Source organism: Quercus suber, unplaced genomic scaffold (assembly GCF_002906115.3).
Source record: "Quercus suber isolate HL8 unplaced genomic scaffold, Cork oak 2.0 scaffold_22, whole genome shotgun sequence".
Classification (NCBI taxonomy): domain Eukaryota; kingdom Viridiplantae; phylum Streptophyta; class Magnoliopsida; order Fagales; family Fagaceae; genus Quercus; species Quercus suber.
This window is the reverse complement of record NW_027069487.1, coordinates 1,723,765-1,795,853: the sequence shown is the minus strand read 5'-3', so window position 1 is coordinate 1,795,853 and position 72,089 is coordinate 1,723,765. Positions and strand designations below refer to the sequence as shown.

The 72,089-nt window shown below is 36.4% G+C and overlaps 3 protein-coding genes and 1 long non-coding RNA gene across 4 annotated transcripts; 3 read left to right on the top strand and 1 right to left on the bottom strand.

Annotated features, from left to right (window-relative positions):
- The first annotated feature begins 14,663 nt into the window (after positions 1 to 14,663).
- LOC112014554 (probable galactinol--sucrose galactosyltransferase 5) lies at positions 14,664 to 18,691 on the top strand. The gene is made up of 4 exons (XM_024046944.2): positions 14,664 to 16,190; positions 16,619 to 16,796; positions 17,473 to 17,840; positions 17,965 to 18,691. Exons 1-4 carry the CDS (start codon positions 14,955 to 14,957, stop codon positions 18,523 to 18,525), a joined length of 2,343 nt encoding a protein of 780 aa, XP_023902712.1. The 5' UTR covers positions 14,664 to 14,954; the 3' UTR covers positions 18,526 to 18,691.
- A 6,517-nt stretch (positions 18,692 to 25,208) lies between these two features.
- On the bottom strand, positions 25,209 to 28,321 carry LOC136063981 (uncharacterized). The gene is made up of 2 exons (XR_010625625.1): positions 28,064 to 28,321; positions 25,209 to 25,443 (listed from the first exon to the last, which is right to left on the bottom strand). It is a non-coding gene; the product is annotated as an uncharacterized LOC136063981 (long non-coding RNA).
- A 2,098-nt stretch (positions 28,322 to 30,419) lies between these two features.
- On the top strand, positions 30,420 to 35,470 carry LOC112014489 (uncharacterized). The gene is made up of 3 exons (XM_024046876.2): positions 30,420 to 30,918; positions 32,121 to 32,399; positions 34,230 to 35,470. The coding sequence occupies exons 1-3, from the start codon at positions 30,619 to 30,621 to the stop codon at positions 35,334 to 35,336; spliced, it is 1,686 nt and encodes a 561-aa protein (XP_023902644.1). The 5' UTR covers positions 30,420 to 30,618; the 3' UTR covers positions 35,337 to 35,470.
- A 14,221-nt stretch (positions 35,471 to 49,691) lies between these two features.
- LOC112003316 (zinc finger CCCH domain-containing protein 41) lies at positions 49,692 to 61,212 on the top strand. The gene is made up of 5 exons (XM_065764740.1): positions 49,692 to 50,520; positions 51,359 to 51,415; positions 52,987 to 54,234; positions 55,708 to 56,055; positions 60,429 to 61,212. Exons 1-5 carry the CDS (start codon positions 49,801 to 49,803, stop codon positions 60,894 to 60,896), a joined length of 2,841 nt encoding a protein of 946 aa, XP_065620812.1. The 5' UTR covers positions 49,692 to 49,800; the 3' UTR covers positions 60,897 to 61,212.
- Positions 61,213 to 72,089: the final 10,877 nt, after the last annotated feature.

Here is a 72,089-nt window from a genome sequence, read left to right as displayed (position 1 = left end):
TTAGCCTCAGGGTCCTTCTTGTTCTTCCCTCAAGATCTTGCTTTTCTCGCTATCCTCAGGTATCTTAGTTTTCTTTGCATGTTGCACTTCTTTTTTCAACCTCCCCCTTTTGCGCAGAATGTGGCAGTTGAATGTTTGAGTGAAAACTTCCCCCATCCACTTTTCACATTCTCCGTAACTCCCATTAATAACTGCCAATAACTTTCCTCTTTAAAAAATTAAATTTTGGCAACTGGCGCACCTTTCATACATCGTCTTCTCTAACTCCTCTTTGTGCCATTATTACAGTCATTTCAAACTTTCTTTTCACCGTCCAGAAATCTTTATTTCCAAACTTATCTTCTTCCTTCTAATCATTCTGTTTCTCTGTTTCTTCTTCAGTGTTTTTCACTCCTTTGACTTCCCTATTTCCTAGTGCATTTGCTGTTCCATGGCTTCTTTTTCTTCATGAAAAAGGAGGAAGTGTACTCCCAGTCCTTCTAAGGGTGAAAACTCCTCTGGGTAGCACAGGGTAAGATGCAGGAGGTGGCAAAGCACCCAACTTTCCCTTTATGGGATCCTTGGTGTACCTCTAGCTTGTTTTTTCCTCAGGTGTCTCACGGTGAAGCCCCTCCTTCCCCTCATACCTAGGTGTTCTCTGGCCAGTTCAGGTTTGCTAGTTCCGCTCAAGTTCCAGATCTTAGATCTATAGATTAGGTGAGGATCTCGCGAAGCGGTTCCCATTTTTGTTGATTTCATTCCTGGTAAGATCACCAATTGGCCCATTTGGGTGGACAGGGAGCTTTCTGATAGCGAATTCGTCAGTTGTTTGAAGCGTGCCAGGATTTTGAGATCAGTAGCAATTTCCAGGAACCTTGAAGGTTTTAGGGATGCTAAGGGTCTTAGACACTTGGTGCGCCACTGGTGTCCTTCCCTCCACACATTCTTCTTTTCTGTTGGTGAGCTCACTATCACTTTGGAGGATGTGATCAACAATCTTCTTCTCCCAGTGTTTGGTGATGAGAATCCTTTTGATATCAGCCTTTCTAGCAAGAATTTCGAGGTCGAAGACAAGCTGTTCAGTCACTTCAATGGGCGTACTGCTTCTCCTGGTGGGAAGTTGGCCAGAATGGGCAAGTGGGTCATGAACCTTTCTTGAGAAAAGGATAAGGCAGTTAGGCGAGCTGGGTTCTTGACGCTTTAGCTTAGTAAGTTCTTGTTCAGTGAGTTCCCCAGATACGGGGTTAAGTTTGTTTTCTTTCCTCGAGCAATTAAATTGGCCTGGAGTGCTTAGTATCCTTTAGCCCCTATGTTCTTAGGCCATGTTTACTCTCAATTAGACTTGCTTCACGGAGATGAAGTTGAAGGCAATTCTTGCTACGCTATTTAGCTTAGTAAGTTCTTGTTCAGTGAGTTCCCCGGCTACGGGGTTAAGTTTGTTTTATTTCCTCTGGTAATTAGATTGGCCTGGAGTGCTTAGTATCCTTTAGCCCCCATGTTCTTAGGCCATGTTTACTCTTAATTAGACTTGCTTCACAGAGATGAAGTTGAAGGCAATTCTTGCTACGCTACTACCTCATCCCTTCACTGTGCCATCCTCAAGGTTTTCATGTAAGACTGTTCTTCTGTTACTTTGGCAAAGTGTAGGAATTTGAAATTTGTGAGGGATAAGTTTCAAGGATCTTTAGACGTGATTAAGGGTCTCTGTGGCAATTCTACTAATAGCCACCCCCTATTTTTCGCTGGTCTAACTTAAAGGGCGGCAATCTCAATTTGGTGAAGTTGTTTGATCAGGTAGGGCACCTAAGCTAGCGTTCTCCTCGAGAGTTCGATATCGGGTTCACCTGTGATTCTGTGTTGGCTTCTTTCCTTAGCTCCCCAAGTAATACTTTTGATCTGCATAGGGGGGATGAAGGTAGCTTGGTGTATTTGGCTTGTATCAGTCCCTCATGGCTTCCAGTACCCTCCTCAAGTGGTCTAGGTACACTCACTACTTAGCACATTGAGTCCTTAGGTAGTTTGGTTTTGACCAAGACATCCCACCGATGTTCAAGGAGGTAGTACCTTCTCTTCCTTCTCTAGATCCGTTTCTAAAGTCTCATGCTTTTTCCTATAAGTCATAGAGGAGCCCTCAATTTATGGTGCCAAACTCCTAGAGGGGAGTTTTTGCTTCCAATGGCTTTACTGGCTACTGGAGAAGAGTTCAGAAACCCTTCTTAGATTTTGTTGGTTCTAGTAAGATTACAAAGGTCCCGGATTCCGGTCTTTTCTCTACTCCTAACTTCAACAAACATTTAGCCCTTCCTACTACTGGCATTGTTTTTGCTGCAATAAGTAGCAAGACAAGATTCGCGGAGTGGCATGCTACTAGAGGCGGTTGGGTATGCTATGTGAATGATTTCCCTGATGCTTGGTTGGGATGTGACCTTATCGTTGGTGCCTCTTCTAGTGTGCCTATCAAGAGAGGGGTGGTAGAGGCAATTGGTGCTGCAACCCCCACAGGTAAAGTTAAAAAGAAAGCAATTAAATAGGAAGCTGTTAAGAGGGCTGAGCTTGAAGAAAGCACTGAGGGTATCGAGGTTGGCCTTGAGACTAAGAAGAGGAAGACTGCTAAATCCCACAAACAGTTAGTCATTTTTGAGGAACCCAAGAGAGTGGACCTCTCTACAGTTGGAAAGAAAGTTGGCCACCCTTTAATCCTAAAGATTCGAGTGAAGACTAAGGTAGAGTCTTCTCTCTTAGATTCTTGTGAGTTCCTCAGCTCAGGGTTCTTCGGGGTCCTTTGATTTCATACCCCAGTCTCCCTTAGGACCTTTTAGGCATACCCATAGTAGACAAAAGACCATTGAAGAACCTGTAGAGAGAGAGAGAGAGAGAGAGGGAGAGAGAGAGAGAGAGAGAAGGGTAAGGCTTCTTTTGTAAGACATTTTCAGTTTTGTGTTTGTTGGGAGTTAGTTAAACGTTTGAAAATTTCAGTACGACGTTGGGTGAGTCAGGTGACTACTGGTACTACAATATTGATTTCTTTAACTAGTGGTGTCCACATGGCACACTCACAGTGTTACACGTACCACCTTATCTAATTTTTTTATAGGTCGGTGGTGAGAGTGCCTCAGAGGTGTACACGTGGCAATGGTCGGTACGCAAAAGCCGAGGAGTGGACCAATTCTTAATACAACTTGGGACACAGTGATCCGAGAAAATGAAAAAGAAATGAAAAAAGAACACAAACTTGTCAGCTGTCACTGTGTTAGTGGCTGGAGTTTTAAACCAGAGCCCACGCTCTTTTTAAGGCCCACCAAAAAAAAATTTACCGACACGCTTTGAATAAAATTTTATTTTATTTTATTTTATTTTTCAATTCTCCAAGCTACTTTGACATTAATAAGGACCATATGAAAAAATAAATAAAAATAGCTGTTCTTCCGAATGTGTGGATGACTTGCACATTGCGCTTTGCATATTCCTGTTCAAAAAAATCTACGCCTATGAATTAGTGAGCATTTTGGTATTTGGATTTTGGACCATTTAATAGATGCCTTTTGATAATATGCTCTTCGGATGAAAAAAGGTGTCTATATTTTATGGTGCAACTACTGACAATTGTCAGGTGTCTATATTTTATGGTGCAACTATTGACAATTGTCACATCCTCGGGACAAATTTTGCTAGCTGTACTAATGGAAGTTTCATTTGTGACAATAGAAATATAGAATATTCTTTTTTGAAAAAAAAAAAAAAAAAAGCTTAAGGAAAACATTTTCCCCCGTTTCCCTTCTTCGAGTCTTTATTTTGGCTAAAGCAATTGGATGTAGATTCCTTAGATTGAGGAAGCCAAATTATATTCCTAGGTGATGCAATTGGGGACCAAGGTCTAATACTTTAATGTGAGGTGTAGTTTTTATCAAGTAGGTGTAGTTTTTAGCATGTGAAGAGTGAGAGTAATCAACTTGCCCATGTCCTTGCTAAAAGAACAATATTAACTGTAGGTATTAATGTGTGGGTAGAAGATCTATTACTTGATTTGTTTTTCAAAATTATTTAGTTCATTAATAAAACTTTCTCACCCTTTTCTTTAAAAAAAATGGGTAAACTATTATTTTGGTTCTTAAATTTTATCAAAAATTTGTTTTTCATCCTTAAAACTTTAAAAAATTTGTTTTTTGCCCCTATACTATTGAAAAGTTCATCTTTTGTACTTAAATTATTGAAAATGTTTTATTTGTTGTCCTTAAACTGTAAAAAAGATATTTTTTCATCAATAAACTATCGGAAAAAAAAAGATATTTTTTTCATCCCTATTTTTTTTTTATCTAAATTATTATAAAAACTCTATACAAAGTTTAAACTTTAAAGATGAAAAAATAACTTCTTAAAATTTAGGGATGGAAAAAAAATTTTGAGTAAAATTTAGGAACCAAAATAAGTATTTTATGAAAAAATAAATTATATATTTTGTAAAATGAAAATCTTCCCATTTATGTGGGGGAAAATATTTCCATTGCAAATGGTTATCACTACAATTTACTCTTTTATTAATGCAATAACCATGTGCAATTTTATTGGTCCAATACCAAAAAGAATAATGTTAGAGATACAAACTTGTAGGGACTGGGCTTGGGCACTTCTATTATTGGACGAGTGGACTCAGACCCAACTAGCCCAATACAATGAATTTGTAAAGAGTGGGTGAAAGAGCTAGGTTTTAGTATATGGACAACAGTCAATATGGTGTTCGTGACAATCAAACAGAGATGAAACGAGTTTATCAAAAAAAGTTTGTCCTTGGCACAATTCGAGGAGTTTCGTTCTAGTAGATATTGAATGAGAATGATTACAGGAGTTGACTGGGCTTGGGCACTTCTATTACTGGACGATAAAAAAAGTTTGTCCTTGGCACAATTCGAGGAGTTTCGTTCTAGTAGATATTGAATGAGAATGATTACAGGAGTTGACTGGGCTTGGGCACTTCTATTACTGGACGAGTGGACTCAGACCCAACTAGCCTAATACAATGAATTTGTAAAGAGTGGGTGAAAGAGCTAGGTTTTAATATATGGACAACAGTCAATATGGTGTTCGTGACAATCAAACAGAGATGAAACGAGTTTATCAAAAAAAGTTTGTCCTTGGCACAATTCGAGGAGTTTCGTTCTAGTAGATATTGAATGAGAATGATTACAAGAGTTCTTGAGATTGTTACAGTGCTCTTCCTCCATTCCTGGAGGATTCCTTACATTATATACCCCCTTCCAGTTGATCTTAGCCTTCCACTTGTTGATCATCCAAGCCTATAATTAAGCGCTTGTCCCATCAAACACCCTCTCTGGTATTTTGTGAGTTGCAGTAACCGAGGTAGTATTGTTCAGGGGTCATTCCCTCATCAATGTGGCCAGGATGTTAGTTGTGGGCATTTAATGAGGAGGTGATAGTTTCTCCTTGAATTACTCATCCACCATACTCTTATGGCTACCCATTGTACCTATCCTTTTCCTTGGGATGCTTTAGGAGGTTGCCTTTGATGGCATGCCACTCTTCTCTTCTTTGATCTCGGTTGGCCGAGGACAGGATCGTCCTCGGCGATGTTTCAGGGCACTTTGGACTTGTTTCTTTCGTCCTCAGCCATTTCTTCTTCCTCGGCGTGAGCCTTAGGCGTAGTATAAAGTGAACCGCAGTTGCCAAATTCTTCGACCCCATAATAACCCCTCAAAATCCTGCTGTCCGGCTCCTCGGACGGAGATGAAGGTTTTGGTGTCCTCAGACCTTTGTCATGGCTGGTCAAGTCTTGTCCTCTGTCAATGCCAGAGTCTCTTTACTTGTCCAAGGCACATTCCTGGCGCTTCGGTATACGGAGCGCGCCCTCATTAAATTTTGGCGGCTCTGTGCTTCCCACGTTTAACGGTGTGATGGTAATCTGACGATGGGGGGTTTTTTCGCCTTTATGAGTGGGAAATCCGCACAGTCCTTTTTAATTAGGGGTATAAATACCCATTTGAACTGACTGCCTTTTTATTTTTGCATTCAAGAGTTCTTGCACACTTACCTTGAACTTAGACAAGTCTCCAACCAGATTTACGTCTCTTTTCAGCATAAAAAGCTTGTCCGAGGAGCTTTTCCTCATTCCTGTAAGTTTTTTTCTCCCTCTAATTAGCAAATTTCTCTCTTTCTTTCGTCCTTCCCTAAGTCCCTTAGTCGTTCCTAGGGATGGGTAAGTTTAAAAGTTGGTTGAGTCTGAGGAGGCAAAGGAGAAGTTCATGGCCGATTATAGGATACCCAGTAATGTAGGTTTAAGATACTGTGAAGAGGGGGATTAGCACTTTAGGAGGCAAGAGAGGGAAGTAGTGATTCCCATAATCGCCTTCCTAGAAGGTGGTATGAGAATCCCTATGGGGCGAGTGATGAGGGACTACCTTAGGCATTTTCGGTTAGCTCCCACCCAGTGCGCCACCAATGTGTTTAGCATTCTAGGTTGTGTGGATGCCTTAAACGAGGAGATGGGTTTGAGGTTAACCCACCACGATGTGAACTGGTGCTACAACCTCCAACATCTAAAGGGTAAATCTTACTATATGAAGACGAGGGATGATAAGGTTTGGCTTATTCAATGCCTCCCCAAGTCCAGTAAGGGGCTAAGTAAGGATTTTCTCATCATGTTCGAGGAGTGGCACGACAGCCTGCATTGTCCGACGGAGGAGGGGGCACTAGGTGGGGTATTCAGAGTAGGAGAGGGTTGGTCTTTTGTGTTATCACAATTTGTACCGTTCGGTTGCTGACATGTATATGCTTTCTTTTTTTTACAAATCCACATGCCTTTGAATGACACCTTCACTTAGTCAACCGGGAAGGTTTGGAGACCATCCTTAGGGTGAAGGTCTTTGTGAACGAAGTTGACAACCAAGTCAGAGCCGCACATAAGATCCTCGGGTACGATCCCATCCAGAAATCCTTCTCGACTCCGAAGTACGTGATCAGAGCCAAAGATCCTCGACTTCACAGAATCACTGTAGCAGAACACGAGTTCTTGATTCCTGAAGGGTCTCCTATCCCAGAACGCGTTCTGTTGGCGGGCCCTTCTTCATCCCATAAAGCCGTAGAGGTCGAGGGAGAAAGAGTAGAAAGGGAAGAAGAGGTTGCTGACTTTGGTCCGTCCGAGGACGAATTTGGTGTTTTCGACCAAGTCAATCCATCTGAGGATCCCTCTAGTGACTTAGGCGACCCTGATTTGACTGATGTGGATCCCTCATCAATATGAACTTCTTCTCAAGCTGAGATGGGTTTTAAGAGAAAACCTCAAACCAATCTGCTCGACTTGATTGAGGGCCAACTGGGGAAGGACACGCCGAGGAGGTCACAATCCAAGCTCCCTCCTCCACCGCCCAAGCTTCAGCCTGTTTAGACCAAGTCATCTTCCACCCAATCCAAGCTTCCACCTCCTCCTCCTCAGCCAAATCTGCTTCCAAGGCCCGAGTCTACTAATCCCAAACATAATAAGGATCCTAAAGGCAAAAGACACATGAAAGTTGATAAATCTCGTTCCTCCCAAGAAGGGGATGAAACTCGGTAGGCCTCAAAACAGTAGAAGACGGGGCACAGAGGCCTTGATAAAGAAGTTGATGCTCAGCCTGAGCCCTAGGCTTGGCTCCTTGTGCCGATACTCCACGGGGCTCCCCTGATGGATGACGCCTCCCTCAGGGACTTCTGAGGGGGTGAAGGCACTTATGTGGCCGATGCTCTTGAAAGGTCCCTGCTACTCCCCACCGATATGGCCGAGCTGGGGAATTTGAGGAGGCAAGAAATCTACCTCAGCGTTAAGAGGTACTTGGGCATGGTAAGACTTCCAACACTTGTGATTCCATTGATCTTTATTCTTTGGTTTCCAACTTATCGTGTACTTGTTTCAATTGGTAGGCTATCCAAGCTACCTATAGGTTGGAAGAGGCTGCCAATGACTAGAGCAGGGCCTTGGACCTCGAGTGTGACAAGCGCATGGATGCCACGTGAACCCTTAAGAACTCCGAGGCTGATTTCTAGAAAGCAAGGGAGGATCTAATGGAGATGACGAGGGCCAGGGATAGCGCTGTATCAGGCTTGGCTAGCGCCCAAAAACAGGCTAAGGAACAAACAAGGTGCCTGTTTGAAACTAAGGATCAGCTGAAGATTGCCAAAGAGCACATTGTTGATCTAAAGCAGAAATTGGCCGAGGTAGAGGATGCCAAGAATGTCGTGGAGTGGGCTAGAGATGAAGCCTTGAAGGCTAAAATAAAGGCAGAGTTCGCCATAACAGAGGCTGAAAACTCGAAAAAGCAAGCCGATGAGAAGGCTTTTGCATCAGGAGTGCCTGAAACCGAGGCTACTCTCAAGGCTCAAATACCTGGGGTATGCAGGCTCTATTGTTCCCAGACTTGGAATGAATCCCTTAAGCAAGCTGAGGTTGAGGCTTTTTCCGATCTGTGGAAGGTGGAGAATGTATACTTCTCTCCTGCCATCCGAGAGTTTGCTTCTACTAGCCTTGAAGTTGATATTGCCTCTGAAGCAGCTGAGGCAGGACAAAAAGGGGTCAGTAATGTCCCTGCTCCCCTTGACCAGTCTGCTGAGGAGGTTGAGCACTCTGGAGTGTTAGAGAGAGAGAGATAACTAGCAACCAGGAAGCACCCCAAGATGTGGTGAAGCCCCTAGCCGACCTTCAAGCTCCTCCTGCTGAAATGGCGTCAAACTTGGTCTTCCTTGCTACACCCTTTGAAGCCATTCTTCCAAGCTAGGATCCTCTGGCCTCTGATACAACCTCTCAGCAACCTTCTAAGGACAAAGTGACCATAAAGTTGAAGAAATAGGCTGTTTTTATCTATTCGAATTGCTTCGATTGTTGTTTCCCCCCCCCCCTTTTTTTTTTAGTGTACCTGAACTTTTGTAATGTAACTGACCCTTTTGGTAATGGAATGTGCTCATTTCTTTTAAGGATAATGCCCTGTTATTTATTATGCCTTCATGCTTTTACTAACACTTGAATATCCTTAGTAGTGTGCTCCATCCTTTATTAATCGGACAATTGGGGATGTTAAATTCACCATGCAACTTTTAATTCAAGCTTAAGAAGATATTACAGTATTGATTTTAAAGGAAAAGTAATTCATACTTTAAGCGATACCTTAAGTGAAATGATTTAGGTGTACCTTGAAATGCCTTAAGTGATGCTCATGGACGGGCAGGGCAGGTGATCCAAGGAGTCAGGTTCCATTCTGGATCTGTTTGCCGCTTAGATAGGTGTTTAAAGTAGCTAACTTTCTCATAGGTTTGAGTCCGAGGACCATGCAAGACCATGGTTGTGTCTAGTACTTAGATTTTTTTTGAAGTAACTAATTTTCCCATAGGTTTGAGTCTGAAAACCATGCAAGACCTTGGTTCTGTCTAGTACTTAGATTCTTTTTAAAGTAACTAGTTTCCTCATAGGTTTGAGTCCGAGGACTATGCAAGACCTTGGTTTTGTCTAGTACTTGGATTCTTTTTGAAGTAATTAGTTTTCCCATAGGTTTGAGTTTGAGAACCATGCAAGACCTTGGTTCTGTCTAGTACTTAGATTCTTTTTGAAGTAACTAGTTTTCCCATAAGTTTGAGTCCGAGGACCATGCAAGACCTTGGTTCTATCTAGTACTTAGATTCTTTTTGAAGTAAGTAGTTTCCCCATAGGTTTGAGTCCGAAGACCATGCAAGACCTTGGTTTTGTCTAGTACTTGGATTTTTTTTTAAGTAACTAGTTTCCTCATAGGTTTAAATTCGAGGACCATGCAAGACTTTGGTTTTGTCTAGTACTTAGATTCTTTTTGAAGTAACTAGTTTCCCCATAAGTTTAAGTCCGAGGATCATGCAAGACCTTGGTTCTATCTAGTACTTAGATTCTTTTTGAAGTAACTAGTTTCCCCATATGTTTAAGTCTGAGGACCATGCAAGACCTTGGTTCTGTCTAGAGTGATAATAGTCTCAGCCCCATAGGTCATGGCAAAAGGTGTCTCCCCTATTGATCCAGTGCCCTGCTCATGGCATCGTTCCTAAGCCCCTAGGGTATGGGCTTTTATGTTTACGACCCCGATAGTGCTCTTCTTCGTGAGATAAGCTCTCGCCTGGAGGAGTTCTCGATCTGTACTTATAGTCATCATTGCTTTTATCATCAGAGTGTCGCTCTTAATGGCAGACCATTCCTTTTGTCCTCGGCCTTGCCTTGCTGAGGAGGGGTTCTCGATCTGTGCTTATAGTCATCATCACTTTCATCATCGGAGTGTCGCTCTTAATGGCAGACCATTCCCTTTGTCCTCGGCCTTGCCTTGCTGATGAGGGGTTCTCAATCTGTGCTTATAGTCATCATTGCTTTCATCATTGGAGTGTCGCTCTTAATGGCAGACCATTCCCTTTGTCCTCGGCCTTGCCTTGCTGAGGAGGGGTTCTCGATCTGTGTTTACGCCCCCGACAGTGCTCTTCTTCGTGAGATAAGCTCTCGCCTGGAGGAGTTCTCGATCTATACTTATAGTCATCATTGCTTTTATCATCGGAGTGTCGCTCTTAATGGCAGACCATTCCTTTTGTCCTCGGCCTTGCCTTGCCGACGAGGGGTTCTCGATCTGTGCTTATAGTCATCATCACTTTCATCATCGGAGTGTCGCTCTTAATGGCAGACTATTCCCTTTGTCCTCAGCCTTGCCTTGCCGAGGAGGGGTTCTCAATCTGTGCTTATAGTCATCATTGCTTTCATCATCGGAGTGTCGCTCTTAATGGCAGACCATTCCCTTTGTCCTCGGCCTTGCCTTGCCGAGGAGGGGTTCTCGATCTGTGCTTATAGTCATCATCGCTTTCATCATCGAAGTGTCGCTCTTAATGGCAGACCATTCCCTTTGTCCTCAAATTAGGCCTTTGGCCCAACATAGGCATAGATATGGGCTCCCTGGCCTTTCACCCCCACATGTGATAGTAGCCCTATCGCGCCTATTTTTCACCACTTTTAATTGCAAGGCATCTTTTAACTATTCAAGTTGGGTTCCTGATGTTTCGGTATGCAAGGCGCGCCTTCATTAATATCTTTATGAAGTGACGCAGATCCAGCGGATGATGATTTCTTTAGAAATTGGGCGGGATTTATTTCGCTTGTAACTCTTTCTTTGAATTTCGTGCAGATTAATTTCCACTAGATTTCACCTTCTATATAAGGCACCCTGGGGGAATCGTCCTTCCTCATTTACAAATCCTTGAGTTCTGCAGGAATTTCAAATTCTTAACCCTTCAGACATTCCCAAGGATCTTACCAAGATTATGATCATGGCCTAGGGAATGAGGTGGCTGCAGATAAAGGCAAGGGCAAGGAAACCAAGCCCCCCCCCCCCTCAGAAACCAAGGATTCTGCCAAGATCCAGGATGACACAATTGAGGTAAAGGAAGCAGAGGCCAAAGATGTTACTACCTTTCATCCGAGCAAGAAAGAAGACTTTCCTCTTTCATCCAAGAACCAAAGTAGGCATAGATTGCATCAGACTTTTGGTGTGACAACGTTTGGGTCTCACCTGGCGACACAGATCATATGTGCATAGATGTGAAAGCGACCCAAGGCTGATCAAGCAAGTCAACAAGGACAAGGATAGACAGGTTTCCTGTTTCTTAGCCTTGATAGCAGATCATCTTGTAGTTAGGAGAAAAAGGGTCCACTAAGTGTATCTGCCTCTTCTTCTTTCTCATCACTAGTACCACCCATACTGACTCGATTGCTGCTAGAACAAGATTGTGAATCTACCATTCCTATGGGCTTTCTCTTTTTATAGTTAGCTTTAAAACAAACATGCCTAAGTCGCTTTGTATATGATGTACCTTTCCTTTATTCAATAAAAAGGCTGCACTTTTTACTTTATGAATCTTTTCTTTCTTTGCAATAACTATTTCATGAATGGGTGTGTTGTTATTTTTCCCTCCAATGGGACTTAGGGTTGATGCTGTTAATGGTAACGAAAAAATTGTCACTCTGACTTTAACAAAAATTGACAGTAGCACTCGGCCACTAATTTTAAATAAGTTAACTATGTAGAAACAACCAGAAAAATAACCATGTGCTCTATACCACAAGCTGTGCAACCATTAAAGGATGTTGCCAGTGCGTGTTAATTTTTCTAAAGCAGGAGGTCCAAGGACTCGGCATGGCTAAGGTTCTGTTTAACCACATCAAAAGATTGTAGGATATCAATATATTCCTTCCAGAATAGAATTTTTTTTGTAGGGAAATGGTGCCAACTGATTTTCCATCCATGCCTTAATTCTTGGCTTCTTTCTTTAATGGGGATTCAGCGAACCGGGCTGCTAAACCCGCGAGAACCAACCCCTTGACAAAGGTATGGGGCATATACTTGATGTCAAAAGCCCCTAGAACTGTGCCCCATTTAGCAATCCTCCCTATGTAATTAGTGTTTCAAAGTGTGGACTTGAGCGGAAGCTGAGTTATGACAACAACTGTGTGTGTCCTTGGAAATAGTGAGGAAGCTTTTGTGCACCACCGCCAAAATGACCCTTTTCAGGGACTCTTGCTGATGGGAGCTTGATCCTACCATGATTAATCGTTGCACTCACTAATGCACAAGTTCTCCTCACAGACGGCGCCAATTGTAGGGACTGGGTTTATGCATCTCTATTACTAGATAAGTGGACTCAGACCCAACTAGCTCAATACAATGAATTTGTAGAGAGTGGGTGAAAGAGCTAGGCTTTAGTGCATGGACAACAGTCAATATGGTGTTCGTGACAATCAAACAGAGATGAAATGAGTTTATCAAAGAAAGTTTGTCCTCGGCACAATCTGAGGAGCTTCATTCTAGTAGATATTGAATGAGAATGATTACAGGAGTTCTTAAGATTGTTACAGTGCTCTTCTTCCCTTCCTGGAGGATTCCTTACATTATATACCCCATTCTAGTTGATCTCGGTCTTCCACTTGTTGATCAGCCAAGCCTATACTTGAGCGCCTGTCCCATTAGACATTCTCTCTGGCATTTTGTGAGTTGCGGTAACTTAGGTAGTATTGTTTAGGGGTCATTCCCTCATCAATGCAGCCAGGATGTTAGTTGCGGGCATTTAATGCGGAGGTGACAGTTTCTCCTTAAATTGCTCCACCACCATGCTCCCATGGTTAACCCATTGTACCGGTCCTTTTCCTTGGAATGCTCTGGGAGGCTGCCTTTGATGGCATGCCACTCTTCTCTTCTTTGATCTTGGTTGGCTGAGGACAGGATTGTCCTCGGCGACGTTTCAGGGTACTTCGGACTTGCTTCTTTCATCCTCGGCCATTTCTTCCTCCTTGGCGTGGACCTTGGGCCTAGTATAAAGTGGGTCGTGGTTGCCAAATTCTTCAGCCCCATAAAACTATTTTACAAAAAATTTTATAAACTGCTGATGTGGTGAGTGATTATTGATAACTGAAAAAGTGATATTAATAGCGGGTTTAGATGAAAACTAATAAGAGGTTGACACATCAACATTTTGTAAAAATATTGTAAAATAGTTTGTGGTTATAACATTACTCTACTAAAAAAATTCAAAAAATGGTTATTAAGATTATGAGTAATGCTAGAGACACAAATTTTTTTACAAAAAAATTTACAAACTGCTAGTGTGGCGAGTGGTTATTGGTAAATGAAAAAGTGATGTTAGTAGTGGGTTTAGATGAAAAATCAATAAAAAGTTTCTCACAACAAGTCAACAACAATTAGAAAAAATGTTGTAAAATAGTTTGTGTTTATAGCATTATTCTACGATTATATGTGTGCTTCTTTGATTTTTATGTTGGCCAATAAGGTTGGATAATTATTCAAGATCCTTATACTACACCATATCTGATCACTAGCCCATTGAATACCTAGAATAATATATACGATCTCATCAAAAGAAGAAGAATATATACTACGATTCATTTCATTCAGAAGTCCCAAAATAAAGTGGTGCTTCTTTGGAAAAGTTATGAAAGATTCATTAAAAAGATTTTATTTTGAAGCCGACATATGAGGAATAAGAAAAGAATGAAAACAGATAAAAAAAATTTCCTTATTCAGCAAAAAATAAAATAAAATAAAACGATTTCCTTTTCCAAAGAGATTTCATTTTTAATTGGTTTCGACTTTAGACCCAAGCAATTTGTGATGAAACCTCTTGAAGCTCTACCGTCCTGGCTAAAAGGGTACAATATAATCGATATGTAATCCATCAAATATGAGCAATGCTAATTGCTAAGCATGTGCACTTTTTCCATTTTTTTTTTCCTTAATTTATCAACTTTTTATTTTTTATTTTTTTTATGAACATAATTTATCAACTTGGTAAGGTTAAAAAATGTTAAAAAATGTTCTTTACAGAAATTAGAAACATAAAGAACATTTTTTTTCTTGCCAGGAAATTTGTAAGAAAAGGCATTCATCATCTGGATAATTTAGAATAGTAAACACTTTTTTGGTAAATTGAGTATGACCCACAGTAAATAAATAAAAAATAAAACCCATTATAATATGTCATAAAACTCAATAAAGTCATAACCTCCCCCAAATGGCATAAAAAAAGAAAAAGAAAAAGAAAAAGAGAGCATTAAAATAATATTACATTAACCCGGGCACTTTCTTGCCACGTTCCTCATCTTCTCCTATAAATTCGAGCTTTCCATATCGGTTGAGCCATAGAATCACAAAATTACAGATTTCCTAAAACACGTACAAAATCAAGCTCTCTTTTCTTCTTATTCTCATTGAAGATCACAAAAAAAAAAAAAAATCTTTTCCATTTTCATTCATTCCCTGTATATTAATTCAAACCTACCTTGTTTTCCTATATATACAAAACCCTTTAGTCCCTTCGCCTCTCACCACAAAACCCTTGTGTAAAATTCATAGTCATTAGCCATTAACCACTTTCTTTGATACTCTTTCACTCTTTTTTCATAAACCTTTCAATTTCTTCTTTGTTCATCAATGGCTCCAAGTTTTAGAAAAGGTGCCTCAGATGTCACTACCCAACTCGTTGATTCCTATAACCAATCTCCAATCACATTGGAAGGTTCAAACTTCTTAGCCAATGGCCATGTCATTCTCTCCCAAGTCCCTGATAACATCACAGTCACTCCTTCACCATACACCAACACTGACAAATCTACCACCACCGCTGGTTGCTTTGTGGGCTTCAATGCCAGGGAGTCCACTGACCGACATGTCGTTTCCATTGGGAAACTCAAAGACATAAGGTTCATGAGCATATTCAGGTTCAAGGTCTGGTGGACCACACACTGGGTTGGCTCCAATGGCAGAGACATAGAGAACGAGACCCAGATGGTGATTCTTGAAAATTCTGAACTGGGTCGTCCTTATGTTCTTCTTCTTCCTATTTTGGAAGGTCCTTTTAGAGCATCGATTCAACCTGGTCACGATGATAACGTTGATCTTTGCGTTGAGAGTGGCTCATCTAAGGCCATTGGTGACACATTCACAAGTGTCATGTACATGCATGCTGGCGAGGACCCTTTTAATTTGGTCAAAGAGGCAATGAAAGTTGTGAGGGTTCACTTGGGTACTTTCAAGCTTTTGGAAGAGAAAAACCCACCTGGTATCGTGGACAAATTTGGTTGGTGCACTTGGGATGCATTCTATCTTTCTGTGCACCCTGAAGGTGTTATAGAAGGTGTGAAAGGTCTGGTTGATGGTGGGTGCCCACCTGGGCTTGTGTTACTTGATGATGGGTGGCAATCAATTGGTCATGATTCTGACCCAATCACACAAGAGGGTATGAATCAAACCATTGCTGGTGAGCAAATGCCTTGTAGGCTCTTGAAATTTCAAGAGAATTACAAGTTTAGAGACTATGTTAGTCCCAAAAAGTGTGACACAATTGGTGGGCCTAGCAAGGGTATGGGGGCTTTTGTTAGGGACCTGAAGGAGGAGTTCAAAAGTGTGGACTACGTGTATGTTTGGCATGCTTTGTGTGGATATTGGGGTGGGATTAGGCCCAATGTGCCTGGATTGCCTGAAGCTGTAGTTGTGGAGCCCAAACTCTCACCGGGGTTAAAGCTGACCATGGAAGATCTTGCGGTGGATAAAATTGTTGACACTGGTGTGGGACTGGTCCCGCCGGAGATTGTTGATCAGATGTATGAGGGGCTTCACTCACACTTGGAGGCCGTTGGGATTGATGGGGTCAAAGTTGATGTTATCCATGTAAGTCCTTAACTTCTATCCTTTCTTTTTAGTTTTTTTTTTTAGAATTATCCTTTCTTTTTAGTTGAGTTTTATTTTGATTGGATCAAGAATAGGACTTTTTAACGTTAGTTACGGGGTTTATCATGAATTTGGACAAGTATGACTTCTTGCCACATAAAAGAGTGTAATAGGTGACATATTGTAGGACCAAGTCAAGTTTTTGCCTTTATCTAAAGAAGAGTAGAAGTTTGTAGAGGATTCATTTACTTTGACCACTTTGGTCGGCACGTTATCACTATTAAATTATTAAACTTTTTTAATATTAAAAAAAATCCCACAAAATATTTTCAACCATTAGGGATTAATAAGTTTGGATGTAATATACATTGTCTTTTTTTTTTATAATTTATTTATTTATAAATGACATTAATTTTGGTTCTATGTAGTTGCTGGAGATGTTGTGTGAGAATTATGGAGGCAGAGTTGAGCTAGCAAAAGCATATTTCAAAGCTCTCACTTCCTCTGTGAGGAAGCACTTCAATGGCAATGGTGTCATAGCTAGCATGGAGCACTGCAACGATTTCATGTTCCTCGGAACAGAGGCCATTTGTCTTGGCCGTGTTGGTATGTCACTGCAAAACCATGCTTTTAAAAAAAAAGTTATTTATAGAAACAATACCATACCTTGTTAATGTGATGCTATTTTTATTTATGAGAAGAATTTAAAATATTAGTATATACTTTTATTAACGATTTTGACATATCTATACAAAAAAAGTGAGTAAAATGTCCCCTTTCCTATTTGTATTCACTATGTATTTAGGCAAGTGACATCACTAGATTTTGGAAAGAGCAAATCTTTTCTAATAACTTGTTAGAGTTTTTTAATTTTGGCATTTGAAATAAAATTATTTTGAGTATAAAACTATTAGAATTGCCACGTGTTTAAAGCTTGCTACTAAGCTAACAACTGCAATCAATTCACGGCTTGTGAATCTAGAATTTGGTGGAACATTTCTTCATTGCCCCTCAATACGTGGCATTGAATAAATAAGACTTAAATATGCTTCTGGTCCAAATTTTGAGAATGCTTTTATATTGGTCCAACAAAATGGCAGTTATTATTATTATTATTATTATTTTAAATTGTCTTTTGAAGGTGCTGTCTTAATATATTTTTAGTTAGCAAAGAAGAAAATAAATTTTTTGGGACATTTTACAAATAAGCCATAGAGACAACCTAATGAGATTTTAGTTTTTTGTTCTCAACTAACATGTACATTTAACATGTATTAAATAGGGGATGATTTCTGGTGCACTGATCCATCTGGTGATCCAAATGGCACATTTTGGCTCCAAGGGTGTCATATGGTGCATTGTGCTTACAATAGCTTGTGGATGGGCAACTTCATACACCCAGATTGGGACATGTTCCAGTCCACTCATCCATGTGCTGCATTTCATGCCGCATCTCGTGCAATTTCTGGTGGTCCTATTTATGTGAGTGACACTGTTGGGAAGCACAACTTTGATCTACTTAAGACCTTGGTGTTGCCTGATGGGTCCATTTTGCGTTGTGAGTACTATGCTCTTCCAACCAAAGATTGTCTCTTTGAGGATCCCCTCCATGATGGGAAGACTATGCTGAAAATTTGGAACCTCAACAAGGTGAGCCTTCTTGCCATCTGTTTAGCATGTGCAATGTTCATTATGGCAAGGTCACCATTGGGACCTATCCAAAATTTGTGACCCTAAAATTAAGTCTTATACTTTATGTTTACCTTTCTAACAGTACACTGGAGTTCTTGGGGCATTCAATTGCCAAGGAGGTGGATGGTCTCGTGAAACTAGGCGCAACCAATGCTTCTCCCAACATTCCCATGTTGTGACCTCTCAAACAAACCCAAAAGACATTGAGTGGAAGAGTGGCAAGAATCCAATCCCCATTGAAGGAGTACAAGTGTTTGCCATGTACTACCACCAGGCTAAGAAGTTGGTCCTTTCTAAGCCATCTGAGAATGTGGAGTTGTCTTTGGAGCCATTCAAGTTCGAGCTCATTACTGTCTCCCCAGTGACTGTCTTTGCTGGAACTTGTATTCAGTTTGCTCCTATTGGTTTGGTGAATATGCTCAATACTGGTGGTGCCATTCAGTCCTTGGCCTTCAATGATGAGGGCAAGTCAGTTCAAATTGGAGTGAAGGGCACTGGAGAAATGAGGGTGTTTGCATCAGAGAAGCCAATTGCTTGCAAGATTGATGATGAAGTTGTACCATTTGAGTATGAGGGCTGCATGGTTGTTATTCAAGTACCATGGACCAATTCTTCCAACTCAACAGTAGAGTATTTCTTCTGAAGGGGCTGACTTTTCATAGCTTCCTTCAGTATTTTTATTATTTCAGATGTTTTTTTTTTTTTTTTTTTTTTGGATTTGATGACTTCTTTGGTCCCCAAGATAGGGGAAGAAGTAACTAAAGTGATTTAAGTGATATCAAGTTAAACAGTATTACTAATTTTGCAGATTTGAATGTGTCATGACTATTTCTCTTTTCATGCCTTTCCTAAGTATGTTTTCTGCTGCGGTTGGACAGGAACAAATTGTTCCTCTCTTTTAAGTTTTAACATGGGCTAAGAGTAATGTGGAATCCTATAACTTATAAAAGCCCAGCAATAGCAGAAGCTTCTCAGAAAATATAAAACTTAGAGCAGAAACTTGATATGTGATATGTGGTGTGCTAGATCACTATGACCCAGCCTTATGTAGGCGAAGTAGCATATATTAAAAAGATAATGACAATAATGTACAAACCCAATTTAGGTTTCACTTTCAAGTTTTTCTAGCCAAATTGTTGGTGTGTGTGGGTGGGTGGTTGGTTTTGGGAGGAAGGTTGTAAAAATATTTTGGGGACGGATTTGAGTAATTTCTGAGTGAAATTGGCCTATTTAGGCTCACCATAAGCATGCTTTAATCAATTCAATCAGATTGCAATTGAGGAAATAGATGGATTGTTAACCAAGATTTAGAGAAAAAGGTTGCCACAACAATTCCTCATAGTCTTATAATGCCCAAGAACTAAAAAAATTGGGCTCAGAATAATCAGTGGATTGGGGTCACTCCCTTACCCAAGAGTATCTTATGGCTCATTTATAGTGGCCCATTAATTGAGTTGGGTTCAAAGCACTCATCCAATATCTCTAAACTTGGATATTCTACCAAAAGCTCAATCAAATATTCAAATTCATGGTTTTTTTCATAGGAAAAACACAACTCATACACCCACTGAACCCTTCATCTCACTCTCCATTTCTTGTAACACCTTTTTTTTTTTTTTGAGAAGGATATTTCTTGTTATACTTGAGCCTTGAGGAGACAGCATTTCATTCAAAGATCATGCTTGCTAGTGAATTTGACAATGTGGATATTCTCTATTTAGTATTCCAGTTTGTTAAAAAGTAATCAATACCTCAAAATGTCAATGTATAAGATATTAGAAAACCTTTTAAAACTTCAAAGCTGAGTTTTTATATTAATCATGTCAATCAACATACAGAGTCTGGTCAACTGCATAGCATAATGAAGCAAATGTATTAAATTTGGCAAAATATATTATGTACCTTCTGTAATCTTTCTTCTATAGAACTCAAAGCACCGGACTGATCAGTGATCAACAATAATCTTTATATATAAAGAATTGATTTAAAACAATAGAAAAACACGGTAAAAACTTCCATCGAAACACATACCTATTTGTTCACTATTTAACATATTAGCAATTCTCTTAGCAACCTTTTTATCCGTAAATTCAACCCATCTACACAGAGCAAACAACTAATATCAAACAATTTTTGATACTACCAAAGACAATCATCAAGCTTTAACAAGCCAAAAGGAGAGATATAAGAGAAATGTCAGACATATCCTTCTGAAAATTCTAGTTGTTTAGAACTTACCAGCTCGTCTACAATGTACTTGAGCAGCAGGATCTGTATCAAACCAAAATTTCAACATGTATAGACAATCATTGGAGGAAAAGGAAAACCAAAAAAGGAAACAACAAAAACCATGTAGAAATTTTTAATTGCTCCTCTTTTTTAAGAGTAATTCTACGGTACCCCCCTAAAAAAAGGGGGGGTACGGTACCCACTAGTAGGTAACCTGCTACACCAGGTTACTTTTTTCTCACATTTGACGGTTCTATCCTCACATTGTGCAGTTCCAATATCACATGTGACAGTTCTCTTCTCACATTTGGTGGTTCTCTTACTTTTTTCTCACATTTGACGGTTCTATTCTCACATTGTGCAATTCCAATGTCACATGTGACAGTTCTTTTCTCACATTTGATAGTTCTCTTACTTTTTTTTCTCACATCTGACGGTTCCATCTTCACATTGTGTGGTTCCAACATCACATATGACAGTTCTTTTCTCACATTGGGTGGTTCTCTTACTTTTTTTCTCACACTTGACGGTTCTATCCTCACATTGTGCAGTTCCAACACCACATGTGACAGTTCTTTTCTCACATTTGACGGATCCCTTCTTTTTTCTCACATTGTGCAGTTCCAATATCACATGTGATAGTTCTTTTCTCACATTTGATGGTTCTTTTACTTTTTTTTTCTCACATCTGACGGTTCCATCCTCACATTATACAGTTCCAACATCACATATGATAGTTCTTTTCTCACATTGGGTGGTTCTCTTACTTTTTTTCTCACACTTGACGGTTCTATCCTCACATTGTGCAGTTCCAACATCACATGTGACAGTTATTTTCTCACATTTGGTGGTTCCCTTACTTATTTTTCTCACATTTGACAGTTTCATCCTCACATTGTGTGGTTTCAACATCACATATGACAGTTCTTTTGTTACATTGGGTGGTTCCCTTACCTTTTTCTCACACTTGACAGTTCTATTCTCACATTGTGTGGTTCCAACATCACATATGACAGTTCTTTTGTCACATTGGGTAGTTTCCTTACTTTTTTCTCACACTTGACGATTCCATCTTTACATTGTGCAGTTCCAACATCACATGTGACAATTATTTTCTCACATTTGGTGGTTCTCTTACCATTTTTCTCACATCTAACGGTTCCATCCTCACATTGTGCGCTTCCAACATCACATATGATAGTTTTTTTTCTCACATTGGGTGGTTTTCTTACTTTTTTCCTCACACTTGACGGTTCTATTCTCAAATTGTGTAGTTCTAACATCACATGTGACAGTTCTTTTCTCACATTTGACGGATCCCTTACTTTTTTCTCACATTTGACGGTTCCATTCTCACATTGTGCAGTTCCAATATCACATGTGATAGTTCTTTTCTCACATTTAGTGGTTCCCTTACTTTTTTTTTTCTCACATTTGATGGTTTCATCCTCACATTGTGCTGTTCCAACATTACATATGATAGTTCTTTTGTCACATTGGGTGATTCCCTTACCTTTTTCTCACACTTGACGGTTCCATTCTCACATTGTGCGGTTCCAATATAACATATGACAGTTCTTTTGTCACATTAAGTGGTTCCCTTTTTTTTTTCTCACACTTGACGGTTACATCCTCATATTGTGTAGTTAGAGGTGTCAAATGGGTAGGTTTGGGGTGGGCATAATTGGGTTGAATATATAAAACCCATTTACCCATTAAAACCCATTTAATTAATTGCTTCTAACCCAAACCCAACCCAACTCAATTATTATAAGTAAATCCCAACCCACCCAATTACCCAATTATCAAAATTACCAAAATACCCCTGAAGTGTAAATGACTAAAGTACTCTAAAATCTTCAAAAATGACCAAAATACCCCAAAATCTCAAAATTACCAAAATAACCACGAAACCTACAAAATGACCAAAATACCCCCAAAACCCAAATAAATGATCAAAATACCAAAAAACCTAAAAATTACCAAAATACCCCCCCAAAACCCAAAAAATGACTAAAATACCCCTGAAACCCATAAAATGACCAAAATACCCCAAAAATCCAAAAAATGACCAAAATACTCACTGAAACCTAAAAATTACCAAAATAATCTCGAAACCTACAAAATGACCAAAATACCCCTAGAACTCAAAAAATGGCCAAAATACACATGAAACCTAAAAATTACCAAAATACCCCTAAAACCATAAAATGACCAAAAAACCCCCAAAACTAAAAAAATTACCAAAATACCCCCCAAAACCTAAAAATTACCAAAATACTCCCGAAACATAAAAAATGACCAAATACCCCTGAAACCCAGAAAATGAGCAAAATACCCCTGAGACCTAAAAATGACCAAAATATCCCTGAAATCCAAAAAATGACCAAAATACCCCAAAACCCCAATAAAATGACCAAAATACCCCTAAAACCAAAAAAATAACCAAAATACCCTAGAAACCTAAAAATTATCAAAATAATCTCGAAACCTACAAAATGACTAAAATACCCCTAGAACCTAAAAAATGACCAAAATACCCCTGAAACCTAAAAATGACCAAAATACCCCCAAAATACAAAAAATGACCAAAATACCTCTAAAACCCAAAAAAAGACCAAAATAACCCCGAAACCTAAAAATGACCAAAATACTCTAGAAACCTTAAAATTTGCTAAAATAACCACGAAGCCTAAAAATTGACCAAAATAACCATAAAACCTTTAAAATGGCCAAAATAACCTAGAAACCTAAAAATGTCCAAAATACCCCCTAAACCTAAAAATGACAAAATACCCCTTATATCTAAAAAATGATCAATATACCTTCAAAACCTAAAAATTAACGAAAATACCCTCAGAAACCTAAAAATGACAAAAATGTCCCTGGAACCTAAATACGACCAAAATAACCACTAAACCATAAAATGACCAAAATATCCTCAAAACCTAAAAAATGACCAAAATACCCCGAAACCTATAAAATAACAAAAAACCCCCTTAAACCTGTAAGTCGATAAAAATACACCCTAAACCTAAAAAATTACCAAAATCCCCGGTAAAACTTAAAAATGACCAAAATACTCCCTAAACATAAAAAATGACCAAAATACCCCCTAAACCTAAAAAATGACTAAGATACCCCAAACCCCTATTTTGGTAATTTTAGAGGCTTCAGGTGTATTTTGTTCATCTTACGGGATTAGTTGTATGTTGGTCATTTTAGATATTTTGACGGTATTTTTGTCGTTTTATAGGTTTAGAGGTATTTTTGTCGTTTTATAGGTTTAGAGGTATTTTTGTCGTTTTAGAGGTTTCAGGGTATTTTTGGTAATTTTAGAGGTTTCACGTTGTTTGTGGCCATTTTAGAGGTTTTGGGTTTATTTGGCTCATTTCAAAGGTTTAGGGGTATTTTCATCACTTTAGAGGTTTGAGGGTATTTTGGGCATTTTTTAAGTTTCAGGGGTATGTTGGTCACTTTTTAGATTTAGGGGGGTATTTTGGTCATTTTATAGTTTTAGGGGGGTATTTTGGTCATTTTTAGGTTTCGGGATTATTTTTGTCAATTTTTAGACTTCGGGGTGATTTTGGTCATTTTTAGGTTCCAGGGTTATTTTAGTCATTTTTAGATTTCTAGATTATTTTGATCAATTTTTAGGCTTCGGGGTTATTTTGGTCATTTTTTAGACTTTGGGGTTATTTTGGCAATTTTTTAGGTTTCGTAGGTATTTTGGTAACCTTATGTGCTCTCGAATTGTTCTTATGCAACATCTGCAAATAAATCATAGTTGTGGGTTTATTGTGGTGTCTAAGGTTGGAAATAGGATGACTATACAATTAGCAAGTTATGCAAAAAATCCAATACAAAGATTGTTGACAATTTTAAAATTTTTAGTAAACACTTGAATTGAAACTACAAATCCAGTATGAAATAGTCATCAATCAAGGCTACTACACCAGGTTTTATATTTTTTAGACATATTCATTAGATCCACGTGTGCGGAAGTGTTAAATGACTGTGTCCGACACGAGTATAACCACCCCAATTAAAGTGTCTATGCAGTTTTGTTTCATAAAATTATTATTATATTTAGACCCATCAAAAGCAAAATAAACATCCCAAAAAATTTCTACAATAACAAAAATTACCAATAGAAAAGCTGAAAACAATTAAGCACAATTGACCGATTTTACCAAAAACGAACAACCCGGTCATTTTTAAAAAAATTATCCCATCATTTGGACCATCCAAGGGTCATTTTTAAAAAAGTTATCATATACTTTTTTTTCCTTAAATGCAAAATGAGCATCTGTAGAGATTTTGCTTGGAGAAATTGTTTATATAAACAAGCTTTGAAGATCGAAATCGTCACCTCTTTCTTCATCATTTGGATCATCCAAGGGTGATTCTTGTTTCTCGTCCCTTGACTGAAGATAATTATAACATATAGAATCATGTTATGATCATGGCAGTAAGCACCAAAACAATCTTGACTCACTAGTTGCACTGTTTTCAATCAAGAAAATTCTTCTCTAATTGAACTCTTTAACTATGGATCCACTGTAACAACATGGTCAAATTGAGATATCCACCAATGTCATCTACTGCATCTTGGTTTTGAGATTTGGACAGATCTCAAATAAGTGTTTTCACAGGTAAACAGTCCACGAATATTTCAATTAGGGCAAACCGTTCATAATCTAGTTCAAGATACAATGTTCATTGCTACATACTTCACCAAATTGAAGTGATAATGTGACGAGGTCTCCGCTCTACAGTCTACAATCCATCCCTAGAATGGTAAATCAAACTCCAAACCTACTGCTCACCGAGTCACCTCTCACAAATGTATAGAAGTTTCCAGCATCTTACCCTTTACATCTTGAAGGGCCTCACTGAATAATGACAGAGCACTGTCCCTCCATAAAACTAATAATCATGGATGTTTTAAAATGCTAAAAGAGATGGGTTTCATTTTCTATTAATAATCATGGATGTTTTAAGAGCATTTTCATATAAATGCATCTTAGCATCCTCACCAATCAAACAACATAAATTGATATCTAAAAACATGCAAGGCAACTTGCATAAGGGTGGTGCAACTCACGAAATTCAATCTCCCTTTCAATTAAAAATAAAATTCACTAAATTGCAGCATTTTCCAAAACATTAAGTTATCAAATTATACAAATTACTGTCATTCCAGTGATCGAAAAATATCTTGTAGTGGAGTATTTCTAGCATTTTCTATTATTTTTGAACGTTGTTCATTTTCCATTGAAAGCACTAGATTTTATGCCAACTTGTATCGAATACGTTCCGACCAACTCTCCTGAAAAAAGTAGACATTGTTGATAAATAAGAAGCTTAAGCAAATTATGCAAAAACTGTAAAATATACTTCCAATAAATATATGCAAAAACTGTCTTTCATCACTGTGTACTTTATAAAAGAACATTAGGTACTCATGTTCATAGTGGAGGAAAAAAAGTCCAACTGGTTTCAAGATACAAAGAGGAAAAGTGATAAGGAGCTCAAAAAATAGAGTCCCAAAAGATTATCAGGATTTTTTTTTTTCTTTAAGTTTTTATTCACATAAAAAAGAGCAAAGATGAAACACCATTGCAGTCTCTGGCATAACCCAAACCACCCTGAATACAGTACACACAAATGACCAAATATCCCAAGCCACTGACCTATGCTATGAAGTAGAAGGTGCTCCATGGACTCCCCTCAATTCTTGCACATACAACACTGGTCAACAATCACAAGACCTTGTTTTCAAAGATTGTCCACTGACGACCCTCGGTGATTTGCCCAATGTAACAGCAAGTAAAACAGGAAAAGAGAAAATAAAAGAAAAGAAGAAGCAACCTTCTGAGGCACCTTAGCACCCCAAATGCTCCTCTAAGGAATAGAACTCCTCTGGATGCTCTCAAAAGATCATAATACAAACTAATTTCAAACTTTCTACAAACTGATCCTCTATTTGACCAGACAGAAAGTTGAATACAACAAATCAAACAAGACAAGAACACAAACAAATCCAGTAAGCTATCATCTACAGCCACAAAGTCATTCAGGATGTGTAAAATGCAAAGAACTCTGCCTGTGACTTAAACAAATAATTATAAAGAGGACATAAACCAATATTAAGTTGCTTGATCCCAAATCTATCATCAACCAACTATAATTAAATTACATAACTATAATATAGAAATATTCCATACAAACAAATACGCAAGCTCTTCATATATAGACTTCATGCTAGTTACCTATTACAATTGTATAAATAACCTTAGGATATCCACAATCCAACTATGTCTAGGAAAATGAAAATTCACTTCAAGACTTGGATGCACCAACACTATAAAATTTCAGTCATTAATATAACAGCCATCATACCAGCCAGATTCTAAAAGCACTAAAAATGAATCTGAAAATGAAAGTCTTGAATGGTACTGAAATTGAGTGTCTTTCAAAGGGAAGCATTGGGGCAGCCTTACAATGGAAAGTCGTCGAATTATAAGTTTCACGGTTCTTTGGATAGAGAGGATGCATTTTTATAGGAGCAAACACCTATTCACGGGTTGTGAACTGAAGGTGAATCTAAATACAGCAAACTAGAGACAGAATGACCACTTGTGGGAGCCATCCAATCATACAAAGTATGTAGAAAAATCAACTTCACAGCCAACGTTAATCATTCAAGGACTTCAAACGTCCAGTTATTTTGTTCCTTCCAAATAATCCACATGACACAGAGGGAATGCATTCCAAATATCACCATTTTTCTGCCTAGAAAACTGCCCCTTCCAATATGCCAACAAATCTACACCCTCTTTGGCATACCCCACTGCATCCCAAAGAGGCATAAAATGAAAGACTACGGATCTCTATCCATAGAACAATTTAACAATAAGTAATCATAGACTCCCCAGCTTGCTTACACATACAACAACAATCCACTATGATAACATAAGCATGCCTGGCACAAGAACCAGGTTATGGATGAATTCCTTTTATACCAAAAAAAAAAAAAATGGAGATAATAAGTGAAAAAATATTCTCAAAAATTGACAACCGCTAATTTTACTCCCCACAAACTTGTTTCGAATCTAATTGTAGCTATAAACTAGTTGATGTTCACTACAATGCACTTGTTTTAGCCAAAGCATCAAACTATGCAAAACCTGCTAAATCATCAAAATCTATGCAATATTCAACCCCCTAGGCCTTGGCTTAGTAGTAGCTTTTTCATCAAGTAGAGGAAAAAGCATTAAATGATTTTTCAACTTTAAAAAATTTTAAATTTAAAATTTGAAAAAAAAATTAATAAAATGAGATTTAACAGCTGATAGTGTAGTTTTAAAATAATTTAAAAAATTAAATTAAAAAAAAAAGGCATCAACAAATATCCAAATAAGCAGGGCCAAGGAATGAGAAAGTTGAGCAAGGAATCAAACAGAGGTGGCATCAATAACAAATTCATCCCATTTTTGTTTGATCTTCTTGAATTGGCTTAGAGAACGACTCCCATGTACTCCCTCTTTCAATAATGTAAGTTTTAGTTGCCAAATGCACTTATTTGAAAGAAAAGAATTGATGCAGAACAGAGGGCTTTGATATTAAAATTTATAAAAGATAGAAGAATTCTCAAGGGGAATGTCTATTGGGAAATTTTTTTAACACAAAAAAACAACAAAAATTATAGAACGTAGGAGTCACGTTCTAATTCTAGCCCAACCCGAGATTTCTTTGCCAAAGCATCGGCAACCTTATTACAATTTTGTTTCACATGGCAGTAGTGATCTAGGCAATCAATTTGTAAAGATTAATTTGTCAAATATATAAGAACCGAAACTCAAACAAAACAATAATATCATAAACCCACAAAGTTTAGAGAAATAATATAAACCCATATCAGCATTAATCATATGTAAAGAGAGAACCTGAAGATTGTGGGTGGCGCCGCCGATTTAGAATGGAAGAGAAGAAGCGCCGCCGAGTCGTTCGGGAAGAGATGAAGCGCCGCCGAGTTGGATTGGATATGAGTGCGCCGCTGATTTGAATATGGATTGGAAGAGAATAAGCTAGAGTGCGGCGCCGACGAGTGGATTGGATGAGAAGAAGCGCGCGCCGGGCTCTGAGTGTTTGTGGGTGCGCCAGGCTCTGACTGTTTGTGGGTGCGCCAAGCTCTGAGGGTTTTGTGGGTTGCGCCGCAGATGTGGTATCAACGATTTGAGGGTTTTGTTTAGAGATGCAGACAGAGCAATGAGCAAAGGAAGTAGAGAGGTAGAGAAGCAAACGTGAGACAGGAATGAATGTTTTAATTTTTGTTTATATATTAAACCTGTTTAACCGGTAACCAAAAACCTTTAAAATTGCATCAACGGACAAGATTAAAACCATAAAAAATTAACGGCTAGGATATAAGTGGGTACCGTACCCCCCTTTTTTTTGTGGGGGTACAGTAGAATGACCCCTTTTTTAATTATAAAACTGACGAATGAAATCTATATTGTTTGCTTACTTTGAGGTGAATTGGATCTATTTCTCCATACTAAGAGAGAATAGCACAAGATTATTATAATTCATGAGAGGAAGAATGAGGAATCCACCACTGAAATTACTTTTGATGATGCCCAAAATTGTTAGTGAGTTGATTGTCCATGTATGATGATTGAAGGAACTTGAAAAAACAAAAGGTGAAGAACCTACAAAGAGCATCAGTGGGATAAGGCTAACCAAGATCCAATGAATGTAGGATCTTCCCTTGTAGGGAAGACACAAAGTTAATGCTCCAAGATTGTTGGACTTAATTTCCTATATTCGGAGGATGTGATTATGTATGAGGATCTTTGGATGTTGTGCTCAAGTTTTTTCCATATTGGGATATATGAGTGGAGAATATCTAAATGGCGTGGAACTAAGCCTAATGAGTCATCGGCACAAATATGTTCCTCGTGCTATGAAAGGCATGAAGACTCCTGTGGCACTTGACAATATTGATGATCCAAGTGACATGGAGTGTCTGGCCATGCCAATATGACATCATCCCAAAGAGGCCTCAATGACCAACAAACTCTCGGAGACCAAAGGTTAATGCTAAGTCTAAAAGTCGAGGAACTTAGAAAAAATATCAATGAAAATATTCTTTATCAAATTTTATTGTACACCAATTACAAATAGCAATCTCAACCATTATGAAATTTGTTGTGAAATTGATTGTGTTGTTGGATTTATTAATTGTGAAAATCATACAATGAATAGGCCCTATAATATCAAACAAACCAAGAGTGAGCCAAGAAACCCAAGCCCAAGTAATATTTTGACCCCAATTTGTTCCCCTCATACCTACAAGGCTACAACTAATAAAACCAAAATATCCAAAGTCCACCTTAAGCCATCTGAGCAGCGGGTAATGCCACATTCTTTACCCAACAAAGAAGAATTTTCTGGTCAGACCCATAACCCGCAATACCTATTCAAAAACTTTGATCCACGTAGTAACAAACATGTGTAATGTGAAGAAAAGTATGGATATAGGAATAGGGATTTGACCAAGAAGGGCCTCATCATTATGAAAGCCCACGGCCGGCCCAAGTCCTAGGCTATTTTGGCATAGTTGTTGCAAAATCTTTTTACCCTTATAAAATAGCTAAAATTTTATTATAATAATTGTTTTTTTAATAGGTTGTGTATTATATATATATATATATATGTATATATCTTTAATAGGACTTTGAAAATATTAAACCAATAAGAACTAACACAAATGAAATTAATTTTGATTTGGAAAATATCAATTCATCAAATTAGTTTATTTAAACATAAACAATTTTATTTTAATTTATCATCTTATGCTTCAAGCTATATTCGAATCAATCTTGTTTAAAACTTGACATTTTATCATGAGAGCTATAAAGAGAAACTATCGTCCATGGCCTGGCATATACAATGACTCGATAATTTATTTAAGGTAAATAGATAATTTTAAAAAAGAAGATGACATCAAGTAATTTTTTTTCTCCTATCAATAAAAAAAAAAAAAAGTAATTTTTTGTTAAATAAAAAAAAATATATAGACAATGTCATAATGTCAACACCAAGCTACACGGCATCATTCAGCAGAAAAAAGAAAAAGAAAAAAGCTACACGGTATCGGTCCACATCTGCACGAGAAAATTCTATAATTAATGGAACAAATTTTTGTTTTCAAAAAAATAAAAGACTTATTATTATTATTATTATTTTTCCTTAGTATAGAAGTAACTAGAGAGAAAAAAGAAAAAGAAAAAAAAGGTTGCCTTCCTCAAGTAGTTTTCCTCGTAACTCGAATTCCTCAATATATCCAAAAAGGACCAAAACCCAAAAACAATTAAAAAAAATAAAAATATAAAAAAAAAAGTCCCAAATCCCAAACCGAAAAAACAAGAAGCGAAAACAAAAAAACGCAGAGATCTTTGCAGTTTTGGTGCGGTCGGATTGGGGTGGGTTGGGATCGATGAATACGACGGCGTACATGGACAAGCAGATAATGGATCTGTCTCTATCGCCGACGCAACATCAACAACAGAGCAAGGACTTGATGGATTTGATGAACCATGAAGAGTTAGAACAACAACAACAACAAATTGGTAATGATGATTATAATGCAAACATTAAGAAAGAGGAGATGGTTCCCAGCTACGATTTCCAGCCCATTCGTCCTCTCTCTTCTGATCAATCCGCTCGCCCTTGGACTTCCTCCTCTTCCGATTCCATTCCCATTTCTTCCAAGCCCGCCGCCACCACTCCTATTAGAGTAAAAACCCTCTCCCTCTCCCTCTTTATTTGTTTATTGGATTTGGAGTTTTTTTTTTGGGTGCATGTTGTGGCTGGCTTGCTAATTTAGGGTTTCTGTTTATCTCTAATTTGATTATTGCATTTGTTATTTGTTAGTTAAGAGAGGGATTCTTGTGAATTGGACTAAGTCATAAATATACTTGTTGCTTTTGTGGGAAAAAAAAGTGTTTAGGATCCATAGCTTATTGGAATTCATGTGCCTAGGTTGAAATTGGAATATTTGAGCAATATTTTAACCTTTTCCTTTCTTGGTCAATTGGAGGATTCGTGGGACATGTTGTGAGCATAGGTTAATCCGTGAGAGATTTTACTAGTTGAGCTAGCTGACATGACGCCCACAAGTGTATTACTTTTTATGCGTTTCAAGAAATATATTGCATTTCCCGTGGTCTATGCACGTGTTTGAGATTTTTGAATTCTTAAAGCTTTTCTACACTTTTGTTCTAAAATATGTGGGTGGTTGTTTATTTTATCCCCCTAGAACTTTCGGGAACAATCTACTTTCTATTGTATCACTGGATGTTGCTATCGCATATTGAGCTGGGAATTTCGCATTTTGGAGTAGGAAAATATATTCTCCTAGGTTTGATAGAATGGTCAAAAATTCATTTGAATTTGGTCTAGGACATATGAAACACAGATTTTGTTAGGGCTAATTGTGACAAAGTATCTGCATAGCTAACCCTTTGCACATATCTGAAAAGAAAAGGGACGGGAGATCATTGATATGCAAGTCCAGCTATAGAGCATTGTTTGTCTCCCATTCTATATAAAAAAAACCTACTGCTAACGAGAACCTTGTTTTGAGTATAAGTTTATGGATGTTTAATGTTTTTTTTAGTACTCTGGTTGAGCTTTTACCTTGCTTTCTCTGTCTTGGCTTGAAACCTTGGTCTTGAGACACTTCAAGTGGTTTCTTTTGTTAATTGTTTTCCCCTCTCCGTTTTCCTTGATTTACCATTTTGTTTGCATGTAGTTTTCTTATTTTCTTTTGGATTGACCAGAGTAGTTGCCTTTGTTGGACTACTCTCTATTTCTGGAATCATTTATATTTTATAGTGGGTGTTAATGTTTGGTTGCTTGGAGAGATTGATGATGGACAAACTTATTTATAAGTATTCTCTTCATGTACATTTAATTGGTGTTCCATGCTCTATACAGAATTATGGTTCTTTGGATTCCAGTGAACTGGCAAAATTCATGCGAGAGAAGGATCAAAGTGTCTTTGATGCTACAATTATGTCTGAGATTGATCAGACAATGAAGAAACATGCGGATAATTTGCTACATGTGTTAGAAGGTGTTAGTGCACGACTAACGCAGCTGGAAAGCAGAACCCGCAACCTTGAGAATTCTGTGGATGGTTTGAAGGTGTCTGTTGAAAACAATCATGGAAGCACCGATGGAAGAATGAGGCAGTTGGACAATATTCTTAGAGAGGTATGTAATTCGTCAATCCTTCCTTTTGGTGGGATCATGGCACTTTTTTGTATGCATAAGATAAGGAACATGCTTTGTCATTGCTGAAAGCATGTTTAAACGGATAATATGGATGGGAAGTGGATTATTTTGTCTAAAAAGACCAGTGGTTCACTCTACAGTTTTGTGCAGGTTCAGAATTAAGTGGTGTAAGGCACGCTGCATTCATGGATAGTGGTGGATCCACATTGCCATGAGTGGATGAATTGCACCCGCTGAAATATTAAAATATTTTGATACATATAAGCTATAGGAAGGATTTAAATTTCTTTTAAAATTGCACCACCAAAAATAACTTTGTGGAGCCAAATGTCAGAGTTTTTTTAAAAATTGGAAACCATTTACAGACTTAAAAATGTATGGACAGATTAAAAAGGAACACACACACACGATTTTCTTAAAAAGGTCCAAACTCCAAAGACAAAACAATAAACTCACTATTATCCACATAATCTTTTCATAATAGTGAGCTTATTGTTTTGTCTTTGGAGTTTGGACCTTTTTAAGAAAATCATATATCTGTGTGTTTGTATTCCTTTTTAATCTATCCATACATTTTTGAAGTCTGTAAACGGTTAACAACATATTTGAATAAATTTTGTTAACTATCTTGGTTTTTTTTTTTTTTTTTTTTTAAAATCCAGAGTCTTTTCAAGGTTTGTTTTTTGGGGAGTGAACTATTGGGCTCTTTGCTAATTTTTCTCTCTCTTTCCTCTGCTTCATGGAAACCCAAAATGATAAATCCCCATCCCAAAGCCCTAAGTGTATTAAAACCTAATTGTATTATTGAGAAGATATGGTGGAAGGATGATATCGCTATTTATATGCAACATACACGGGTTGAATTTTAACTTAGAAGTGATAGAACCAAATGTTTAATGCTAAAGGTGATATACTTAAATATCACCTATAATATATTGTTAAGGAGGAGTGAATTTAATTATATTAGGACTTTAATTATTTTAAAGGATGATAATTAAATTAAACTTCTTATTCATTAGTAGAAATTTTTGTTTGATTATCCCTTAGAAAAATATAAGTGCACACACTATAAAAGTTTTGAGGTTGATGAAATTATTATTTTTTGAATAATTTGTGAATAAAAAATCAATTTTTGTTTTATAAAATTATTTTTTATTTAAAATTTGCACTCACCAAGCCAAAGTTCTGGCTCCACCAGTTCATATTTACATACAAGAATTTGTGTTATTTAGTTCCTATTAAGTGCAGTGTGGCCCAAACATTCCTACCAATCTTGCTCTTGATCATCTTTTAAAATATGTTGGGTTAAATGATAAGTCCAACACTCTTTTACCCCAATGTCAAATTTCTTTTCTTGAGATTTCTTAGCTTAGTGCCAAAGCTTTTGCAAGTGCGATTTTGTTCTTTCCTCAAAAAGGTGCTTGACCTTCCTTTTGGTGTCCTTAATCTTTGAGAATATTTCTAGTTTGCAAAATACCTTTGAAGTTTTCCACATTCATTTTTCTGGGTACCTGAACTTAGTGCAGAAAGTGAATCTAAATTTTTTGAAGCAGGTTAGGCTTTGCACTAAAATTTTACCATATAAGTGTGATTAGTATGTCAAATTTTTTGTTTGCATGGGAGCTTATCAAGAATCCAGTTAATTTGCCCTGAAACATTTTTGTCTATTGTGCATACTAGCTAAAGTTATACTAGTTTATTAGATCCCGGCAATGGAAATCTTATACTAATCACAACTAAAACACAAAGTTATACTAGTTTATTGATCGTTCAATTTTTTCAATTTGGTGTTTGTTCATTTACATGCAGGTGCAATCTGGGGTACAGGATTTGAAGGATAAACAAATAGTAGTTGATGCTCAACTGCAGATGGCAAAGCTACACATGTCCAAGGTAGACCAACAATCAGAAACCCAGAATACTGTGCAATTGGATTCTGTGCAGCATGCTGCATCTGCTCCTCAGCAATCCTACCAACAGCTTCCTCCTCCTCCTCCTCCTCCTGCTAATATATCACAATCACTTCCTGCCCTCCCTCCACCGAATGCTCCTCCTCAATCTTCTCCCCAACAGAGTCTGCCGCCTTCTGTTCAGCTTCCTCCCCAATTCCTTCCAAACCAGATCCCTTCTATTCCTCAGCGTGAGCCTTACTTCCCACCACCTGGTCCAGCTCTAGAAGCCCCTAATCAGCAATATCAATCATCTCTAAGTCAGCAGTCGCATCCTCCTCCTGCAGCACCACCGCATCAACAATTTCAACAGACTCCTCTACCACAGTACTCTCAGCCACCTTCCCAGCCGCCTCAGCAGCACCCATCTCTTGCACCCGTTAACCCTAGTCAACTCCAACCTTCATTAGGCCATCATGCTGAAGAGGCACCTTATCCTCCTCAGACCTACCCACCAAGCCTCCGCCAGCCACCCAGTGGACCCCCTCCCCCACAACAACAGTTTTATGGGGCACCCCCTCAAATGTATGAGCCAACACCCAACAGATCCAGTTCAGGTTTTTCTTCTGGATATGGTCCACCATCTGGGCCTAGTGAACCATACCATTATGGTGGGAATCCTCAGTTTGGTGGTAGTACTGCAGTGAAACCACAACTCTCGTCTTCTGCTATGGCTCAGACTGGTGGAAGTGGTTACCCACAGCTTCCAACTGCTCGGGTACTACCACAAGCATTGCCTACTGCTTCTGGGGTTGGTGGTGGTTCAGGTTCTCCAGGAACCGGGAATAGGGTTCCCCTCGATGATGTGATTGACAAAGTGACAAATATGGGCTTCCCAAGAGACCACGTGAGGGCAACAGTTCGAAAGCTTACAGAAAATGGCCAGTCGGTTGATCTGAATGTAGTGCTGGATAAGCTGATGAATGACGGGGAAGTCCAGCCCCCAAGAGGTTGGTTTGGTCGGTAGTAGAGGTGTTTTGTTTTCTTTCCTCTCTTTTTTTGTGCTCTGTTGTGTGAGCGTTTGTGTAAGTTTGTGTCAATTTCATTTGTGTATACTGACAATAATTGAAAGTGGATTAATGAGTTTTTCAAATATTTGAAGTTTGGTCTCTTTTAACGTAATGCTACATTCTGTTTTTTTTTTTTCTTTTTCTATGGAGTCCAATAACTAGAATTTTTGGTCACAATTCAATTCATTTTTTTTCCTCATATAGCAAGTGGGGACGAGGGATTTGAATTAATCTATGTTATCCTTTATGAAAAAAAGTGGATAATGTTATCCAGTTACAAGCCTTTATGTCATATTCTTAATTGCATTAAAAGAAAATATTCTTACTTGTATGAAGAGAAAGTTGTTAAGGTATATCAGCAGCTTCCAATATTGTGGAGGGATATCGAAGGGCAAATCCAAACTGTCATTTCCACTTACAGTGTATTTTATCTCTCACTTTTTCGTCCTCTTTCACTTGCATACGAAGGTGTCTTTTTCGACTATGACCAATTATGTAGAAGTGTTAACTTCTCTCTCTCTCTCTCTCTCTACAGTTCTTTTGCTGGGAGTTAAATTTATGTTTCCAAACATGTAAAAACTTTTAGAGGAAACAAATGATTTACTGAAAAAATATACTGTCATTTTTTTTTGGCTGAAACAATCAAACAAACAAAGCGGAGGGTTTGGATCAAAACTTTCATTTTCCCTGGATCTCTTCAATGGTTCTCATGGAACAACCTAGGATGCAAAATTTGTGAAATGCAGAAATTCAGATTTGAACATCACAGATTAAAGGAAGACATAATATTACGTCTGCTATTTCATTATTTCATTCTAAAGGAAAAGTTTTTGTTAATATTAAAATTTTTTTTTGAGAGAACAAAATTTATGTTAATATAAGCAAGCTTGGAATATTAATTCTCATTAAAAAAGCTTGGAATATAAATATACCATTACCAACATTCTTGATCTTATGAAAATTCAAAATCATTGTTTCACTCACTTTCTATGATTTTGCATCCAAGTAACGGCGTGCAAGTTAAGAAAACAAATACCTTGTTCATAATGTGTTCATGGTTTATTTGTGGAAACACGAGCTATGAAAACAAACACCCCCATTCAAAATATGTTCATGGCTAATTTGTTAATGAAGATTGCTCAATTTTGAATTTCATTATTTTTAACCCTAATTTATAGTTATTTTTAAATTCTGCATAAAAAAAGTTTTTTTTTTTTTTTTAAATTTTTAATTCCAAGGGATGAAATAGGACTTACAGATTGAGTTAAAAAAAAAAAAAAAATCTATTTTCCTTAAAATTGTGGTGTGGAACTTAAATAATTGGAAGCTTGTCCTATGAAATTGTCTTGTCAAAGGATAAAACTTCAAAGTTTTCATATTCCTCCAAATATTATTCTTACATGATGAAAGGGCACCAATTGTTTGATTGACACATTGAAGGATTTTAAGCAAACATGTTATCCGACCCAATTAAAATCTTTTCTTATAACTTCTTTTCATCATATCCAAATCGAACATCACTTTATCCTATAACTCTTAATTTAATGAGGACAACCAAATAAATAAATAAATAAATAAATTCTCCTTAAACCTAAAATCATTGTTATATGTCAAAAGTACATCATAGGCAGACAGAATATGCCATGTAAACCAATGCCTCTAGTATTGGCAGCTATTAATGAAAGCTCATTGTAATACTCACACAATTTAAAAAAGAAAAAAGAAAAAAAGAAGAAGTTAAAATTCAAAATTGACCTTCTAGTTTTTTTTAGATTTCATTTCAGTCATCTAACTTTACTTTCATTTATTTCAGTCCTCTAAGTTTCAGATTTATTCAATTAAAACATTTTCGTTAACTTTTGATAAAATTTTTTGAAAAAAAAATATGGAGAATATTTTTCAATCATATTGATTTTTTTTAATTTAAAAAATTTGAAGAAAAATTTATAAAATTGAAAAATTGACTACAACATATAACAAAAATTGATGAAAAAGTCTTAATTAAATAAATTTGGAAGTTAGAGGACTAAAATGAACAAAAGCATAGTTAGAGGACTGAAATGAAATTTGAAGGAACTTATATAGCTAGTTTTGCATTTTACCAAAAAAGAAAAGTAAACAATTTGCAATATACAAAATCTCATGGGTCAGAAATGCAAATTTCCCATTATAGTTTTCATTATTTCTTTTTTTTTTTTTTTTTTTTGGGTACACCATCGTCTCTCTCTCTCTCTCTGCCCCCCAAATTCCATGGACAATTCAAGCTACGCAATTCAAAAGAACCAATAAAAACAGAGCATGAAGCAGTGCACACTCTGTTTCAACTTATTTATATTGCAAGCTCGAAGTTATGTAAAATTAAAATCCACATAGTTGGTATTAACATAGCAGTGTTGTTAGTTAAAAACCTGGAAAATGAGAGGAGTGTGATGATGAGAATGACCAGGCCAAGAACTATGTCTGAATTAAGCTCGTTCCCTGCAGTAACCAAGAGAAAATTAATTGAATGAAATACTGAAACCAACAAAAGTAAAATATATATATATATATATTCATTCTCACCCATGTAGGAGGAGTAAAGGAAGGTGAGGGAGAGTATGTAGGAGTAGAGGAAGGAAGGTGAGGGAGAGTATGTAGGAGTAGAGGAGTGGAGTTTTTGTGTCTTAGATATGTGACTTCTTCTTGTGCCAAAGGTGGCACTGCATCAGAGGGTGGTTTAGTAAATTCCTCTGATGCATCAGAGGGTGGTTTAGTAAATTCCTCTGATTTCTTCTTGTGCCAAAGGTGGCACTGCATGCAGGGTGAGGTGGCACTGCATGCAGGGTGCATCAGAGGGTGGTTTAGTAAATTCCTCTGATGCATCAGAGGGTGGTTTAGTAAATTTGTGAGGGTGGTTTAGTAAATTCCTCTGATGCATCAGAGGGTGGTTTAGTAAATTTGTGACTTTTTGGAGGGTGGTTTATTTGTGACTTTTTGGAGGTTGACGCTGGTACTGTATCAGGAGGGTGGTTTGGTAAATTTGTGACTTTTTGGAGGGTGGTTTGACGCTGGTTGTGTTTTGTTGTTTTTTTTTGGAGTAAATTTGTGACTCTGCTTTTCTGGGAGTTTTAATAAATTTGTGACTTTTTGGAGGGTGGTTTGACTAGGAGGGTGGTTTGACTCTGGTTGTGTTTTGTTGTTTTTTTTTGGAGTAAATTTGTGACTCTGCTTTTTTGGGAGTTTTAATCTGGTGTGGGACTTCTACTTCTCTGCTGTGGGACTTCTACTTCTCTGCTTTTTTGGAAGTTTTAATCTGGCTGGTGTGGGACTTCTACTTCTAAGCGAGAGTACGAACTAGTTTTAATCTGGTGTGGGACTTCTACTTCTAAGCGAGAGTACGAATGAGTTCGTGTCGTGTTTTTTATGGATAAGATAGCCATTTTAATATGGAGAGTATATCGGTTAGGGATGCTTTTGAGACAGGCGGACTCACATTCGGAATGGGTTAACCCGGAAACTACCAAATAAATTAGTTAATGTCACAAGGCTCACAACCATATATTAACCATTCATCCGTACTATTTCTATCCTATGTGGGACTTTGTCATTTAATTAACTAGGTAATTTACGGCAATAATTCTGAACCATTTAGCTTGCTTCTAGTTCATCTCCCTCAACAATAAAAGAAAAAAAAAACGCAAATAATTATAATTGGTTTACCTCTCAAAATTATTCTTAATTTGTTTTTAAGAGATTTATGTTCAACAAATTCTAAGAATTCAAAATAAATTTTTATTTATTTATATATATTAGTATACAACTTAATTAATACTACATTAAAATATTAACTTTTATCATTTTCTCTAAAAGAAAATATGTAAAGTTCGTTTGTCTATAGTAACAGAAGGATGTCTCTAATGCATTATTAATAGTTAGAAGATTTCATCAACAATTTGATTTTATGACCCTAACTTCACCTCCACCTATATTGGTCTTGCAACATGCTTAAATGTTACTGTGGTGGGCAAAAAGTAAATAATGATATTGACGGATTTTATCTTGCTACTATTGCTTACACAATTAATTTTTAAGAGGTGTGATGCTCAAGCAACCTTAAATACTTTTAACAAGAGAGAAAAATTTAGAGAATGTGTTAGAATTGATTCCAAATGTGGACAAATGATATTTAATAAGGATTAGTCTTGGAATGGTTATATTGGGGTCTTCCGGTTTATTCTGGGATAGAAGTTACAAGTAATTTCTAAGTCCAAGAAAGTCCATCCTTTAATTAGCCAAGGTGTATCTGAGCCATACATTTGGAAGGTCATGATCAGATTTCCCTGATAATTGTCCCATCAAGGCCTTTCTAGAAGATTTCTACACTGAGATACGAGCTAGGTGGATACTATTCAATGTCATTTCCTCATTAATGCGACCAGCTAAGTGGTTGCAGTGCATTAAATGCAGAGGTGATGGTCGCTTTGTCCATCCACTTTCCCTTCTTCCCTACTTGGCAACACATCTTTCTATTCACCCTCAACTTACACCCAACAACCTTTAGCCTCGGTTCTCGGCCTTCCGAGAGCGTGCTGGCGTTCTCGGGTTTCTCTTCAATTGTAGCCTTTCTGCACTTGCATAAGGTCACTTGTATCTTTCCGAGGTCAGTCTGCTAGTGTTTTCCGAGGTTCGTTTCTCCGGCACTGTCCTTAATCCCATTATTTGTATTTTCGGATCCTTGTCCCCTTACAATTATATTGAACCGATCCCTAAAACTTCATAATAATTTTGTTATGTTACTCACTTACACTAGTATTTAACAATAATAAAATCTTTTAAGAGCACGTTGTTGAGGGACCATGTTTTATGTCCATATAACCAGGAAGTCTCGGGTTTCTCTTCAATTGTAGCCTTTCTGCACTTGCATAAGGTCACTTGTATCTTTCCGAGGTCAGTCTGCTAGTGTTTTCCGAGGTTCGTTTCTCCGGCACTGTCCTTAATCCCATTATTTGTATTTTCGGATCCTTGTCCCCTTACAATTATATTGAACCGATCCCTAAAACTTCATAATAATTTTGTTATGTTACTCACTTACACTAGTATTTAACAATAATAAAATCTTTTAAGAGCACGTTGTTGAGGGACCATGTTTTATGTCCATATAACCAGGAAGAGAAGGATGTCTCAAATGCATTATCTAACAACAAATAGTTAGAAGATTTAGCTGATCTACAGTACAATTTATGAGCCAAACTTAGCTGCCTATATATTGGTCTGGTCATGTGCCATACTTAAATTGTATACTAAATAGATCCGAGTAATTTCATAGTATTTATGTATATATTTCAAATAAGAGATGAAAAATTTGAACATTGGACTTTTGACACACTCAAAAGTGCCAGGCCAATTGACCTAAAGGCCATTAGTAATTTGGTGCAACCTTTTCGTTTCAACATAGATTTTGTTGTTATACAATAAAATGTTTTGAAATACTTTAACCCATGCCAAATGCCTTTAGCTCAATTGTCCCCCTGCTCATAATTATTGAATCATCCAAAAAAAAAAATTTGACACAATAATTCTAACACATGTTCACATATATGTACAAATATATAATTACACACATTTTTATATAAAGATAGACCAAAATCCAAGCAGATGCCTCTGGTGAGGTTTATGCCAACCCGTTAGAAAGCATGTTATCTTGCCTATGAGTTAAACATTTGAGACAATTTCTTAGGGTGCTATACATTATGTTTCTCATTTAAATTCAAACAATTGATTACATTAAATGTAATTTTTTTAGGGAACGTAAAATAATTTTTATTGTATTGGTTATACAATAATGTGTTTAATTTTAATTCAGAAACCTAAAGTACAACAAATAAAAAAAATTGTACCTAAGTTTGTCATTATATATAAACAGATTCTAAAAAAAAGCACCAAATTAAATAAATATATAGTTATTAGTAAAAATTCACAATTAAATCAATATTAATAAGTGCTACCAAGATGCAAGGTTATGTAAAATTTATGTCTTATAGGGGTGATGGAAATTTCATGTGCAACACCAAAATGCAAGATGATGCAAATGTTGTCTTACTAGGGGTGATGGAAATTTTATGTGCTATCAAATTACAAGTGATGAAAATTTGTTGGGCAACTAAGGAAGGTAGTGGAAATTTTATGTGCTTCCAATGTGCAAGGTGATTGAAATTTTTTTTTTTTCTAATAGGGGGTGGTGGAATTTTATGTGCTATCAAGATGTAAGGTGGTGGCGGAAATTTGTTGTGCTACTAAGCAAGGTGATGGAAAGTTGATACGCTACCAAGGTGCAAGGTGGTGAAAACTTTGTTGTGCTGCTTAACAAGGTGATTGAAACGTTACGTGTTATCAGACTTTTTGTGTTGGCAAGCTGGGATTATTTCATGTGGTGTTTGAGGTCCCACCGGGTGGATGGGTTAAAGAACTTTAAAATGATATTAGTGGGGGACTCAAGTAGGACCATTTAGGCTCATCTTTTTTTTTTTTTTTTAAATGAGCTTTTTGGTGTGGGCACCTTGACCCCATGCCACGTGACGGCAATGAACAATACTACATGTACCACATGAACCTTATTGAAACTATCGCTCGAATCGCTCCTCTCTAAATGCTGGAATAAGAACTCTTATTATCAAGCCACACTCCATTTGGTTAGGTTCATCTTGTTTTGAAAAAAATATTTGGCTTATACTACAGGGTCATCTTAGTCCGACTGCTAGCATGTGCTCGGCTAGTGCAACCAAACAAATGGGGGGTAAATCAAAATCCCTTGGTACAAAATGAATATTTCAAACAGAAAAATTAAGTAAATTCCAATCATTCTTCTCACAAAAAAAAAAAAAAAAGGGAAGAAGAAGAAGAAAAGAAAAGTTGATTCCAATCAGATCTAAGAAATTTAAGGGAAAATGGACCACTTGGGTAAGTATTGTTTATAGCATCAACTAGAATCCTGGACGCTTTTAGATTTTGCTGTCCATTTCTTTCACCCCAAAGGAAAAAACATCAGAAATGGGTGATTATCAACACGCGTTCACGTGCTCACCCGCCCATGCTCCAAAAACATTCCGTGCACCTTATTTTTCCACACACAACTATTCGCCCTTATGAGCATCCGCAGCCCAAATGGCATATGCCATATCTTGCTTCAATTTAACATATAAGCACAAAATAACCTCTGCATTCGGACTTGTATAATACAACTATTGTAAAAAAATTTAGAATTGTGCTATAGTGCAATTCTACATGTAGAATTGCACTGTAGCACAATTCTAAAACAAAAACTATTATTTTATTATCTTTCTCTCTCATGCCTAACTCTCCCACTCTCTCAGTCTCCCACGTCTCTTTCTCAGACTTCTCCCTCTCCCTTTGCTCTCCCCCAGGCCGCCGTTGGCCACCATCGCCTAGCAACGCGAAGCCCAGGCCGCCATTGGCCACTATCTCACCCGGCGTGGTCTGATCGTGGTCTAATTATGGAGATCGTGGCAAATCGTAGTTCAGGTGGTGGGATCGTACTTGGGTTCGAGGAGATTGGGTTTGAGTTCATGGGGTACGAGAAGTTCGAGTATTTGATTTGGAGTGGGATCGATGGCTTGGGTTGCCATTTTGGGTTCTGGTTCTGCGTTTTCTAGGTTCTGGGTTTTTTTTTTTTTTTTTTTTTTTTTTTTTTTTTTTTTTGNTTGTTTTTTTTTTTTTTTTTTTTAATATGGGTTTTTGCTCCGGTGGGAATTTGGTGGGCAGTGGTGGCGTGGTGGGCATGGCGGAGGCGCAATGGTGGTGACTGGGCAGTGGAGGCCCGGTGATGGAGGTTGAGGGAAGGTGGAGGGAAAAATTGGGAAAAAAAACAAAAAACAAAAAATATATATTTTATTGTGTAAAAATATTATTTTAATGAGTAGAATAGGAAAATGAAAGTTGGGATGCTGGAGGTATAGTAAAATAGTAGGGTATAATTGATAAAGTTACTTTTTGGGGTGGTAAAATAAGATGGGATATAGAAACCGGATGTAGATGCTCTAAGTATGTTATCTAGTTGTCCAACACATTTTTCTATCTCTGTTCCCCATACCTGTAGGAGTGGTAAATAGAATGGAGAAACTTTAAAGAGATTTTCTTTGGGGTGGAATGGGTGAGGAATTTAAATATCAACATAGTTAAATGGAATACTATCTGTACATCTATTCAAGATGGAGGCTTGGAGGTTAAGATTTTTTGGTTTTTCAATCAAGCACTGCTTGGGAAAAGGTTGTGGCTATATGTGATGGAGGAGAATGCTTTTTGGAGGAAGATGATCGACACAAAGTATGGTATCTCTCAGGGGATGGTGTTCCAATGTGGTTGGAAGGTCCTATGGAGTAAGTCTTTGGAAACTTTAGAAGATGTTAGAATAGCTTTTCGATATTTATTAGATTTGATGTGGGAAGTGGTTCTAAGATTCTTTTTTTTTTTTTAGAAAGGTATATATGGAATAGTGTGACTATACTTAAGGAAGGTATCTTGAGCTATTCCCGATTTCCAGGAATTAAGAGGCCAGAGTGGTGGATTATTGGAACACAGAAATGGAATTCTATGTTGGAACCCATTATTTTCTCAAGAAATTCATTACTTGGAGCTGGAATCTATGGAGCACCTTGTGGATTATTTATAGGCTGTCAAAACTTGAGGGTGAGAGGAGGATAAAATGATATGGATCCTTTTGAACAATCATGGTTTTCAAGTAAAGAGCTACTATAAAGCATTGAGAAATGTAGGATACAAGCAATTTCCACGGCAAAGTTTGTGGAAAGTTTGCGTACCACCAAGAATAGCTTTCTTCTTGTGGCTTGATGCTTTGGGAAAATTTTTGACAACAAATTATCTTAGGAAGGAGGAATGGTAGTTATTGATTGGTGTTTTATATGTGCAAGAACAATGGGGACTGGGGAGACAGTGACACTTCCTTTCCTCAGCTGTGATATTACTCTGGAGTTATGGTCCTTAGTCTTTTGTGTGGTTGGTGCAATTTGGTAATGCCTAGCACTACGAGGAATTTTATAATCATGGTGGAAAGGACACTTTGGCAAAAGAACAAATGGCGACAAATGGTAGGCTATTCTGTTTAGTGTGGTGTTTATGGAGAGAGAGAGTAATGCTTGTTGTTTCGAATGGAAGGAGTTGCATCTGTTGAAGTGAAGTTCTCATTTTTAAGGCTTTATATGGATAGACTTGGGAAAATATTTAATTCTATACTACAAACTAGCTAGAGTTATTGAATAACATGAATTTTGGACAATATTATTTGCATACTTGTTTTTCCTTCTTATTTCATTGGCTCTTACTTTGTGTACTTCCCTATCAAGAGGATGTTTGAGGTGTTGAGCTTCTAAGGCACCAAGTCATGATCTTTCTCTCTCTCTCTCTCTCAGCCAAAAAAAAGATGTCTCTTAGGTCGCTTTTTAAGCTGATGTCCATGCTGGCATGTCATTCTCTTTCTTCAGCTCGGTTTTTTTAGATTTTAGAAGTTAGTTTTCATGTCATTCTCTTGTATACTTCTCGTATACATGGGTTGCAACACTTAGTGTTTCTATATATATATATATATATTTGATGGGTAAGAAAAATTTGTATTAAAAAGAAGCTACTCCATCAAAGAGATGAAGGAAATATGTACAAGCAACAAGGAAAACAAAACAACTTATGTACAAGAAAAAAGTGAATCTAAAAATAGAGGAATGGATTGATATATATATATATATATATATTTGGTCAGACCAGTCCACTTCCTGTCCATGAGACGCTCTGAAAACCCCATGAATTGATAGTGTAGCATGTAGACCCTTTAGAGTATATTGGATGTATATTGGAGTATATTGGGTGTATAGCATGTAGACCCTTTAGATCATATTACAATGTAATAAATCAATGAAATCTTAAATTGTTGGAGGTCTACTCTCATTTAAAGATAGCTAGTAAATTAAGGACCTAACTAATTGAGACTTGAGTCTCTCAATAAATAAATCCTGACCTTCAAATGTCTTCTTTCTCTCTCTTCAAAAGCCCCACATTAAACAAGAAGGGAGTGCATTTTAAATTCTATTCTTGAAGATCTTGGGGTTTCAACACCAACCTTATACTTATGTATTACTTAGCTAATCAATATATTGTCACCAAGAATCTTGTAACTCAACTGACACCTCTTAGTGTTTCCAACATAAATGTCTAAGGTGTATGATCATGTGAGTTGGGATTTTTTATTGTATTTGCTTCAGCGTTGTGGTTTCTCAGAGAAATGGAGAAAATGGATAAGGTTTTGTATTTCAACTGTAAAGTTCTCCGTCCTGATCAATGGTAGCCCATCAGATTTCTTTGGAAGTTCTAGGGGGCTTCGGCAAGGGGATCCTTTATCTCCTTTGTTGTTTGATATTGTGATGGAGGTATTAAGTCGTATGTTGGATGTGGCTGCCTCCGTTGGGCAATTATCAGGCTTTTCTGTGGGTAGTACGACTGGTCCATCAGTGACGGTGTCTCACCTTTTATTTGCAGATGACACTCTGATTTTTTGTGATGCTGAACCTTCTCAGATTGCTAATTTGAGAGCGATTCTTGCTAGATTTGAGGAGGTGTCAGGGCTTCATATTAATTTGGGGAAATCTGAACTAGTACCTATTGGTGAGGTACACAATTTGGAGGATTTGGTGGGTCTATTGGGGTGTGGGCAGTCTTCTTTGCCTTTGAAATACTTGGGCCTTCCATTAGGCGCAAAATTTAAGGATCTTTCTGTTTGGAATCCTATTTTAGAGAGAATGGAGAGGAGATTAGCAGGTTGGAAGAGAATATATCTATCTAAAGGGGGTAAGGTGACACTCATTAAAAGCTCACTCTCTTCTTTACCTACATACTTTCTTTCCCTTTTTCCTTTACCCGGTAAGGTGGCAAAGCGTATGGAGAAATTGCAGAGAGATTTTCTATGGAATGGGATTGGTGGTGAACCTAAAATACATTTAGTTAATTGGGCCAAGGTTTGTAGGCCTTTGCAGGTTGGGGGGTTAGTGAAATTTGGAAGCATGTGTGGTGTGGAGAGTGTACTTTCCAAGAGGCCTTTCCGGAGCTTTATTGTCTTAGTAGGTCAAAGGATTCCTCAGTGGCTGAAGTTATGGGTTGGTCTGCTGGGAGGTTTCACTGGAATGTGCAATTTCGTCGTCCACCACAAGATTGGGAAGAAGAAGGTTTTGACCGGTTTATGGGGTTGGTCTATTCTTCGACAGTGCGAGGGTTTGGTCCAGACAAGGTTTGTTGGAAACCTGCAAGGAATAGAGGTTTTGAGGTTAGAGGTTATTATAGCTCTTTCTACCCTCCTACTTTTGTTTCCTTTCCATGGCGAATGATTTGGCAATCGAAGGTTCCTCCAAGGGTAGCTTTCTTTCTTCTGTCTGCTTCTTCTAGGAAAGATCTTAAAAACAGATAACCTTCGTAAAAGAAGAGTGATAGTGCTTGACTGGTGTTATATGTGTAAGAGGTGTGGGGAGTCGGTGGATCATCTTCTTCTTCATTGCTCCATAGCTTGGGAGTTGTGGTCCTTGGTTTTCTGTTTGTTTGGTATTCAATGGGTTATGCCTCGCACTGTTATTGAGTTGTTTGAGGCTTGGCAAGGAAAGTTTGCGCGTCATCGTCACATTGATGTTTGGAGATTAGTGCCTCATTGCTTGATTTGGTGCATTTGGCGTGAAAGGAATGCTAGAAGCTTTGAGGGGTGTGAACGACCTTTGCTGGAGATTAAGTCTTTTTTCTTACACACTCTCTTTGAATGGAGTGTGGTTTTTTCTCATTTTTCTTGTTCTTCTTTCTCTTTTTTTCTTGACCGTTGTTCTTTTGTTTTCTGATTTGTGCCTCCATAGTACATTCCCAATGTACTTGGTTTGGCAATCTTTTTATTATTAATAATATTCTTACGTTATTTATCAAAAAAAAAAAAAAAATCCCCCCTCCCCACTTTGCAACTATCAAATTATCAAAAATAAAATTATCAATGATTTTTTTTTTTAATAGGTAATAAAACTTTATTGAAAAGAAACTACTTCATGCAAAAAAGTCTGTTATCGAAACTACTTCATTATCAAGAAACTACTTCATTGTACTTTTATTTTCAATAAAGTCTGTTATTACCTATCAAAAAAAAGAAGAAAAAAAAAGACATGAAATAGCCTAAAGATTTACAAAAAATATAAAAAGGTTATGTACAAAAAGATAGAGATTTACTTAAAAAAAAAAAAAAAAGAGAAAAAACAAAAAGATAGAGATTCAATAAACATTGGAATGGAATCTCTATTCATGAGACCAAATGCACAACACCAATCAACATATTACCAACAAAATAAACTAGAAGCTGGTCCCTTGTTCTTTTCTTATCCTCAAACGCTCTCTTATTCTGCTCTCACCTAGTAATCCACATCAAACCTAGCAGCACCAAATTTTAAATATCTGACGAGTGTTTTCCCATCCAATTCATCCAACCAAATAAAAGATCTCTCACCCTCTTTGGTAAAACCCTAGAAATACCAAAAGTTTTTAAAACAAGACACCACAAAGGATAAGCCTCTGTGCAATGAATCAAAAGGTGATCCACCCCCTCCCCACTACACCAGCACACTCATCAGCACTCCACCGTACTATAATCTCTCCTCCTAGGGTTGTCACAAGTTTATATTATCAATGATAAGAGCCATACACTTCCAGTAAGGAAAAAATTCCGATCTACATCGACAATAGAGGGAAAAAGCTAATTATCTTTTTTTTGATAGATAATAAGAGTATTATTGAACAAACTATAAAACTGAAGAAAGCAAATACAAGGTGTTCATGATGGTGAACACAAGGAAATGCAACAAACAAACAATCAGCATCAAACAACAAGGAAAAACTTAAAGTGCAATACTAAGAGATGAAATAAACTCCAAGATAGTAGAACAATCCGAGAAGCCCCAACACCTAGACCAATCAAATAAAGTCTTTTGGCATAGAGCTTGTAATTGAACCAAGGATTTCTCAATATCCTCAAAAGAATGCCGGTTTCTTTCCATCCACACAATCCACATCAAACAGCCAGGAACCATATTCTATATGTTTGAATTAAATTTTCCCAGCCAATAGCTCCAACAATACACCAAGCTTACCCAAAACTAATCTGCCGGATCCCATTAGAACTCCGCAGAAAAGCTAATTATCACATGCTGCCTTTGACCAAGAAGTAAATCCAAATGATGAATTCCACATAACATGGTAAATGTGATGCTTGGTCACCCAAAAACTAGGTCTGTTACCATGGCTTTTCTTTATAGAAGCTTCACTGCATGCATGTTGAACTATTTAAGCTGTAACAGCTAGCAGGAAACCAACCTGCTATATTTGCCACCTCACACAAGCCACATATTTTAAGCCAACGAGCTTTACTTCAATAACAATATGGGGAGGAGAGGGGGGGGGGGGGGGGGGGGATGGTTGTTGGTTCAAAACCCATTTGATGTGGGACCTGTGGCTGTAGCTAACTAATGAAAGAAGAAGAAACTAATCCTTACATTTGAAGTTTGTCAGTCTAGTCATGTATCTGTCAACCAAAATTTCCAAATCTAAGTACAATAAAAGATATTCTGTAAATTTAGATTGGCCTTCATATGGAAAGATCATGCTGAAATTAGGTGTCTACAGACCTTGCTGTATGCTACTGGTGTTGATGACCTTATTGGGCTTTTAGATATGCTTAAGGTTAGGAAACAGAAGAGAAGGAATAACTGTCATGTTTTCGTCAGTATTATTTCTTGTGTACTCTAGAAAAATACCAACAAAAAGGCTCTAGTTGTGTATTTAAACTTAAACGTACAACTTAGGGGGCAAACATGTGGATGGCAATGGCGTCTGCTTGTTTGGTGGATTATTTAAGTTCACTCTTAGCAATTTATATATTTATAATGTAGTGTTTGGCCACCAGGAACATCATGTTATTTTTGTGTCATCATTAACTTTGATTTTTCTTTTCTCAGGTATGATTTAAATTTACATGATCTTTTGATATTGTTTTTGTATGGTTTGTACTTTATATTCTACTGGATGTAATGATTTTCTGCTTTGATCCTTGTCATTATCTATGTCAATCCTTTTTAGTTTGCTCTAAATGGTAATATATCCTATTGCTATAACACAAGCAGATCACAACAAATAGGCTTATGATCACTTTTAATTTGATTTTTTCCATAAGGTCAATTTGTTGTTGCCTAGCGCATTTATTTTTTATTTTTATTTTTTTTCATGTTTTTAGGTTCTCCTTTAATTTCTTGAACTGTACCAGGTGATTGAAGTCATTTGATTGCTGCATTAGTGAGTTTGGAGCTTTGGATGCAATAAGGAGTATTCTTGATATCTTAGGAGGATCAAATGGAGCTCAAAGTTTCATCTCCAAAACCACTGGGTCTTTCTCCTTCTGATTGTGTTAGTGATCCTGAGGAGAAGGAAGTCAGTGACGACGACGATGATGATCGTAACCATAAGCATCGTAGGCGGGAGACACGTTCTCAATCTTTAGAAAGAGATGCTCCAGAGCATGTAATAACAAGGCCGTTCAGAAGACGTAACAAACCTTATGAAAATGGGCATGCTTTCAGGGATTTTGAATCTCAAGCAAGTGAGAAAGCCTTGTATACAAAGTTTGAAAGAAGACGCCCTGGTCTAATGCCACTCACTCGATCACCTTTGGATTTGAATCAAAGAATTCGGGCAAACCAAACATTTTCTGGAGACACTGATCCTGGTAGAGGAAGAGGCAGGGATTCTGGATCTTGGAACCAACGTGATTCAAGGTTCAGCTCAGTTGATATTGCTTCTCAAATGGTTCAGCAGGGGTCGATTCCTCCTAGCCTATACAATGGAAGAGGGTTGCCAAATGTTTCAAATGCACAGAGTGCATCTTGGAGTGCATTTGGATTAATTCCAGGACTACCAACTGGTGGCTTGGATACAATCCATTCCATTGGGTTGCAGGGAACTCTCAGACCACCCATCAATTCTTCAATGAATATGGGCATTCCTCGCCAACGCTGTAGAGATTTTGAGGAGCGTGGATTTTGTCTAAGAGGGGACATGTGCCCATGGAGCATGGTGTCAATCGGATTGTCATTGAAGATGTACAGGTATGTATGTCTGGTCCTACAAGATATAAGACATCAATGGCTAATTTGGCAATGCACAATGGTTTACATAATAGGGATTACACTCCATTTGGCATTTCATCATTATTAGAACTCAGGACCAAGCACTTACTGGGTCCAAAAATATTCTCTCTGTTAGACACAAATTAGCATAACATATAGGATTATAAATATTATAATTGTGTTTATTTGTTTATTTATTATTTATAATTTTGAGTTATCCTCGGCAAGACCTGCTAATTGGTTGATTAAATGGATTTGAATCTGTTACACTGATATCATAGGGCAATGTCATTTCCCTTTTCTTTATTTTTTATTTTTTTTATTTTTATAAGTAAGAAAGATGTATATTCAAAACACTAACTCATGCAAAAAGAGGATAAGGCAGACCAAAGATTACAAAAAAAGAAACGAAAAGACAAAGAAAAAACTAATTACAAAGGAGAGAACTAAGGAACAAAGGGAGAGAATCACTAGAGGTGAGTTCCCAAACCTTGGACCAATCAAAAAGAGAACCACTAAAAGAAGCAAGCAATTAGTCATCGGATTTCCATGTCCTTAAAAGTCTGCCAATTTCGCTCCCTCCAAATACACCACATTAAGCACAACAGAACAAAATTCTAGATGCTAGAAGAGTGCTTTCCAAACCAATTCCATCAACCAAAAAGAGTATTTGCAATTGATCTTGGCAAGAGCCATGAAATTCCAAAAGATCTAAAAACCAAGCTCCACAACGATAAANCTCGCCAACGCTGTAGAGATTTTGAGGAGCGTGGATTTTGTCTAAGAGGGGACATGTGCCCATGGAGCATGGTGTCAATCGGATTGTCATTGAAGATGTACAGGTATGTATGTCTGGTCCTACAAGATATAAGACATCAATGGCTAATTTGGCAATGCACAATGGTTTACATAATAGGGATTACACTCCATTTGGCATTTCATCATTATTAGAACTCAGGACCAAGCACTTACTGGGTCCAAAAATATTCTCTCTGTTAGACACAAATTAGCATAACATATAGGATTATAAATATTATAATTGTGTTTATTTGTTTATTTATTATTTATAATTTTGAGTTATCCTCGGCAAGACCTGCTAATTGGTTGATTAAATGGATTTGAATCTGTTACACTGATATCATAGGGCAATGTCATTTCCCTTTTCTTTATTTTTATTTTTTTTATTTTTATAAGTAAGAAAGATGTATATTCAAAACACTAACTCATGCAAAAAGAGGATAAGGCAGACCAAAGATTACAAAAAAGAAACGAAAAGACAAAGAAAAAACTAATTACAAAGGAGAGAACTAAGGAACAAAGGGAGAGAATCACTAGAGGTGAGTTCCCAAACCTTGGACCAATCAAAAAGAGAACCACTAAAAGAAGCAAGCAATTAGTCATCGGATTTCCATGTCCTTAAAAGTCTGCCAATTTCGCTCCCTCCAAATACACCACATTAAGCACAACAGAACAAAATTCTAGATGCTAGAAGAGTGCTTTCCAAACCAATTCCATCAACCAAAAAGAGTATTTGCAATTGATCTTGGCAAGAGCCATGAAATTCCAAAAGATCTAAAAACCAAGCTCCACAACCGATAAGCTTTTTCACAATGAAGTAGCATATGATCCACCATCTCCCCATTACAATGACACATAATGCACTAGTCAACAAAATCAAAGCCTCTACCCTGCAAATTGTTGCCTGTAAGAATCTTATCCCAAGCTGCGGTCCAAACAAAGAAAGAAACACGCTGAGGAGCCCTAACCTTCCAAATACCTTTCCAGGGAAAGATAATGGGCAAGGGACCTTGTAACTTATTATAAAACGGGCGGATGTCAAAAGTACTGATTTTTATTTTTATTTTTATTTTTTGCAATTTCTGTTTAAGTTTATATTGGGTTGTTATTTATCCCGTATCTAATAAACTTGCCAGAGGTGATGCACACACACACGCACCCCTCTTTAATCTCTGTTTGCAGTAATCTCATTATTCCTTGGTACTGTGTTTGGATACCTAACCTGTTGGAGAAGGCCCTAAATGGTGGCGGCACTCGTTGTAGATCATTAAGTTATCTCTTCTATGGATCACTTTTGTTATTTGGAAAGCTGTCAGATGAACTAAAGCAACAGAGGTCTTTCCAACTATGTGATTCCAACTTACTGGCTATTTGCAGGATTATCCAAGCCATAAGTGAAGTGGTTCAGAAGTGTCAATATTTTATGATTAGGATTATTTTATGTTTTTGAGTCATCTATTTGCAGTAGCTCAACTTTTTAGTGCATATATTGACTTGTGCATCAAATTGCTGTGCTGTTTTTTTTCTTCTTCATGTTTATACCTTATATTTTAGACTGATGTCCTTTATGTGTATATTTAAGTTGTCTTAAGTAATTAGTTGTTGCAATTTGCAGAGTCTTTCACAGTTTAATCTTCCTGTTTCACTTCCAAGTGTGCACCTATTGGGAGCACCTGCTGGAACTGGGCCTTTACCATCAGTTAGTGCTTCTTCAACTGCTTTGATGAACAGCAAAGGATTGCATGGAAAAAGTAGCAAGCCTGGAATGGCCGATGATGGTTTGGGCTTGAATGGTGCATTTCCTGGTTCTGGTTGTGTAAATGGAGCTGATCTGTATGATCCTGATCAACCCTTGTGGAATAACAATTGTCCTGAAACATCAAGTGCCCTGCTTTCACTACAATCACCTAAGATTCATGAAACTGACTCCACCTTGAATGATGATCCCTCTGATCGGCATCTTGGCAGGTTATGTGACAGTGCTGATAATGAGTGCCTTGTTAGAAGCACTGGAACTGGTGTTGGTTCACAAGGTACCAGTTTGTCTGTTTGGGGCAGAATCGGTAGTTCGAAAAATAGATTAGATGTGAAGGGAAAAATTGATTCTATGATAAGTTCCTCTGATTATCTTGAGAATGAAGCTAAGGAAGATAAAGGGGCCTTAGCGAGCGTTCAAGGCACTTCCCGTCAAGGGAAGCGGATCATTGCAGAGGATGTTGGCCCAAAAGCTATGGATTCATCTCCCAAGACACCAAGTGATAATATGCGTAACATTCGGAAACCTTCTCAAAAGGCACTGCGTACTCTATTTGTCAATGGCATTCCCCAGAGAAACAATAAAAGAGAGGCTCTTCTTTCTCATTTTCAAAAATTTGGAGAGGTAATTGATATTTATATTCCAGCAAATGGGGAACGAGCTTTTGTCCAGTTCTCTAAAAGGGAAGAGGCAGAAGCTGCTCTTAAGGCACCTGATGCTGTAATGGGTAACCGCTTTATTAAGCTGTGGTGGGCTAATCGAGATAGCATTCCAGATGATGGCGTCAGCAGTGGCAGTAGTGTATCTGTAACACCACGCGGTGTGACTGCTGCTTCAGCTTCATATCATCCTTCCATTGTTAGTAAAGGAAAAGATATTAATCAACCTGCTGCTTCAAGGAGTAGTGTTCTCCATGCTTCTGATGCTTCTGTATCTGTCTCTGATCACCCTAAGCCTGTCATCTCAGATGCTCCTAAAGCCCCACCTCCCTTGCAAAAGAAGCTAGATTCTTTAGAGCAGTTGAAAGAAGAACTTCGCAAGAAACAGGAATTGCTAGACCAGAAGCGGAACGACTTCCGGCGCCAGTTACAAAAACTTGAGAAACATGTAAGATGAAATGCTACCTTCAAATTTTCATTTCTAGCTATAGATTTTCTTGATGTTACATGTTCAATGTGGTACCCCAAACCTCTTGGCTTTCATGAGCCTATATATGGCAATATAAGTATTGTTACTTGGTATCAAGTACTGTCTTAACCATAGTTGTTAAATCGTGAATCGTATCGTAAATTGATTTTTTTATTTTTTTTTGCATCGTGTATCGTATCGAATCGTGTATCGTAAGATACACAAACACCTAATAAAATTATAAAATAATTATAGATATACATAAAATAATTATAGATATACATATATAAAAGGTATATTCATTATAAATTCAAAATATATTCAACTAATGATCAATTTAATCATTACTTATGTAATAAAATTTAACAAAGCTAACTAAATAAATCAAATTAACTTATGTTTATAACATGCACATTCAAATTGATTAAACTTAGAAGTAATACATGATATATGAACCAAAATAATAATATCTTTTCATCATCTTGGCTAATCAACTTCATCTAAGTCAATATTATTATCATGTTCAGTATCTTGCAAAAATATTTTTTCATAGACATTTTCTTTATTATTATCAACATTTACTTTTTTTTTTTTTTTGGTTTTTTTATTCTAATAATTTTTGCTTTATATCTTTTCTTGGCATTCTAGCTTTTTAGACTCAAAATAATAATAACAAGATAAAAATAATTATATTTTCATTTAATACATTATTAATAGCATAGAAAATAAATTTGCACATATGAAAGTGAGTGTTACGAGTATAGTCTAAATTTTGTAGGAGAAAGAGAAGGGAGGAAAAAAACTCATGGACTTGCTATTTCATTAGACTCAATTAAGTTTCCCAATAATTTTGTGTTAACAAAGTCTAACAACTTGTTTAAATAAAATAAAATCACAAATTTTAACAAAAAAACCCATTTTAAACCCACATGTCTATGTATCGTATGATACGTACGATTCACTGATACGATACGATTCATACGATACTCACCTATGTATTGGACGGTTCATGAGCACTTACGATACGCCCTTATGATACGAAACTTTTTGTACACGATATGTGTTGCGTATCGTACGATACTGACAACTATGGTCTTGACTATAAAATGAAACATGCATATTACCCCCAAAAAAAAAAATTGGGAGAAAAGGGGGGGGGGGTTGGGGTGGGGGAGGGAGTTACAGTAAACCTTTTGGTACTGTTACTGCTCAGTCTTCAAATTGTTTGCATGTGTTATAGCATTTTGTGTTGATCTTAGAATAGTTGAGATTGAGATAGATATATATTGGATCACATTAATAAGTAGATATATATTAGATCAGATTAATAAGTGTCTTTGTCTTCCTTTTACCTCTTATAATCAACATGAGGTTGTAAAATTATTATCTGTGTGCTCTTCTAAATGTCAATTTTTTCCATCAGATATTCTCAAATTTTGATCCCTTTTGCAGGCCACTAAGGGTGAGGTAGTTGCCGAACAAGTTGCTAAGAGACCTAAAGTGGAAATAGTGGCTGATATTGCTAAAGCTGCTACTCCAAGGTCCTCCTATGATCCTGGTTCTGCCGTGGTATCACCTCATACTGAGATGGTGGGAGATAAGATAAAATTGGTGGATAATGTTTTGTTAGATAGTCCTAAAGCAAGTACACCCACATCACTGCAGGAATCTACGAACTTGAAGCAGCCAAATCGTCCATTAGCACCAGTAGGGGCTCCTTTTCTGATGAATAGATACAAATTGGATAACCGTCCTACTGGATTTAGAATTATGCCGCCTTTACCAGCTGGACTTGCAAGTGTAAGTCTCTCTCTCTCTCCCTCTCCATGCGATAAATAAGATTTATTTAGTAAAGGCAAAAAGGGCTGTTACCAATTTTCAAGGGAATGGGTAGGTGGTAGAATTAGTTTTCATATAGAGGAAGGGAACTTTTTCTGGCGCAGTTTGAGTGCATTCTTGCACGTTGCTTTATGAATAAAGTTTTTGCTTACTAGCGTATGCAATTCTATCAATGTTTTAAAAGGTTAAGGCATGAAACAAGGCCTTAGGACCGCCTCTTGAGATAACATATAAAGCTGCATATTCCAATTCTAGGCCAAACTATTCTTTTGGTCCATCTACAATAGAGAAGTAATTTCAACTTTGTTCCTATATATTTAATTGTGTCAATTTTGTCCTTCAATTATTAATTGTGTAGCTTTCATCCCCAAACATCAAAATCAACTTAATTTTATTTACTAATGAAGTCAACTTCCAAAGATATAATTGACTTGATTTTGAAAGTTAAGTAATGAAATTTACTTGATTTTGAAAGTTGAAGAACAAAATTGACATTATCAATAATTGAAGGACCTTGATTTTGAAAGTTGAAGGATGGAATTGATATGATTAAATGTATAGGGACAAAATTGAAACTGTGACAAATGTACATGGACCAAAATTGTAGTTTGGCCTCCATTATATAAATATACACTAGAACAGCTTTACGAAGAAGCATTAATCAAATGTGTGGCATTACCAAAAGGAAACTTGTGTGTATATGCTAGAAGCTTTGAGGGATGTGAACGCTCTATGTTAGAGATTAAGTCTTTTTTTTTACATACGCTCCTCGATTGGAGTGTGGTCTTTTGTCATTTTTCTTGTTCTTCCCTTCCTGTTTTATTAGATCGTTGTAATCTTGGTTATTGATTTGTGCCCCCATAGTACATTCCCAATGTACTCAGGTTGGCTGTTTTTAGTTTTTTACTAAAATTTTCGTTACTTATCAAAAAAAAAAATTATTCATCCTTTTTTTTTTTTGGTATAACACATTTTGGACTAAGAATTGAAAAGAACTCATGACAAGTCTAGTAGAGTGCCTGCAATTTTGACTCCTCAAGCATGTTATCTAATGCTTCTTACGATGCCTTTTCTCAGAAGTACTTAAGTGGCTATATATTGTTACTATTATTATTATGGAAAATCACACTTTTCCACCTTAAACTTTCATCCCGAATACACTCACCTCACCTCCCAAAGTTGTAACTTTGTTTCAATGTCCCCGTTGCTGTTTGTTTTGGTGTTAAGTCTAACAAAAAGGTGAAGCACATGTATTACATGTGAGATGTGGCCCCAGTTAACCAGCTAGAGTCCACCACAAATATAAAAATGAATAAACTGCCCCTGGTTTAGTAAACACAAAAATCGCAAAAAATAAAAGAAGAAAATCCCATCTTTTTCTCTCCCAGAAATGTACATTTCACTTCAAGAAACCACAACTTCAACAAACACAACTCAGAGAGACACTGCTGCTTTCTTTCACAAATACTCTCGTCAAGCCATAAAATTCCACACTCCAAAAACGAACCTCACAGTCCCATACAAACCAAACCCACTTCCTTGAGTCCCATTCTTTTCAAGCTTCCTAAGAACCACAGGCCCAATAAAAACCACCAGGGACCCATTTCCCGTGTTCTAACTTCCGCAAATCCAAATGGGTCTGATGGGTTTTCATGGCTGAATTTGACTCGGTTGGTCCAGCGCGGCTTGGAGTGGTTGTGTTTGAAACTTGCTGAGTCGGTGAAGAAGGAAACGGGGTTTGATTTGGAAGATGCCAATGTGAAGGTAGATGAGTTTGTGGGGCGAGTTAAGGAAGGGATGAGAAAAGTTGGGGATGAGTTAGAACGGTTTAGGACTAAGTTTGTGCCCAAGTTTGTGAGTTGGAATCTGTGTGCGCTTTAGAAGGTGATTTTGTTCAATTCACTTTGGGACTCTTTTGTTTTAAAATTTAATTTTTGTTTGTTAGATAAAAAGATAGCAGGAAAAGGGTAGAAAAATGGATAAGTTTGAGTATGTTTCTTCTTAATTGTGGGAGTGTGTGGGCATTGGATATTGTTTTCATCTTTTAGCTGATTGGTTAGTGTACACATTAGTACAGACAAGGATCGAATATATGATCTTGTGAAAATGGAAAAATATTAAGCATTGCAAGTAATTGTATGGAGAACTAGTTTATTTAAGTTTAATTTTTGTTAGATTGAATTTGCCTAGAGCCTTGTAACTCAACTGGCACCTCCCCCATTGTAACCATCGAATTTTTATTAGATTGTATTTGATTGGTTTCCTCTGTGGTTGCTAAAAACATTGAGAATGAAAATTTGAAAGAAAGTGAAGTTGTTAATTCTGGTACTCCATCTGGGACCCTTGTTTGGTCCTAAGGAAACCGAGGAAAAGAATAATCTCTGTTTGGTTCCTGTAATTGAGGGCAGTTTAGGAAATTTTATTTCTTAAGTGGATTGAGCTGGTATTGTGTGCCCACGGGTAACATGTTTTGCACATGCTTAAATTTTCCGTCCAAATTAACACCAAAATAAACAGCAAGGGGGACATTAAAACGGAGTTATAACTTTGGGGTCGATCATGTGTTTTAATAGTTTAAGGGGATAAGTGTAATCGAAGTGAAAGTTTAAGGTGGAAAAATGTAATTTGCCCTTATTATTTTCAAAAACTATCTATGTTTGTGTTTAGTGCCATATATGAAATTTGCATAGTCAATCCCTTTCTTGGAAAAACAGAAGGGCTTCGATAGGTTGAATATCACTTAAAAATTTAGTCACTCTATTCAGGTGTCCCATACATTGGACCTTGAATGAAGTGAAAAGTGGACAAGGGGTTAGTTAGCGAGTTTCCTATGAGCGATGCACTATATCAGTGCCCGGGTGTAGTGAAAATGGATGAGAGTTCCTGCACTTTGATGGAAAGGTGTGGATAAAGAAGTCTGTCCAAGAGATAGGATTCATGTAGGTACTTGGAATATAGTATTTATCAGGGAAATGACAACAAGAGGTTTGAATGGTGTTATCTGTATTAAAGATAAAGATCAAAGTCTTAGTAAAATAAGAACAAATTTAAGAGAGAGAGAAGTCCCTTAGTGTTTGGGTTTTGCAATGATATAGTATTAGTAGACTAAACAAAAAAAACAGTGGATGAAACTAGACGTGGAGTTAATGTCAAGTTAGAGATTTCGCGAGACACTTTAGAAGGTAAGGCTTTCAATTAAGTAGATAGTAAAAGTAGAAATAAAGATGAAAGTCGCGAGACTTAAGAGATACCAAAGAATGAGAGCTTTCGATATCTCTATTCAATAATTCATATTCAATCATTCATAAAATTGAAGAGGATGTTAATCATAGGATAAGAGTAGATGGATGAAGTGGAGAAGTGCATAGGAATATTGTGTGATCAAGAATACTTATTAGGTGATGAGAAATTTTTTTACAAGATTGTTAAGAGGACCAGCTATGCTCTATGGTAGTGAGTGTTGGGCTATTAAGAAGTAACGTCTTCATAAAATGAGTTAAAATGAGAACATTAAAATGGATAAATGGAAATACAAAGAAAGATAGAATTTAAAATTAGAAAATTCGCCTGAAGATAGGAGTAACCTATCATTGAAAAGATGATGATGAGTCACTAAAGATGGTTTGGTCGCATTCAAAGGGGAACGATTAATGCACTAGTGAAGAGTGAGTTGATTCAAGCTGAGGGTACATATAAACGTAGATTAAGACAAAAAATAACATTAATAGTAGTAAAAAAGACATTAAATAAGAAAATAAAATGTGGTAGACTTTGACTAAGCTATTGATGATTCATAGCTAACCCTAAAATTTTGAGCTTGGTTGTTGAATTATTATTTTCAATCAATGATAGTAGCCTCACAGTGGGTAAACCTTCATTACCTCTAAGCTGATCCTAGAAGGGGGGAGAGTTTGGCTACAGAGGGCACGTACCCAAATGCCATTAAAAACAAGTACTGTCTTTAAGATAATTTCACCATGCATTTATTTTTTATTGTCCTTCTTCATTTATCAAAAAATTTATTGTTCTTCTTCAAAATTTCCTTCACCATTTATTATGGGTCTGAATTATTACATTTACTATTAAAATAAAATACTTTGTAATAATGTAACAGAGAGAATGCCTTCATAGAATAAAATGGAGGAAAATATTACATGTGGTTGACCCAAATTAATCTATCGAAGATCCAAGCCGACCCAAAAAAATTGGGACTAGGACTTTGTTGTGTTGTATTTGCACATTCATTATTAAGTGTTTTAATATTACTTTTTCATTGTTTTATTTATTAATGTAGTCAATGAAAAATAAGCTGATGTCTTTATTTTGTCTTCTAGGTTGCTGTTTTGAAGGAACACTTTTCATCTTATGGTGATCTTTCTACTGTGGAGCTAGAAGATATGGTTGTTAGTGAGTCAGAGGCATCAAAAATTTGCTCAGCTTGTATTACTTTCACCACACGTCGTTCAGCTGAGAGAGCATTTGTTAATGGTAAATGCTGGCAAGACCACAATTTGAAATTTATGTGGCTGACATCTAGTAATTCGAGGAGCGACTCCGGTGGCAGTGAAAATTCTCCGTCCACTCATAAGGGGCATTCAGAACCTGATATCCAGCCTGCAGAAACATATTCAGAACCTGATGTCCAGCCTGCAGAAACATTACCAAGTATTGTTTCCGAGGAAGCTACTGCCGCAGAAAATGGAGATCCTGAAAGTATGGAAAGAAAAAGTGGTGTTGAGCATATGGAATTGGGTGAAGATTCACAGCCTGGTGCAAGCCCAAAATCAGGTGAGGAAGAGTAAAGGTGATGTCTGTTGAGAATGGGTTAATCAGAATTGTACATCCTTGATCTCTAATTTTCAGGAATTTTGCTTTAGCAATTGCTGAAAATTGATTTTCCAATGTTTTCTATTTTATGCATGAGATATGTAAAAAGGGAATTTCCTGATTTTTGACTGCCACCTGAGATATTGGTTGGTATAGTTGAGAGGTGAATTATGTTAACTTTCAGCTTAGATTTGTCTAGGACCAAAGGATAAAAGTTAAAAACTCTGTTGAGAATTAATCAAATGTTTACATAACAAAAATTTGGGATCTCATTCCCATTCTGTTATTAAATTGTACTTCAAATGATGTGGGCATTTTTATTTTATTAGTCTTTTTGTGATAACAACTGCGTTCTACCAAAAAGCAATGAGCTTAATTCAGCCTCTCTTAGAAAAAAAGAAAAAAAAAAAAGAAAAAGAGGAAAAAAAATAAAGAAAGAAAGAAAAGAATTTGAGTACAAGGCTGTATATCAATCACCTCTCCCATAACCCTAGGATATTTCATTTTTTTTTAACTATTGTTACATTTATGATATATATATATATATATATATTTGTTAACTCTTATTACATTTTCACATAGTTGTGGATTCAAATGATAGTTAAGAGATAATGAATTAATGGCACCTTTGTAGTGCTTGATTTCTATGATTCGAATTCCACATTTTCTCCCCCTTCCTATATAGGAGAAAAATCCACATATTTGTATCATAAAGATGTATTTTCAGTGGTATCCTCATGTTAACATATGGTAGTTATTTCAAGTGGGTCCAAACATTTCTACTACAAATTTTAGTAATTATACCTTAGGATTTTTAATCAAATTTAACGACTTTGGGAAAAAAAATTGACGTTTTCTTTTACTTTTTTTAGGTAATGTTAATGTAATCATGCGTTAAAATGTAATTGAGAAATTTGAGATATAGGATCTTGAACTTAAGTTTTGTCCTGTTTCCATAATTTGGAAAGGATAAGACATAATTAAATAAGTGGTTTAGTGTTCTGAACTACCTCATTTCTTAATAAAATAACAATTTGGAAACACTAAATGGAATGTTTTTCTTGTACTGTACCAAACGGAGTCGCCGACTCTTATTCCGCAAGGCAAGATTTTCCCATTCCTCAATCAAATCCATTTGATCAAATTGATTTTTCACCGAATGTCTGGTCAAATTGATCCAAACCTAGTGTACAAAGGTATGAATCATAATTCACCAAAGTACGTAAAAAAACATTATAAATAGCTAAAAATTAAACATTGACTGATTTTGTACAGTGCACTTAATGGAAGTGAGGCCCTAAAGAGAGCGCATTCATTCTTGTTCCCTTTTTCTATTGGGTAATGACGGATCAAATGGTATCTCATTTCTTACATAAACGAGAAAATAAATTAAGGAACAAATAGGGAATATCCTTATAGTCTACGTACACAAGATAAGTCTTGACTCCATCGAACGCAAGACTTTTTTTCTTTTTTGAGAATCATCGAACGCAAGAATAATTTAAACAAATAGTTAGGTTTATTTGTATCATCCAACGCTGTGTGCGGTTGCTACTTTTTTTGGGATTGTATATTTTGTTTTAGATATAAACTATTAATTTTTTTTATGGCCTTAAAAGGTGAAAAAAAAAGCTAAAACTACAAATTTTTATAAATTGCTAATGTGGTGAATGGTTATTGGTATGTAAAAAGTAATGCAAGTGTTCGAATTAATAAGAATTTGCTACTTCAATAATTTGTAAAAATGTTGTAAAAAAGTTTGTGACTATAACATTACTCTTAAAAGAATTGATGACATTGTTAAGGGTGGGCAAAGTGTAATTTTATTGAACAAAATTGCTAAAATTAGTACATATTAATATGCTAATATTTTTTTTTTAAAATAATATAGGGGGCCATTGCCCCGCCATGTCCATTTATAGCTTTGTCCATGGTTCAAGTTATATTTAATGTACTTTAAGTAATGTTATACCACCTGATAACATTTTAAATGATTAATATTTTAAAATTTTCATTGTTGGATTATATGTTCTCTATGTTGTTAACATGCTTACCAAAGTTTGTGCCAATTGGATGCTATTTACTATTTGATTTAGAAATGCATCATTTATGCATAGTTTTAAATACAAAAATTTTAAAATTTTTATATTTGATCTATGATATAGTTATTGATTTCAAATAATCTTGATATTTTGCAAGCATGCAAAGTATAAGAAGAGAATCTAATCTAATGGTGGATTTGTTAAAATTTACTTTCAATTAAAAAATATTGAGTGATGTAACATAACTAGTTAAACCAAATATGACTTGAACCCGCCATATATATATATATATATATATATGGGTTGAGTTCAAGTTACACTTGGTGTAACTTTAAATAATGTTACACCACCCAATAACTTGTTATAGAATTCATATTTTGAAAATCCACCGTTAAATTATATGTTCTTAATATTTATGTCAATTTTCAAATAATCTTGATATTTTGCAAGCAAGCAAAGTATAAGAAGAGAATCTAATCTAATGGTGGATTTGCTAAAATTTACTTCCAATTAAAAAATATTGAGTGATGTAAAATAACTAGTTAAACCAAATATGACTTGAACCCGCCATATATATATATATATATATATATGGGTTGAGTTCAAGTTACATTTGATGTAACTTTAAATAATATTACACCACTCAATAATTTATTATAGAATTCATATTTTGAAAATCCCACCGTTCAATTATATGCTCTTAACATTCATGCCAATTTTTATGTCAATTAGATGTTATTTACCATTTAATCTATAAATTCATCTTTTATGCATTATTTTAAACTACAAAAATTTGAATGTAAACAATTGACTGATGACATAACTATTAATCTTTGATCACCTCGAAATTTTACAAACATGGGGAATATATGAAAATAATGTAATCCAATGGTGGATTTCTCAAAATTCGCATCATGACTTGGCTTGGAGTTGCAGGCATTATGTCAATATTAAGTCATGACATTGATTGTTATTATAACGGTTTTCATATGCCAGGAATGCTTCAAATGTTTATAGCCATTAATTTTTATTTTTTATTTTTTTTAGTGATCAAAGACTAAAATCTTTGAACCCTAATTGGTTTCTGATCAGCTTAAGACTTTGGCTCAATAGTGGGTTGGCCATATTCCTTATTCTCACTTGGGAAATTAAAATTTAAAAAAAAACAAAAGCAAAATATAAAATAAAATAAAATCACACTAATGAGTCATCTCTCTCTCTCTCTCCTTAGATCTTTGATTCATGGATGTGTTTTTGCATGAACGGAATCATCATCTCCACTGGTATCTATATATGTTTCTTTTACGTACGTACCATTGTTATTAATTTCGTTCCGTACTGGCTAGAACAGCCGGAAAATTTAGTGCCAGTCACATAGCCGGTATGGATCACGCCCTCGTTCCACCTTGAATTGAATTTCGGTTCATTTTGGTCTGTTCTAGCCATTCTAGCCTGTTTCGTTGAATTTCGACCAATATATCAATTCTGGGCGGTACTGAAAAGAACATACCCTTTTACCTTTTAAACGATTTTTGCTGAATGAAATGATCTCATGGCAACAGTCACCAACACATTGTTGGTTTCTTGAAGGAACCCACCTCCTCACAGTCAGTAGCTTCTTCTGTGTTTATGTGTTCTCTGCTTCTTCTCTTCTTCTTTTTCAGTCCTTTGTGTGTAGTTTGCCTTCACTGCCTTGTATTGATTTATTGTTTAATAGTTCATACTTTAATTTCTTTTAGCTTTGTGAGCCCTTTACATGCGAGTCACTTATTGGGAAAGTTGAAAGTTTCAGCCTTTAGTCAATTGTGTTGACTTCTAAAACACCCCACTTCGCGTGGCTAACCTATGTCTCACAATTTTTATTTTTATTTTTCCTCTTTTAATTTTAATTTTATCATTACTCTTGTTATAATCTAAAAAATAATAATTATTGTTATTATTATTATTGAGTGATATCTGGGATTTTGGGCTTAATAAGTTTTACATATTAGTTGAAATATGAACTTATAATTATAAAATTCTTAAAAATTTATATGGGTTTTGATAAATAACCTACAATGTATAAAAAATAGCTATAACCCGAAATGGCATACCGAAATAGACCGGTACCAAAATATTCTATTCCAATTGACAAACTGAAACGGGTTCCGGAACGGTATTCAGAACATTGGTATGTACTATTTGTATATTTCATTTGGTTTCGCTATTTTTATGAGTGTTCTTTTTTTTTTTTTTTTTTTTTTTTTTTTTTTTTTTTTTTCATTGTTTGAAACATTAAAAACCGAGTACTCGATTTTGGTGCAATATAATTTTTTGTAGTGGAGCATTTCGCATCCCCGCTGTGAAATTTGTGCAATATAATTTTTTGCTTGTGCAATTGATCCAAACCTAGTGTACAAAGGAATGAATCATAATTCACCCAAGTTCGTAAAAAAACGTTATGAATAGCTAAAAATTAAACAATGACTGATTTTTTACGGTGCACTTGATGGAAGTCAGGCCTTAAAGAGAGCATTCATTACGGATGAAATGGTACCTCATTTTTTACATAAAGGTGGAAATAAATTAAGGAACAAATAGGTTTATTGAATAAGTAAATTTATCAAAGATAATAACGAATATCCTTATAGTCTACGTACACAAGATAAGTCTTTACTTCATAGAACGCAAGACTCACGTTATGAGTAATTTAGTGATGATCAGAAATTAGAACCTCCGGTTGTACTTGTTAGAGATATATATTAAACATATATTAGTCCAATGTAATAGACCCAAGCCCATTCCTACTTGTACTAGTAGTCTAGGGTTTAGTCGCCTATATATATTCATGTTAGGGTTCATTGTAACATGGGTTTTGTACTACACTCTTATACAATAAAGATGTAGCCCTTAAGGGATTCCTCCGTGGATGTAGGCCGTTAAGGCTGAACCACGTAACCCTCGTGTTCTCAGTGTTCCTATTCTATGCTTTCTCCTTCCGCATCCACTCTCGCATACACAACATGGTATAACACATTACGTTTGATAATATTGTCCATTTAACATGGTATCAGAGCTAATATTTAACATGTTATCAGAGGAGCCAAACTTCGATCTTGGCATCAAACAAACATCTCTAGCAAGCAAAGAAGATTCTCACATGCGTAACATAGCACAGATTCACAATGCTCCCGCTTAGCTTCAAATCTAGACCCCACGGCATCATGCAGCCGCCATGGCTCACTGTTGTGTCTAGATCCTCAAGCCTAAGCAATCTATGCCTCTCCTTATCAGATCTGTGCAAATCAAGCCTTCGCCTGAAGAAATCAACCCCACATACGTGCTCCTCGGCCTCCCGTGAGGAAAACCCAAAACTCCGGTCACCTGAAACCCAGCCACGTGCCACTACGAGCTGCAGATGGCTCCGAAAAATCAACCACACGCTGCCATAAATCTCGAATCTCAGATAGGATTGAGACCACACACGCCGCTCTGTCGGACTCGTGGCCTGCCGATCTACAAAACCCGAGAAGTACGGCCGTTATCTCGCTTACACGCGCCGTCATACTTCTGGATCTACCCCACGCGTCAGTGAACTTCGCACGCGCCAGTCTTTCATCGATTACTATGATGATGTCGTCATGACGTCAGCAAATGCCACGTTAGCTTGATCCACGCCAGTCCTAGCTACGTCATCAACCACGCAACTCGCCACGTCAGTAGTGTTGCCTCGTCAGTCCACGTCACCTTGCGACTGTTGACCCAGATCGACCCGACCCGGACCACCTGGATCTGACCATTGAGCTCTGACCGTTGACTTTGACTTTCTTTGACTTTGACTTTTTGCGTTGACCTTTGACCAAAAGTCAAAATTTTCGAAAGGGCCTATCTTGCTCAGTTTTTCTGCGTAGATTCCAATTTTGAACTCCGTTTCTTCATTTGAAACTCCGAAATTGGTCTATTGGCATATTCTTCATTGTGGTTTCTTCAAAGGTATTCTTCAAGGCATATCCAAGTGATCTTCTCATGCTTATCCAATCTCAAGCCTTCATCCAGCTTCCGCCTTGAGTTTGAGGGAGGGTGTTAGAGATATATATTAGTTATATTAGCCCAATGTAATAGGCCCAAGCCCATTCCTACTTGTACTAGTAGTCTAAGGTTTAGTCGCCTATATATATTCATATTAGGGTTCATTGTAACATAGGTTTTGTACTACACTCTTATACAATAAAGATGTAGCCCTTAAGGGATTCCTCCATGGATGTAGGCCGTTAAGGCTGAACCACGTAACCTTCGTGTTCTCAGTGTTCCTATTCTATGCTTTCTCCTTCCGCATCTACTCTCGCATACACAACATGGTATAACACATTACGTTTGATAATATTGTCCATTTAACATGGTATCAGAGCTAATATTTAACAATACTTTGTAACTCTAATACTACCACTGGCCTTGCAGCCTATTGATTCTGAGGATTAGTAGCTTTATGAGTTTGGTTTCAGCTTGGAGATAGTTCTAACATGAATGGTCGAAGAAATCTTCCACAATTGATCAAAAGGAAAAGTTTGTAATTATCTTTATCTCTCTATATTAAAATGAGCCAATGGGAGTCAAGTTTTTTAAAGCAGCATATTTGGTCTTGTTGAGACATTTGGTTTTTACCCGTTTCTCATCTATCTTTTTTACATTTGTGTATGTACATTACTTTCATAGGGATTTCTATTTACACTCTCAAGAGTCAAGAGTGGTAAGACTCCCATTCAAAGAGAATTACACGAGTTACTAGCACAATATAATTAGCGATAATCAATATAAAACAAAGACCCTACTTATGTTTGTATCTATCTATCAATATGTCTAATATTTATATCCTACTTAAGAAACAACTTCTACATAATATGTTCCTTATTAATTGTTAAATTAATATTCCAAGTGATTTTTTTTTTTGGGAAAAATTTTAATGTTATGTATGAGAAGAGATTCTTTCAACAGCTAAGTCAAGAGATGTGATAGGATTTTGCAACTCTTTGATTAACGAATTTGTATTGAATACAAATTATAATGGATGTAAATTATTAATTTTTACCAAAAATAAAATAAAATAGAAGAGCCTCTGAGCTCGATCTAATATATATTATTTTAGTAAGAAATAAGGAAGAAAGAGGAGTCATACCTGGCCACCACTTCAGTTGATGAAAACATCAAATTTTAAGCACACACGTGGTGCACGTTCTCGTGGAAATTGGAGCAACGTAGACCAGTTGTCTGCTTCATAAATGGCAAAATGGCTAATGAGTAAAGAAAAAGGGGAAAAAGAAAAGCAAATCAAACTTAGCTTTAACATAGTGAGTAGTGAGTTTGAAGTTGGAACGCAGAGAGAGAGGAAGAAACTAAGAATAGAGTCATAGATGGGTAGAGCTGATTGCAGATGCATGATATTGTAATTTTTTGAGGATAAAAAGAAAAGTTAAGTTGCTTTGAAGAATGCAACACATAGTCCCCTTCTTCAGCTCAATCCAAAGTAAGTCATAGAAGTTGTGTAAGGATGAAGGAGAAAAAATTAGAGAAGAGAGAGGATGGCTGATAGTGGTTTTTTTTTATTTTTTTATTTTTTTTTTTAATTTTATTATTATTAAATAATGCTAATGTGTAAAAATGTGAGAGCTTAAAAAAAAGTTAAATATTGGTTAGAGGCTTCGGTTTTATATTCAATTTGGCTTTGCTTGTTCACAATCCTAAGAGAAATGAATCGACTTTTAGAAAAAGAAAAAAGAAAAGATGATGGTAGTTGGGTTTTAACGACAAAAGAGATTGTGAGATATTTTGTCAACTTCTTCAATAACTTATTCAAATCTAGCAACCTTGTAACATATAAGGAAGTACAAAGCCTAAACTAACCATTGATAACGAATGTATAGACATAAGAGGTTCCTCTTTAGATTTATGATTGTGATTATAAAGTGAATACACAATTTGATAATTGAAGTGACCAAGTCACTTGTCAATATGCTAAAAAGCAAGGAAGACAGGACCAAAATATGTTTGTTGAAGAAAGCTCTAAATCTTCCAAACAAAAGAGAACAATGGCATATGAGGGACATAAATTATATGAACAAGAGAAATGCATTTTAGTCTTCCTTACTCAATCTCTAGATAGTTACAATAGAGGGTTTCACCAACTTTCCAATTAAAAAAGGGAGTAATGGGATGCTAAACCTTCACAATCATTATTGCCCACTAGAGATAACTATGAAATGAAGAAACTGAGAGGTAAATATTGATTTAAGACCTAAAAATTGATATGGAGAGCTAATGACAAGATGGAGTGGTCCCTCATTTATGAAAGTCATGAATAGATTTAAATTTACTATAGATTGGATGTCTATGACAAAAGAATGCATTTCAACTCTAATGTTCTCTATTTGAGTCCCCTCATTGGTTTTGTAAGGAGGAAAGAGTCAAATATGATTATATCAACTAAAACTATGTATATAGCAATAATGGTCACAACAGGATAAGATTAACATTTTTACTTTTAACATATGAATAAATATATGTTTATACATTTATTTCTCTTACATTAAAACATTAGTTAAGGCTAGTTGCCAAGAGACTAGTAGCTTATAGCTTAGTGGCATAACTTGATTTTATTGATATATAATGACTGCATATTTACAAGATTTTGGTCCCAAGTACTATCAATGAAAGGAGAAGTGCAAGAATTTATTTTCCAGTTATATTCTAAGATGAATGCTTAAAAAAAGAAGAAGAGAAGAACTAATCTATGCCCAATATTCCAACAACCAAGGCGGAAATTATAAAGTCAGAAATGCATGTGGAAAAATGTTCTAGATCTTCCAAACAAAAGAAACGATTGTATATCGGGGATGATGAAGAACGTATAATCACAAGAATACTTTTGTAACATCCCTATCTAACTCCCACAAGTTTTCTAGATAAGCTCCTATGTACAACACTTTGACTAGAAAAGGGACTAATGGAAATACAAACTCATTGCAACTATTATTACTTAGAAGGTAACTTGTGAAATGTGGAAAATGAGAGGCAAATATCGATTTATGACTTCAAAAATTGACATGGAAAGCTTATGGCATGGAGTGGGCCTTCATTTTGGAAGTCATGAATAGATTTTGATTTACTAAGGATTGGATAGAATGCATTTTAACTCTAACTTTCTCTATTTGAGTTCCCTTACTTGCTTTGTAAGCAAGTTAGAGTCAAACACTATCTTTCGCTATCAATTACGATTATGTTTTTATAATAACAACAACAACAATAATAATCATGACATGAGAAGATTCATATTGGTAGTCTTGACATATGCATGTACATATGTTTATATATTTATTTCTTATACACTAAAGTATTAATTGAGGCTAGAAATGCTAAAAACATATCCTAATTCTTGGCTTTCGATAGACATTTATTTTTTTAGAACCACCAACTCTAGCAACGCCTAACATTTTGATTCTTTAATATATATATATATATATAGTCAAAGCTGAGAGAAACTCCAGTTAGATTTTAAATTTGATTCTAATTTTGTGTCATATATCCAACTAAATTTTTTAATTTTTGTGGCAATGTAAATAATGCATTTAGACCTAACACAAAAGCTCAAAAGGATCAAATTCTACTCATTCACCTAAGCAAGAACATCTCACCTACACACTTTTATTGGTGGTTAGTAGACTCAATAAAATCTCAAGCTCTATTAAAAAGAGACCACCATCTAACCTTTCTATTTAAAATAAAATAAAATAAAAAAACAAAGAGAGAGTCTACAAGGCAAAGAGAGATATATGAGGGCAGCCACAATAATAGCCACTGCCCACCATTTGGCTTGTCTCTCACCAATGTCCAGCATCTTAACATCATACAATATATATATGTTCAAGTTATATTTGATGTAATTCTAAGTAATATTACCCCATCTAATAACTTTTTACATGATTAATATTTTAAAATCTCACCGTTAAATTATATGTTCTCTATCTTGTTAACACGCCTACTAAGTTTTGTGTCAATTAGATACTATTTACTATTCGATTTTAGAAAGACACATCTTTTATGTATAATTTTTTAATACAAATTTTTTTATATTTTTATATTTGATAGATGGCAGAGTTATTGATTTTAGATAGTCTTGAAATTTTGCAAGTATGTAGAGTACAAAAAGAGAATCTAATTCAATGGTGAATTTATAAAATTCACTTTGAATTAAAAAATATTAAGTAGTATAAATATTCTCAATGTTTAATCTTTTATGTTGACTATGGTCACTTGGCGTGGATGTTGACTATGGTTATGACTTGGCGTGGAGTTGCTAGGCATTATGTTAATATTTAGCCATGACATCAAGTCATCAATTGTTATTATAATGGTTTTTGTATCCTTGGAATGCTTCAAATTGTTGAATAATTATATACTTTACTAAAGGTCATATAGACACATATCCTTCTGGAGGAACAAATCCCCAAATTGCCGGATCTTGTGTTTTGCTTGCTTTACGAACTCCTCACAATCTCCTTTGTGGAACACCTTCAAGTCGCAAGAGAGGCTACTAGAGTCTCTCCTAATTTTCACCTTCCAAATTCTAGGGAACAGTAGATGGTGTCCTAGAGAGATGGCTTATTTTGAGAAAAACTATACGTATGTTTACTCATTGTGTCTAACATCAATCTGACTAATGTAGGAGTATTTTAAATACTAGTAGAGATTCACTTACTATTAGATATATGTGATCTTTAAAAGATCTCATCTGTTAAGTTTAAATTACTCTACCACTGATATTGATAACCCATATAAATATCTATTAAGTTTAAATTGCCCCACTACTGATATTGATAACTCATACCAATATCAATTAGTTTAAATTTAAACTTACTTATTAGATAACCCATGTGGACGATCCATGGGCCATGGTTAATGGGTTGGATCAAAACTAGCCCAATTTCTAACATCTCCCACTCGTCCACACTAGGTACTACAGTCAGAATTGGCTCCTCTCAATCTCTTGTCCAGTCCTCCCTTTATATAGAAAAATGGAGTGTGCGACCTGACGAGAAGGTGTAGGGTAGGAGTACTATATTAAGTTACCATCTAAACTAACATAGTACATCACTC

Bases quoted from the DNA above. Each gene is read 5' to 3' on its own strand.
- LOC112014554 (XM_024046944.2), top strand. From the start codon at position 14,955: ATGGCTCCAAGTTTTAGAAAAGGTGCCTCAGATGTCACTACCCAACTC. The intron at 16,797-17,472 runs GTATGTCACTGC...TGTATTAAATAG, and splicing joins CATTTGTCTTGGCCGTGTTG to GGGATGATTTCTGGTGCACT. The intron at 17,841-17,964 runs GTGAGCCTTCTT...CCTTTCTAACAG, and splicing joins AAATTTGGAACCTCAACAAG to TACACTGGAGTTCTTGGGGC.
- LOC112014489 (XM_024046876.2), top strand. From the start codon at position 30,619: ATGAATACGACGGCGTACATGGACAAGCAGATAATGGATCTGTCTCTA. The intron at 30,919-32,120 runs GTAAAAACCCTC...TGCTCTATACAG, and splicing joins CCGCCACCACTCCTATTAGA to AATTATGGTTCTTTGGATTC. The intron at 32,400-34,229 runs GTATGTAATTCG...ATTTACATGCAG, and splicing joins TGGACAATATTCTTAGAGAG to GTGCAATCTGGGGTACAGGA.
- LOC112003316 (XM_065764740.1), top strand. From the start codon at position 49,801: ATGGAGCTCAAAGTTTCATCTCCAAAACCACTGGGTCTTTCTCCTTCT. The intron at 50,521-51,358 runs GTGTCAATCGGA...ATTTTGTCTAAG, and splicing joins ACATGTGCCCATGGAGCATG to AGGGGACATGTGCCCATGGA. The intron at 56,056-60,428 runs GTAAGTCTCTCT...TTTGTCTTCTAG, and splicing joins TACCAGCTGGACTTGCAAGT to GTTGCTGTTTTGAAGGAACA.